Source organism: Convolutriloba macropyga, chromosome 1 (genome assembly GCF_964194025.1).
Source record: "Convolutriloba macropyga chromosome 1, txConMacr16.3, whole genome shotgun sequence".
Taxonomy (NCBI): domain Eukaryota; kingdom Metazoa; phylum Xenacoelomorpha; order Acoela; family Convolutidae; genus Convolutriloba; species Convolutriloba macropyga.
In genome coordinates this window covers 38,875,688-38,947,776 of record NC_134468.1, presented here as the reverse complement: position 1 = coordinate 38,947,776, position 72,089 = coordinate 38,875,688, and the positions used below count along the sequence as shown (strand labels likewise).

Below are 72,089 nucleotides of genomic sequence, written 5' to 3'. Positions count from 1 at the left end.
ACCATTTATGGAAAACTAGCTGTTGATTTTTTCTCGTGCGAAAAACAATTGGTAAGCGGAGTTACCCTGAGAATTTCTTTCCGAAGGTCACAAGATGATTTTGCCACTATAAGTGAAGCAGCTGGCAAAAACTACAAAGTGAAAATCGATGAAGCAAACTTATTTGTTAGAAAGATGACTGTATCAGACAACGTAGTCGGAGCCATTGAGAAAACATTTTTGAGAACACCTGCAATATATCGATACAATGAAGTGATAACAAAAACTTTTCTTGCAATAATGGGGCAGCAAAGTTGGAAGCACGAAGCTATTTTTACAAAAGAACCCATAAGACGACTTATAATTGCATTGAGTGCTGGTGATGCTTTCAAGGGAAGTAACACAGTAAATCCCTTCAACTATCGAAAATTTGGGCTGCGTGAGATTACAGTGTTCCGAAACGGTTTCGCTACAGCCGGTACACCAATGTCAACGATTGACAACAAGCGTTTGTATTACAATTCAATGAGCGCATTAGCCTATGTAGAAAACGGTCATGGAATACCATTGAGTGAATTTTCAAACCATTTTATAATGGTTTTTGACCTAGTACGCAAGAAGCCACACATGATTTTATTCATCCTGAACTAACAAATTCGTCTATATCGGTCGAGCTAAAATTTGATACAGCTTTAACAAATAACGTTGAAGTTTTTTTCCTCGGCGAAAAATCATCTACGGTGTATTTTGACTCTGCAAGAAACGTATCCAAAAATATTCTGCCTATGAACGCATACTAATGGATGAAGATCAAATCTATATACAAGTTCAAACAGGCAAGCATCTCAAATACAAATTTCGAGGTGTTTATACCGCTGACAATTATCCATTAAATTTACCTGTTAACAGTTTTATAATTGTAAACGCATCACGAGCTGATTCTTTTGGAACGCATTGGGTGATGCTTGCCAAACGCTACGCATACCCCGTACTATAAATTGCAGATCCGTTAGCACTACCACTGACTACCTACAAAGATATTTTCGCCCGTTTACAGCAATGTACTGATTTGCATATGATGATGGATGTTATGGAGCACAGAAGAGATATTCAATCCCCCCTGCAATCAGCAGACTCACAACTGTGTGGTTTATTTTGTAACTATAATGCGCACTATTTTTATAGCAGTAAATTTCCTTTTGTACCAGATGTAAATGAATTGCAATTGCTAGCATTTGTAAAACATATGGAGTAAAATTGAATTAAATTTTTCTGCTAAAACACTTTTTTAAACACTAGAATTTTTACAGAATTGGAAGTTTATTAAATAGTCTGAAGTCTCTCGTACAAAACTCCCTTGTCCACTCAAAAGAATATCCATAATCTGATAGAGAGTAGATGAATGTTCACCGAGCATAAGTTGACAAAACCATTTTATAGTTACGTCAGGAATTGGGGAAGGACGCTTGTTAGAAGTTGTAGTAATTGTTGAAAGCACTTTTTCACGAACAGGTGATGGGAGTTGTTTTTTAATTTTGTTTATTGAAAGTTGATTTGATTTTGACAAATACTCCACGGCAATATTTAAGCGAGAAACAATAGCACCAAATGTAACAAAGTTTTTCTCAGTAGGCAAAATAAGAAATTTGAAACAGGTCACGAGACAAGGTATCGGAACAGGAGCATACGGAGAAAAAACAATATTATCTTCCAAACTTGTATTCGAAAAAATTAGATGCCAATGGCTGGAACCAAAGGAACAACCATCAATTACACTCGAAGATGGATGATGACCGTACGCATAATTTTCTATTCCAGAATCTTGCAGTTTTGGTTCTGTGTCGCAAATAGTGTATTTGAATCGTTTTCGAAACTTTTTGAAGTATTCAGGACTGTTTTCGTACATAGCCTCAACCATAGTAAGAGATTAAACTGAGTGAACAACTGGTGGTTTACCTCTATGAATTAGTGGGTTTTAGTTGAGAACACTGTGTAAACAATTTTTCAAGGTCGTTCTAAGGTGAAAATTCATTAAATTTTTTGTTGTTTTAATTGCTTGTAAACAAACTCTGCCTAGACAATAAGTAAACAGATCAAGGCTGTCTGGATTTTCCAAAGCACCGCAATTAAATCAAAGTTGTTGAATTTTCCCGAAGTTCTACAACCTTTAACCTGAGGTAAACTTTTGGTTGTTTTCACTGCTTGTGAACACATTCTGTCTAGACATTAATTAAACAAATCAGGGCTGTCGGAATTTACCGAAGTTCTGTACACGAAAAATGGCTGTCGCAATTTCCCGAAGTTCTGCAATTTTTGCTGTGATTGGCTGACGACTCGAAATAAAATCTATTTTTAGTAACAAAGAAATTTCAACTTCATTGTTCGCATGTAGTCATGAATACACTTTTAATTTCCGCAGAGTTGAGAGACAGTTGTTTATCCATATTTTACGGTTCTGTTGCCATTTCCTTCCGACAAAAATTAAAAAATCTCTTTGCTTCTTCCATAGTTGAACTTACCCAGTTATAACAAAACGCCTGCAAATATCGAAACCTACCCATCAACTGTGAAAAATGTGGAAAATCTGTTGTAAAGGCCCATATTGCTCGTCACAGGAAGACATGTTTGATGGGCACGCTTTACTGAAAGAAAAAGAATTGTAAATTTGCGACAAAAAATGCTGCAGAATTGTCAAACCATATTGCGAAGGCTCACGGAGCAAAAATTTGAAATACTCTGAACAAGTGTGTTGTCTGTCAGAAAAAGTTCCCAAGTTTCTATTCACTTCAACTTCATCGCAAAAAAGTACATCAAGCTAGCACAAAAATTGGGTCCTCAAGTACAAACCATGTTCGTGAGATTATGCAGAAAGTTGATAACGATAGCGAGTCATTGAAGGAAGAACTGGCAGCGTGTCAGCATTTACTTGACGATATGCATGCTGAGCACGGCAGAGAGGAAGTTTTCAACTTCAGTTTATCTGATTTGGACACCAAGGAGATCAATAAAAAGACTTGATGAAGTTTTTGCAAACCTCAACTGTGCTGCAAAAATTAACCTAGCTTTAGGGTTTCTGTTGAAAAATATAGAGACAAACGATTAACGATATTACTATCCGCATGAAAATAACTTACTGCTGGACCGAGCTTTGATGCTAAGCAATAAAAACGATTTATTAAACATCCAGAACGAAATTGAGAAACTTGACTTGATTGAAACATGTACTCAGGAACGCCAAAACTCAAAATGGCGATTCACAGTAATTACAAATGTTACTGTCTTTGCAGCGCTTCTTACGAGTATACCTATAGGTAGAACTGATTTGCCTCTTCCGGAGCCATTATTAAGGAACCCTGAAAAAAATTGTCTGCTTTCAAATGGACACGATGAACCGTATAACGATAATTTGTGTTTGTTCCGTGCAATTGCTATTCATTTATTTGGATCAGTAGATGTTGAACTACAATCAATAAAAATTTTTCACAATTTTGTTACTGCAAGCGGTTGCGACCCTGAAAGTTTCACAGGTGTTTCCTTTGATCAAACTCCAATAATTGAAGAACAAATCAAACAAAACATTTTCATCTATGATTTTGACATTGAACATGGTGAAATTATCGGTGAACTTGTACGACGCAGCGTTGAACGATATGATGAAAACATTAAACTGCTTCGATACAACAATCATATCTGTTATGTTAATGATATCAACAATTTCTTGAAGAAGTTTCGTTGTCCCAGCTGTGATGTGTTTTTCAACCATTCAGGTCATTCCAACCGGCATTTGAAAACTTGAAAAGAACGAGTGAAGAATATCTATCCGCGGGGTGTTTATTCGTTGCGGGAAACACTATTTGAGAAGCTTGACAATTTCTCAATCACTTGTCCAGAGGATTATACACTCTTCAGAAATTTTGTCGTCTTCGACTTCGAAGCAATATGTGTTCAATCAGTGGAAGCCAATAACACACTGACAACATCATGGATTGGTACTCATGTACCTGTATTGGTATCAATCTCTTCAAATTTGTTGGACGAACCAGTTTTCTTATGCGAAAACGATCCTAATCATCTTATCATATCCTATGTAGCTCAACTGGAAACGTTAGCAGCAAAAAACAAAGCGGACTTGATACCCAAATTCCTAGCGGCGGAAGCAGAGATCAAAACTAGGTTGAGTGATGTTTCCTCCAGACTGCAAATTATTTCCGAAACTCAACGAAACATCAGTGGTGAAAAAGATGATAGTAATGCAACTAAAAACTTTTTACGAATCCAGCAAAAGCAACTCCTCGATCTCCAGCGTCTTTTCAACAATTATGTTGACACTCTAACAGTTTTTGGATTCAACAGTGGAAAATATGACCTAAATTTAACAAAGCGTATATTATTCCCCATCTCATTAACGATAGAGCTATTTAACCTACGGTAATCAAAAAAGCCAATCAATTTATTTCTTTCAAATTCGGTGATATTGAGTTTCTCGATATTTTGAACTTTCTTACTGGAGCAACATCTCTGGATTCTTTTCTGAAAGCATATCAATCTGAGGAGACAAAAGGTTATTTCTCATATGAATGGTTCGATTCGTTTACGAAACTTGACTGCAATCATCTTCCACCCTATGACTCCTTCTTTAGCAAACTGAAAAATCTAAATCCTTTGGAGAAGGACTTTAGTCAGTTCAAGAAAATGATGGAATCTGGAAAAGAGGAATTAGATGTTCTCCGAGAACTGGGTTTGAAAGAGAAACCTTATCTGGAAAAGAGAATTATGCTCTCCTTGAAAAGTTGTGGAAGATGGAGAAAATGACAACTTTTCGTGATTTCCTTCGCTGGTATAACAACAAAGATGTTGTACCAACTTTGCAAGCAATGAAGAAAATGATGAAATTTTATCACAATCAGAAAATTGATATGTTAAAGGTTGGGTGTACACTACCCAATTTGGCAAATATCTGTCTTCATAAATCAACTGATAGAAAGTATTACCCTTTCATCGAAGCTGACAAAGACTTGCATGAGAAAATACGAACTGAAATGACTGGTGGTCCATCAAAAGTGTTTACGAGGAAAGCTGTTGTATACAAAACGTTCATCCGGAGGTCAAACAATATCAGTAAAGCAATAGTTGGAATAGAAGCTAGTCAATTGTATCCTTTCTCCATGTGCCAAGCGATGCCAACTGGACTCTACACTAGATGGGAGTTTGATAGCGATCTTCAAAAGTTCAAAGCTCGTCAAAAAAAATCAGGAAGTTTGAGAACATGATAATATCTTTCTATCAGGCAACCAGACCCGAATGTACTATTGAGAATTTCTATACGAATGGAAAAAAGCAAAAAATTGATTTTTCACTGTGGATGGCTTCTGTGGTCATCGCCAAACATTTTTTGAAGCTCTTGGATGCTACTACCATTTCTGTCCCTGTAGGGAAACTCAACCAAATCTTAATGAGGATGAATTTGAGTTTGGTATCCGGAAACGTGAAACCGATTCCTGAGGAGCTTTGTGAACGATTTGCAAATTTTCCTCCAATTTTCAAAAACTGTGATGTTGGAAGAGAGAATATAGGTAATTTCATGCTGGAATATGCTGAAAAGAACGCGTTATTGTTAAAACCTCAACGAATGTTGATTTCGAGTTTTAAATTAAACAATGGAATACTTATAACACCATTATTAAAGTTTTATTTGAAGCTGGGTCTACGCTGTACCAAAATCCACAGATTCGTTGAGTATACCCCGCAAAAATGTTTTAACGGTTTCGTACAATCTGTTGTTGATGCAAGGCGAGAAGGTGATGAAATTCCGGACTCTAGCGTTGTTGCTGAAACTATAAAATTACTTGGAAACAGCTCGTATGGTTATCAGATTATGGATCGAAGTCGGCACACAGAAAATCCATATCTTAACGATGAAAAGACGCATAAAGCTATTAATAACCGTCTTTTTAGAAGATTGAAGAGCGTTTCGACAGATATATATGATGTTGAGCTTGTGAAAAGCACTGTTGAGCATTGTGAACCAATAATTGTTGGATTCTTTACCTTACAGTATGCTAAACTGAGAAAGCTGGAGCTCTACTACAAATTGTTTGACAAGTTCTGTGATGTTCAGAAATTTGAGGAGCTTGAAATGGACACTGATTCTTTGTATCTGGCACTGGCTCATGAAAATCTCTATGAGTGCATTAAATCAGAAATGAGAAGAATTTGGAATAAGATGAGAAGTAATGACTGTACAGATGTTTTCCATGCTAAAAGTGCTATTTTTTTTCCGAGAACTTGTTGCGATAAACATGTAAAACATGACAAGCGTGAGCCTGGATTATTCAAGGAGGAGTTCCGATGTACTGAAATGCTATGTTTATGTAGCAAAACGTATTGTTGCTATAATTCAGTAACGAACAAAACTAAGTTCAGCAGCAAAGGACTCAGCAAGAGTGTTCTGGAAGAAAACAGTGATGGACCTTTACAGAAGTACAGACCAGTCCTGGATGACGCAGTGAATATAGCCTCAACTAGCAGAGGATTCACAACTATGAATCACCATATTCTAACTTATGAGCAAACTAAAAAAGGACTCTCGTTTTTCTATCCAACACGAATTGTGGCTGGAGATGGAATTCATACGACACCTTTGATGATCTAAACTTTCTGATTTGTTTTTCATACATTTTAATAATTTAAATTAATTTTACGCTTATGAACATGTGATTGTGATAAAGATTTGTCAAGTAGATGAGTCCACTGTTTAAAGTAATCATTCTTGAAGAGAAACCTGAACTGGGTTTTTAAAGTTCAAACTCAGCATCTAAAACTTTTCTGACTCAATTCTCAAAGTATTGACCAGATCTGTAGACAACCCTGGATGAAAATATTGCTAATATGGACCCCTTGCGACCCTGGATGATAATATGGATCCCTTGCGTGCCGTAGAATAAAGATGGAAAATGATACAGAAGTGAGTTGATAAAAGTTATCGGCGTTGCCTAAAAAATTTAATTCAAAGGAGGATGCTTTTGGGTGCGAAAAATGTTCCACTGCCGAAGTTCGAACCACCGACCTCCTGATCAACAGCCCGTTGCCTTAACCACTAGCCTGTCCGGACGTTACAATCTTTCTTCTTACAATCAGTTTTGATTTAGCAACAGAGGACTTCTGAATACGCGCAGTTTAGGTCGCGCAGAAAGCTTGAAATCAAGCGTGAAAAAAAACCGCTTAAACAGTGACGAGACAGAATGTTCTAGAGGAAGTGTAAAACGAAAATAGACGACGAAAAAAACCAAGAGCACCGCATTATAGCTACGCTCAGCTTACAACTTGGTAGATATAATAACACAGCTTCATTTTCCAATTTGCTATCTGTTAGCTTATTCTTATTTTGTGATGCAAAATTTAATAAGAAATCTTATACATGAGACGTATTACCTATCCTAATTGGCTGGTGTCTTGTTTCAAATCTTGATACTTGCAAAATCTATTACCTATCTTTGTACATTATTGTCAAAATCAAATCTTAAAACATGTAAAATCTATTACATATCTTTATACGTTGTTCTCATCACTCTAATGTCAATACATGTAAAATCTATTACCTATCTTTATACATTATGGTCAAAAATAAAATCTTAATACATGTAAAATCTATTACGTATCTTTATACGTTGTTCTCATCACTCTAATGTTAATACATGTAAAATCTATTACCTATCTTTATACGTTGTTCCCATAACTCTAATGTTAATACATGTACAATATATTACCTATCTTTATACAAGGCTGCGATAATTCAATGGTGACCAAAATGATTTAAAATCGCTATAGCCTATCTTAAAATATGGGGGTCACCACCCCCCCCCCCCGGGCAGCTCGGTCCCTCTATATACTACTAATAGTGATGATGAAAATTTTTAAATCGAATTCTTGGCTCCAATTTTATCCACTTTCTTTGAAAACTCAGATTTTTTCGTCAAAAATTGCGAGAACTAAGCTTCTTTAGTCAACTTTGCTTCAATTTGGCGTAATAGAACAACTCCAAATTTCTGACACAATTCGCTTTAACTCATGAGAGGGCTAATTTAACTCTCCGCCCTCTTTGAAAGTTTTCTGAATTAGAAATTTTGCTGATTGTTAGGTAATATAACTCGATGAATATACGCTCAGGATCATTTTTCTTTTATATATGAACTTCCTTGTCAAATTATCTACATCTATTAAACTGGGAACCATTGCATGTTCCTAATGTGCGAAGAGCAATACCAAGGTTGGTTTAGGTCTGATAGTAGAATTCAAATATCCGAAAAAAGCCGGATGGTGATCAGAATCAGTTGCTATCTTTTTGCCTAAAAAAATTGTCGACTTCTTTATGTTCAGTACAAAACAGACCATTTCATATCAAGCCTCAATGTTGACAGGTCCAATTGGCTTCATGATTGCCAAAAAATGTTTACAAACATTTCTCTCGAAAGCTTTTGTCACTTTGACTTTTAAACTCATCTGTTTTCAAAACAACCTAGGAATTACAGAGCTTTGCCACTATTTTTCATTCACTTTTTGGAAACTTGCAGCCTAATTTCAGCAAAGACAGAAAGCATCTTCGGCCAAACTAAATTTTAATATCTGCAGCGTTTTTACGGATTAAGTAAGTTTTTTCTAGCTTCCAAACCACTATTTAGACAAAAAATCCATTTTTAGACTTTTATCAATTTTTCAGTTGCTTTTCTTTGGTATTGTCAAATTATTGAAAGGGCTCTTTTCTTTTTATTGGTGTTCAGAAACAAAGAGTTGAACCTAATATTTGTCGCGGAGGAGACAATGTTTTTAGCGGCTTCGACACAGTTTTTTAGAACAATTCAGTGGAATTTGTTCAACTTTTGAAATAATACGAAATAATACTTAAGTGAATAGATATAATACATGCGAATAGAGCAAGAATCTTACTAGAACTCAAAAGCATGTTATGATCTCCACTTTGCAGCCCGGCAATTTATTTCCATTTCAAAACTTTCCGAAATAGGCAGCAAAAGAAGCCCTTTGCAATTGTTTAGCAAGGAACATTAGTTATTACCAATCTTTTAGAAAATTTCAAAAAAATCGGAAAAATTAACCCGACTGCCAAAAGATGAAACTGAAGACCTTTCCATAAACAGAAAACGAGAAAAAACAGATAAAATTTTTTTCAATTTGGGCCGAATCTATATTTTATTCAAAAAATACGTCGAATTCAACCTCCAAAATTGAGTACTATAAGGACAAAAATAGAACCAATCTCAAAAATTAAGACCTAGTTTCCGGGATTTATCGATTTATCCATTTTCATTGATTTCGTTTTTTGACCTCGCGTGAATCAGTCGTCCTAATTTTCATTCTATTGAAACTGAGACTGAACTAACTTCTGAACTCATGTGAATTTTTTATTTGAACTTTGGTGAAAACTCTGTTTTATGTAACAGTAAAAAAATTAGCTAATCAAACCGGAATGGATTTGAAGTAAAACTTAATATACATTTTATACAATCAATGAAACATAGCCGTCAAATTGAAGCACATTGGGATTGAAACAGAAAAAGAAAAAAAAGAAGAGGTAGAAAATGAACAAAATTTAATTTTTTTTCAGTGGCAAAAAAAGTCCTACTTTGTGGTGCAGTTTCAATTAGATTCTTAAACTATAACTAATTCTGCTTCTAAACTGAATGCTATTGAGCCTAACAATTATTTCTGCTAGTAATTGCTCAATTGAACTTTTATAACCTATTGCACTTTGACGTAATGACGGCGCTTTATCGGTTTACCCTTTTTCTTTTGATTTCATTTTTTTTTAATTTGATTGTATTCAGCACATTGCGTAATGCAATGGGTGACAGTATTTATAATTCATTCAATTGAAACAGTGAGTGAGGTAAGTCAGAAGTCAAACGCGAGAATGGTGTCATATGTAAAATGAAAAATTCTTTCAAATGTAAACCAAATTAAAAAAAATAATAATCCTTGAGAGGCTGACGGCGGTTATTTGTAAACTAATAAAGGAATTTAAATACTATCATTCAAAAGGGGGAACGAATAAAAAGCACATTGCAGAACTTGATAACAACTCCACAAAAACACCAAAAAATTTTGCAAGTGGAGCCTGAAACACAATTTTTTGCAATACTGTATGATACAGTTATTTTTCACTCAAAAAACCACATGGTAGAAGAAATCAGGGTTCTGTTTTTAAGTTTTTTTGACATATAGAATTGTGACATATAAAAAAAGAAAAACTCTTTAAAAGGTAAAGTTAATTTAAAAAAAGAGGAGAAGGCCTAAATAAAAGCCCTTGACAGGCTGACGGTGGCAATTAAAATTAAAACTAATAAACGAATTTAACTATTATCATACAAACGGAGGAAACAAATAAGCACAGTGCAGAATTGATAACAATTCCTCAAAAACTTTAAAAAAAACTTTGCAAGTTGAGCATGAAACACAATTTTTTGCAAGTCTGTATGATACAGTTATTTTTCGCTCCCAATAACCACGTACTAGAGGAAATTAGGGTTCTTTTTTCAGGTTCTTTTTTACTGGTTTTTTCATATTATAAAATTATTGATAGGGCGGTTATCTTTTTATTGGCGTTCAATAACCGACACTATTGACCTAATAGTTAACAAGGAGTATTCTATAATTTTAACAGCTTCGACACCGTTTTCTAGAAAAGTTGAGTGGATTTGTTGAACTTTTTGTCTTTAATTGACTTTCTTGTTGCATTCGAATAAGCCTATTTTAAATAAAAACAGAAAGCATCTTCAGCTTAACTAAATATTAATATCTATGGCGGCTTTACGCTTTTAAGTAAAGTTTTTTGGATTAAAAACCACTAGTTTTGCAACAAAAAACCCTTTTTGAACATTTCCCCGTTTTCAGGTTCTTCTCCCTGATTTTTTTCAAATATTTGATAGGCACAGACGTTTTAGTGGCTTCTACACTGTTTTCTAGAACAATTTAGATGAATTTGTTTAACTTTTGAAATCGTTTAAATAACACTTAAGTACATGCGAATAGAGCAAGAATCTTACTCGAATTCAAAAACCTGTTTTCTTCTCCAATTTGCAGCCAAGCAATTTTGTTTCCATTTCCAATTTTTCCGATTTGAGCAGGAAAAAAGCCCTTTGCAATTGTTTAGCAAGGAATATAAGTTATTTGTTCAGTTGCCAGACTTATCGCAAATTTCATACTTAACCCACAAAATGACCCAACTGCCAGACGATGGGACTGAAAACGTTTTTAAAAATTAATGAGAAAAACGTAAAAAAATTTTTAAAAAATAAGGAGAAAATTAGAGAATAATTTTCCAATTGTTCCACTTTTGTATTAGGTTTACTGAATACAATGAATTCTGCTTCACAATATGAGCACCATAAGCGTTAAACTAGAACCAATTCGAGTATAATAAAAGAAATTTTGATAGAAATTAATGAACTGTCTCAACCATTAAGACGTAGCGTCCGGGCTTTATCAATTTATCCGTTGCTATTGACTTCGCTTTCTTACCTGGAACAAATTCATTTGAATCAATTCTAGATTTTATTCAGTTGAAATAGAGACTGATGTAAGTTCTTAACTTATGCGAGTTTCTTATCTGAACTTACGTGAAAACTCTGATTTTTGAAAAAACAAAAATTTAAGCGAATTAAACAGGAATAGGTTCGAAGTAAAACTTAACTTAAATTTTATACAACTAAAGAAACATAGCCGGCAAATTGATGCACATTAAGATTGAAACAGAAAAAGAAAAAAGAAGAGATGGAAATTGACCGAATTTTTTATTGTTTTTTCCAGTGTCGAAAAGTTTTGTGATTTGTGGTGTAGCTTCATTTAGATCCTTAAACTCTACATAATTCAGCCACTAAACTGACACGTAATAAGTTCAATACTAATCTCAGCTAATAACCCTTCAAATGAAATTTGATAACCTAATGCATTAAGATTTAATGACCGCAATTTTTCTGTTTATCACTTTTCCTGCGACTTTGCTTCTTTGACTTTGACTGTTTTAACTTAATTGAGTAACTTAGTGAGTTACAGGATTTAAAGATCAGCCAGTTGAGACAGTGAGTGAGGTAAGTCAGAAGCCAAACGCAAAAATACTGACATACGTAAAATGAACAAAAATTCTCCAAAAATTAAAGCGAATTTAAAAAAAGGCCTAAATATTAGTCATTGAGTAGCTGACGGCGGCTTTTAATAAACTAATAAATGAATTTAACTATTAGCAATCAAACAGAAGCAACAAATCAAATAAAAAGCGCAGAGCAGAACCTGATAACAATTCCCCAAAACACTTCACACGTTGAGTCTGAAAACCAATAAATTGCAACATGCATGGTACAGTTATTTTGCGCTCAAATATGATAGAAGAAATTAGGGTTTTTTTCAGGTTCTTTTTTTACTGGTTTTTTCATATTATCAAATTATTGATCGGGCACTTATCCTTTTGTTGGTGTTCAATAATAGGCACAATTGAACTTATTTTTCTTAAGGAGTACCCTATGGTTTAAAGAGCTTCGACACCGTTTTTTAGAAAAATATCGTTTATTTATTGAACTTTCGTCTTCGATTTTGCAAGCCTATAAGCCAATTATCAGAAAACACAGAATGCACCTACAGTTTAAATAAAAATTAATCTCTATGGCGGCTTTACGCTTTTAAGTAAACATTTTCTGGCTTCAAAATCACTAGGTTTGCAAAAAATCCGTTTTTGGACATTTGCCCGTTTTCTAGTTCTTTTCATCTGATTCTGTCAAAATTTCGATAGTGCAAAAGCGTTTTTAGTGGCTTCTACACTGTTTTCTAGAACAATTTAGTGGAATTTGTTTAACCTTTGAAATGGTTAAAATAACACTTAAGTACATGCGAATAGAGCACGAATCTTACTCGATTTCAAAAACCAGTTATGCTCACCAAATTGCAGCGCGGAATTTTGGTTTCTGTATCCAAATATTTCTATCTTTTTATGGAAAAGCGCATTTGTTATTTTTTGAGTTGCCAGATTTTTTGCAAGTTTCAAACACAGTCGACAAAATGACCCGACTACCAGACAATTGGACTGAAAATCTTTATAAAAAATTAAGGAGAAAAAACAGACAACAGTTTTTCAATTTGTTCTGCTGTTATAATATATTTAATCAATACGGTGAACTCAGCCTCTAAATTTGAGCAATATAAGCGTAATACTAGAACCAATTAGAGTATACTCAAGAAAAATTCGACAAAATAATGCACTATCACAAACATTCAGACTTGGTATCCCGGGTTTCTCAATTTATCCGCTTTTAAAGATTTCTCTTTGTGAACTGGAACATATTTGCGTAAATCAATACTATATTTCATTTGAAACTCAGAGTGAAGTGAGTTCTGAAATTATGTGATTTTTTATCTGAAGTTATGTGAAAGCTCTGATTAATGTAAAAGGAAATGAATTAGCGAATCAAACCAGAATCGATTAGAAGCAAAACTTAACTTGCCGAGTGTACATTCAATGAATCTTAGCCGGCAAATTGATGCACATTGGGATTGAAACACAAAAAAGAAAAAAAAAGAATAGAAATTGACCAAATTTTGCTTTTCTTTTTATTAGTGTCGAAAATTTTTTCTAGTTTGTAGTGTAGTTTCAATCAGATTCTTAAAATATTCTCAGTCCAGCGTCTTAAATGAAAGCTATTTAGCTTACTACTAACTTCAGCTATTTATCATTCAAAAGAACTTTTTTACCCTACTGCACTATGACTTAATGACCACGATTTACCACCCTTTTCTTTTCATTTTTTGTTTTCACTTTGACGGTATTCAGCAAATTGCGTAATTCAATGAGTGACAGGATTTATAATTGATTCAGTTGAAACAGTGAGTGAGGTAGGTCCGAACTCAAACGCGAGAATGGTGACATTTGTAAAATGAAAAACCTTTTCGAAGGTAAACCAAATTAAAAAAAAAAGGGGAGAGTGCCTAAATAATAGTCACTGAGATGCTGAAGGCGGTTATTTGGAAACTAAAAATTGAATGTAAAAACTATCATTCAATTATAGTTTTATTGGTGTTGAAAGAAGGCACAATTGAACTTATAATTTGTTAAGGAGTAGATTTTGGTTTTAGTGGCTTCGACACCACTTTTAAAAGATTTTAGTTGATTTTGTTTAACTTTTGAAATTGATCGAAAAAAATACTTAATACTTGCGAGTAGAGCAAGACTTGTACTTGAAATCAAAATCCTGGGATGTTCTGCGCCTTGCAGCGGGGAAATTCTGTTTCTATTTCCATACTTTCCGATCCGGGCGAAAAGAAGCTCTTTGCGGTTTTTAGCAAGGCGAGTTAGTAATTTTTTTTACTTGCCACACTTATTGCAATTTTCAAAAATAACAGACAAAATAACCCGATTGACAGACGATGGGACTGAGATTTTTTTTAAAAAATAAGGAGAAAATTATACAATTATTTTCCAATTGTTCCCTATTTATAATACATCTATTAAATACAGTGAATTCAGCTTCATAATATGAGCACCATAAGCGTTAAACTAGAACCAATTCGAGTATAATAAAAGAAATTGTAGCGTCCGGGCTTATCAATTTATCCGTTGCTATTGACTTCGCTTTATTACCTGGAACAATTTCAATTGAATCAGTTCTAGATTTTATTCAGTTGAAATAGAGACCGATATAAGTTCTTAACTTATGCGAGTTTCTTATCTGATACGTGAAAACTCACTACACACTACTTACGTGAAAACTCTGATTTTTGAAAAGACAAAAATTTAAGCAAATTAAACCGGAATCGGTTCGAAGTAAATTTAATTAAAATTTATACAACTAAAGAAACATAGCCGGCAAACTGATGCACATTGAGATTGAAACAGAAAAAGAAAAAAGAAGAGATGGAAATTGACCAAATTTCTTATTGCTTTTTTCAGTGTCAAAAAGTATTCTAATTTGTGGTGTAGTTTCAGTTAGGTTCTTACACTAGACTTAATTAGTTTTTTTGGTGTTGAAAAAAGACACAATTGAACTTATATTTTGTTACGGAGTAGATTTTGGTTTTTGCGGCTTCGACACAGTTTTCTAAAAGAATTTAGTCGATTTTGTTTAACTTTTGAAGTCATTCGAAATAAAAACATAAGTGATTGCGAGTAGAGCAAGACTTTTACTCGAAATCAAAATCCTGGGATGTTCTGCGCCTTGCAGCGGGGAAATTCTGTTTCTATTTCCATACTTTCCGATCCGGGCGAAAAGAAGCTCTTTGCGGTTTTTAGCAAGGCGAGTTAGTATTTTTTTTACTTGCCACACTTATTGCAATTTTCAAAAATAACAGACAAAATAACCCGATTGACAGACGATGGGACTGAGATTTTTTTTAAAAAATAAGGAGAAAATTATACAATTATTTTCCAATTGTTCCCTATTTATAATACATCTATTAAATACAGTGAATTCAGCTTCATAATATGAGCACCATAAGCGTTAAACTAGAACCAATTCGAGTATAATAAAAGAAATTGTAGCGTCCGGGCTTATCAATTTATCCGTTGCTATTGACTTCGCTTTATTACCTGGAACAATTTCAATTGAATCAGTTCTAGATTTTATTCAGTTGAAATAGAGACCGATATAAGTTCTTAACTTATGCGAGTTTCTTATCTGATACGTGAAAACTCACTACACACTACTTACGTGAAAACTCTGATTTTTGAAAAGACAAAAATTTAAGCAAATTAAACCGGAATCGGTTCGAAGTAAATTTAATTAAAATTTATACAACTAAAGAAACATAGCCGGCAAACTGATGCACATTGAGATTGAAACAGAAAAAGAAAAAAGAAGAGATGGAAATTGACCAAATTTCTTATTGCTTTTTTCAGTGTCAAAAAGTATTCTAATTTGTGGTGTAGTTTCAGTTAGGTTCTTACACTAGACTTAATTAGTTTTTTTGGTGTTGAAAAAAGACACAATTGAACTTATATTTTGTTACGGAGTAGATTTTGGTTTTTGCGGCTTCGACACAGTTTTCTAAAAGAATTTAGTCGATTTTGTTTAACTTTTGAAGTCATTCGAAATAAAAACATAAGTGATTGCGAGTAGAGCAAGACTTTTACTCGAAATCAAAATCCTGGGATGTTCTGCGCCTTGCAGCGGGGAAATTCTGTTTCTATTTCCATACTTTCCGATCCGGGCGAAAAGAAGCTCTTTGCGGTTTTTAGCAAGGCGAGTTAGTATTTTTTTTACTTGCCACACTTATTGCAATTTTCAAAAATAACAGACAAAATAACCCGATTGACAGACGATGGGACTGAGATTTTTTTTAAAAAATAAGGAGAAAATTATACAATTATTTTCCAATTGTTCCCTATTTATAATACATCTATTAAATACAGTGAATTCAGCTTCATAATATGAGCACCATAAGCGTTAAACTAGAACCAATTCGAGTATAATAAAAGAAATTGTAGCGTCCGGGCTTATCAATTTATCCGTTGCTATTGACTTCGCTTTATTACCTGGAACAATTTCAATTGAATCAGTTCTAGATTTTATTCAGTTGAAATAGAGACCGATATAAGTTCTTAACTTATGCGAGTTTCTTATCTGATACGTGAAAACTCACTACACACTACTTACGTGAAAACTCTGATTTTTGAAAAGACAAAAATTTAAGCAAATTAAACCGGAATCGGTTCGAAGTAAATTTAATTAAAATTTATACAACTAAAGAAACATAGCCGGCAAACTGATGCACATTGAGATTGAAACAGAAAAAGAAAAAAGAAGAGATGGAAATTGACCAAATTTCTTATTGCTTTTTTCAGTGTCAAAAAGTATTCTAATTTGTGGTGTAGTTTCAGTTAGGTTCTTACACTAGACTTAATTAGTTTTTTTGGTGTTGAAAAAAGACACAATTGAACTTATATTTTGTTACGGAGTAGATTTTGGTTTTTGCGGCTTCGACACAGTTTTCTAAAAGAATTTAGTCGATTTTGTTTAACTTTTGAAGTCATTCGAAATAAAAACATAAGTGATTGCGAGTAGAGCAAGACTTTTACTCGAAATCAAAATCCTGGGATGTTCTGCGCCTTGCAGCGGGGAAATTCTGTTTCTATTTCCATACTTTCCGATCCGGGCGAAAAGAAGCTCTTTGCGGTTTTTAGCAAGGCGAGTTAGTATTTTTTTTACTTGCCACACTTATTGCAATTTTCAAAAATAACAGACAAAATAACCCGATTGACAGACGATGGGACTGAGATTTTTTTTAAAAAATAAGGAGAAAATTATACAATTATTTTCCAATTGTTCCCTATTTATAATACATCTATTAAATACAGTGAATTCAGCTTCATAATATGAGCACCATAAGCGTTAAACTAGAACCAATTCGAGTATAATAAAAGAAATTGTAGCGTCCGGGCTTATCAATTTATCCGTTGCTATTGACTTCGCTTTATTACCTGGAACAATTTCAATTGAATCAGTTCTAGATTTTATTCAGTTGAAATAGAGACCGATATAAGTTCTTAACTTATGCGAGTTTCTTATCTGATACGTGAAAACTCACTACACACTACTTACGTGAAAACTCTGATTTTTGAAAAGACAAAAATTTAAGCAAATTAAACCGGAATCGGTTCGAAGTAAATTTAATTAAAATTTATACAACTAAAGAAACATAGCCGGCAAACTGATGCACATTGAGATTGAAACAGAAAAAGAAAAAAGAAGAGATGGAAATTGACCAAATTTCTTATTGCTTTTTTCAGTGTCAAAAAGTATTCTAATTTGTGGTGTAGTTTCAGTTAGGTTCTTACACTAGACTTAATTAGTTTTTTTGGTGTTGAAAAAAGACACAATTGAACTTATATTTTGTTACGGAGTAGATTTTGGTTTTTGCGGCTTCGACACAGTTTTCTAAAAGAATTTAGTCGATTTTGTTTAACTTTTGAAGTCATTCGAAATAAAAACATAAGTGATTGCGAGTAGAGCAAGACTTTTACTCGAAATCAAAATCCTGGGATGTTCTGCGCCTTGCAGCGGGGAAATTCTGTTTCTATTTCCATACTTTCCGATCCGGGCGAAAAGAAGCTCTTTGCGGTTTTTAGCAAGGCGAGTTAGTATTTTTTTTACTTGCCACACTTATTGCAATTTTCAAAAATAACAGACAAAATAACCCGATTGACAGACGATGGGACTGAGATTTTTTTTAAAAAATAAGGAGAAAATTATACAATTATTTTCCAATTGTTCCCTATTTATAATACATCTATTAAATACAGTGAATTCAGCTTCATAATATGAGCACCATAAGCGTTAAACTAGAACCAATTCGAGTATAATAAAAGAAATTGTAGCGTCCGGGCTTATCAATTTATCCGTTGCTATTGACTTCGCTTTATTACCTGGAACAATTTCAATTGAATCAGTTCTAGATTTTATTCAGTTGAAATAGAGACCGATATAAGTTCTTAACTTATGCGAGTTTCTTATCTGATACGTGAAAACTCACTACACACTACTTACGTGAAAACTCTGATTTTTGAAAAGACAAAAATTTAAGCAAATTAAACCGGAATCGGTTCGAAGTAAATTTAATTAAAATTTATACAACTAAAGAAACATAGCCGGCAAACTGATGCACATTGAGATTGAAACAGAAAAAGAAAAAAGAAGAGATGGAAATTGACCAAATTTCTTATTGCTTTTTTCAGTGTCAAAAAGTATTCTAATTTGTGGTGTAGTTTCAGTTAGGTTCTTACACTAGACTTAATTAGTTTTTTTGGTGTTGAAAAAAGACACAATTGAACTTATATTTTGTTACGGAGTAGATTTTGGTTTTTGCGGCTTCGACACAGTTTTCTAAAAGAATTTAGTCGATTTTGTTTAACTTTTGAAGTCATTCGAAATAAAAACATAAGTGATTGCGAGTAGAGCAAGACTTTTACTCGAAATCAAAATCCTGGGATGTTCTGCGCCTTGCAGCGGGGAAATTCTGTTTCTATTTCCATACTTTCCGATCCGGGCGAAAAGAAGCTCTTTGCGGTTTTTAGCAAGGCGAGTTAGTATTTTTTTTACTTGCCACACTTATTGCAATTTTCAAAAATAACAGACAAAATAACCCGATTGACAGACGATGGGACTGAGATTTTTTTTAAAAAATAAGGAGAAAATTATACAATTATTTTCCAATTGTTCCCTATTTATAATACATCTATTAAATACAGTGAATTCAGCTTCATAATATGAGCACCATAAGCGTTAAACTAGAACCAATTCGAGTATAATAAAAGAAATTGTAGCGTCCGGGCTTATCAATTTATCCGTTGCTATTGACTTCGCTTTATTACCTGGAACAATTTCAATTGAATCAGTTCTAGATTTTATTCAGTTGAAATAGAGACCGATATAAGTTCTTAACTTATGCGAGTTTCTTATCTGATACGTGAAAACTCACTACACACTACTTACGTGAAAACTCTGATTTTTGAAAAGACAAAAATTTAAGCAAATTAAACCGGAATCGGTTCGAAGTAAATTTAATTAAAATTTATACAACTAAAGAAACATAGCCGGCAAACTGATGCACATTGAGATTGAAACAGAAAAAGAAAAAAGAAGAGATGGAAATTGACCAAATTTCTTATTGCTTTTTTCAGTGTCAAAAAGTATTCTAATTTGTGGTGTAGTTTCAGTTAGGTTCTTACACTAGACTTAATTAGTTTTTTTGGTGTTGAAAAAAGACACAATTGAACTTATATTTTGTTACGGAGTAGATTTTGGTTTTTGCGGCTTCGACACAGTTTTCTAAAAGAATTTAGTCGATTTTGTTTAACTTTTGAAGTCATTCGAAATAAAAACATAAGTGATTGCGAGTAGAGCAAGACTTTTACTCGAAATCAAAATCCTGGGATGTTCTGCGCCTTGCAGCGGGGAAATTCTGTTTCTATTTCCATACTTTCCGATCCGGGCGAAAAGAAGCTCTTTGCGGTTTTTAGCAAGGCGAGTTAGTATTTTTTTTACTTGCCACACTTATTGCAATTTTCAAAAATAACAGACAAAATAACCCGATTGACAGACGATGGGACTGAGATTTTTTTTAAAAAATAAGGAGAAAATTATACAATTATTTTCCAATTGTTCCCTATTTATAATACATCTATTAAATACAGTGAATTCAGCTTCATAATATGAGCACCATAAGCGTTAAACTAGAACCAATTCGAGTATAATAAAAGAAATTGTAGCGTCCGGGCTTATCAATTTATCCGTTGCTATTGACTTCGCTTTATTACCTGGAACAATTTCAATTGAATCAGTTCTAGATTTTATTCAGTTGAAATAGAGACCGATATAAGTTCTTAACTTATGCGAGTTTCTTATCTGATACGTGAAAACTCACTACACACTACTTACGTGAAAACTCTGATTTTTGAAAAGACAAAAATTTAAGCAAATTAAACCGGAATCGGTTCGAAGTAAATTTAATTAAAATTTATACAACTAAAGAAACATAGCCGGCAAACTGATGCACATTGAGATTGAAACAGAAAAAGAAAAAAGAAGCGAGGCAATTTTTTTTCTATTTTCATATTTTCCGATCTGGGTGGAAAGTAGCTCTTTGCGTTTTTTAGCAAGGAGAGTTTGCTTATTTTGACTCGCAACACTTATTGCAAGTTTCAAACCTGGCAGACAAAATGACCCGAATGACAGACGATGGGACTGGAAATTTTTTTTAAAAATACGGAGTAAATTAGACAATAATTTTCCAATTTGTTCCGTTTTTAAAATGTTCCTTGAGTACGGTGAATTCAGTTACTTAATATGAGCACCATAAGCGTTATATTAGAACCAATTCGAGTATAATCAAAGAAACTTAGAAAAAAATTAATGAACTGTCTCAAACACTAAGATTTAGTGTCCGGGTTTTATCAATTTGTCCGTTGCTATTGACTTCGCTTTCTTAACTGGAACAAAATCGGATGAATCAATTCTAGATATCATTCAGTCGAAACAGATAATGAGCTAATTTCTTAATATTTGTGACTTTCTTATCTGAACTTACGTGAAAACTCTGATTTCAGTACAAGCAAAAACTTTAACAATTTAAACTGGAATCGATTGGAAAAGTACTGCTTTATACAGATAAAGAAACCTAGCTGGCAAATTGATGCACATTGGAACTGAAACAGAGAAAAAAAAGAGAAATAAATCGACTATTTTTTGTTGTTTTTTTTTCAGTGTCAAAAATTGTTCTGATAAGTTGTGTAGTTTCAGTTAGATTCCTAAACTAGACTTAATTTAGCGTTTAAACTGAAAGCTAGTAATCAGATAGGAATCGCTCAAGTGAACTTTCGTAATCTAATGCGCTGTGACTTAATGGCCGCTCTTTATTGGTTTATCCCTTTTCTTTTAATTTTGCTATTAATTTTTAATTTAACTATTACAATTCAAATGGTGGAAACAAATAAAAAGCGCACTGCATAACTTGATAACAATTCCCCAAAACGGTTCACAAAATGAGCCTGAAAAACAATTTTTTGCAACAACATATGCTACAGTTAATCTAGATATCATTCAGTCGAAACAGATAATGAGCTAATTTCTTAATATTTGTGACTTTCTTATCTAAATTTACGTGAAAACTCGGATTTCAGTACAAGCAAAAATTTTAGCAATTTAAACTGGAATCGATTGGAAAAGTACTGCTTTATACAGATAAAGAAACCTAGCTGGCAAATTGATGCACATTGGAACTGAAACAGAGAAAAAAATAAGAGAATTAAATCGACTATTTTTTGTTGTTTTTTTTTCATTGTCAAAAATTGTTCTAATAAGTTGTGCAGTTTCAGTTAGATTCCTAAACTAGACTTAATTTAGCGTTTAAACTGAAAACTAGTAATCAGCTAGTAAACGCACGAGTGAACTTTGATAATCTAATGCGCTATGATTTAATGACCGCTTTTTATTTCTATATCCTTTTTCTTTTAATTTGGCTGTTTTGACTTCAACTGTTTTTAGTACATTGCAAAATCTAATGCGTGACAGGATTTAAAATACTTTCAGTTGAAACAATGATTGAGATAAGTCAGAAGCCAAACGCGAAAATAGTTACCTAAAAAAAAGAAAACTCTTTAAAAGGTAAACCGAAATTTAAAAAAAAAGGAGAGGGCCTAAGTAAGTGCCGCTTAGAGGCTGACGGCGGCTATTAATAAATTTATAATAGAATTTAACTATTACCATTCAAAAGGTGGAAACAAATAAAAAAGGGAGTGCAGAACCTGATAACAGTTCCCAAAAAACACTTCACAATTTGAGCCTGGAAAACAATTTTTTGCAACAACGTATGCTACAGTTTTTTTTTGCGCTCAAATATGATTGTAGAAAATAGGGTTCTTTTTTTACTGGTTTTTGTCATATTATCAAATTATTGATCGGTTCTTTATCCTTTTATTGGTGTTCAATAATAGGCACAATTGAGTTGATATTTTTAAGGAGTACTCTGTGGTTTAAAAATCTTGGACACCGTTCTTTAGAAAAAATATAGTGGATTTATTGAACTTTTTTCTTTGATTTTGCAAGCTTATAAGCCAACTTTCAGCAAACAAAGAATGCATTTACAGTTTATGCAAATATTAATCTCTACATTGGCTCTACTCTTTTAAGTAAATAAATTTTGGCTTCAAAACAACTACCTTCGCAATAAGAAACTCCATTCCTTGACGTTTTCCCATCTTCGGGTTCTCTTCTTCTGGTTTTGTCGAAGTGTTGATAGGGCAATTATAGTTTTATTGGTGTTAAAAAAAGGCACAATTGAACTTATGATTTGTAAAGGACTGGATTTTTGGTTTAGCGGCTTCGACACCGTCTTCTAAAAGAATTGAGTTGATATTGTTTAACTTTTGAAGTCATTCGAAATATGTACTTAAGTGATTGCGAGTAGAGCAAGGATTTTACTTGAAATCAAAACCTGTGATGTTCTGCGCTTTGCAGCGGAGCAATTTTTTTCTTTTTTCATACTTTCCGATCTGGGTGAAAAGTAGCTCTTTGCGTTTTTTAGCAAGGAGAGTTAGCTTTTTTTGACTCGCAACACTTATTGCAAGTTTCAAACCTGGCAGACAAAATGACCCGAATGACAGACCATGGGACTGGAAATCTTTTTTTTAAAAAAGGAGTAAATTAGACATTAATTTTCTAATTTGTTCCGTTTTTATAATGTTCCTTGAATACGGTGAATTAAATTTCTTATTATGAGCACCAAAAGCGTTATACCAGAACCAATTCGAGCGTACTCAAAGAAACTTAGAAAGAAATTAATGAACTGTCTCAACCATTAAGACGTAGTGTCGCGGCTTTATCAATTTATCCGTTGCTATGGTCTTCACTTTCTTACCTGGAACAAATTCATTTCAATCAATTCTGGATTTCATTCAGTTGAAATAGAGACTGATGTAAGTTCTTAACTTATGTGAGTTTCTTATCTGAAATTAGGTTAAAACTCTGATTTCTGAAAAAGCAAAATACTAAGAGAATTAAAACGGAATCGGTTCGAAGTGAAACTTCATTTATACTTTATAGATCTAAAGAAACATAACCGGCAAATTGATGGACATTCGAACTGAAACAGGAAAAAAGAAGAGTTAGAAATCGACTAATATTTTACTGTTTTTTTCAGTGACAAAAATTGTTCTAATTAGTGGTGTAATTTCAGTTAGGTTCTTAAACTAGACTTAATTCAACTTCTAAATTGAAAGCTAGTAATCAGATAGTAATCGCATAAGTGAATTTTGATAATCTAATGCGCTATGACTTAATGGCCACTCTTTATCGGTTTATTCGTTTTCTTTTTTGATTTTGCTGTTTTGACTTCAACTGTTTTTAGCACAAAGCAAAATCTAATGAGTGACAGGATTTAAAATCCATTCCGTCGAATTAGTGATCGAGGTAAGTTAGAAACCAAACGCAACAATAGTGACTTATATAAAGCGAAAACCCTTCAAAATGTAATCCAAAATTTTTTTTAAAAAAAAGAGAGTGCCTAAATAAGAGCCAAGGAGAGGCTGACGGTGGCTATTAATAAGCTTATACTAGAATTTACTTATTACCATTCAAACAGTAGAAACAAATAAAAAGCGCAGAGCAGAACCTGATAACAATTCCCCAAAACACTTCACACGTTGAGTCTGAAAAACATTTTCTTGCAACACCGCATACTACAGTTATTTTGCCCTCAAATATGATAGATGAAAATAGGGTTCTTTTTTACTGGTTTTGTCATATTATCAAATTATTGATCGGGCACTCATCCTTTTATTGGTGTTCAATAATTGGCACAATTGAGTTGATATTTTTAAGGAATACTCTGTGGTTTAAAAATCTTGGACACCGTTCTTTAGAAAAAATATAGTGGATTTATTGAACTTTTTTCTTTGATTTTGCAAGCTTATAAGCCAACTTTCAGCAAACAAAGAATGCGTTTACAGTTTATGCAAATATTAATCTCTACATTGGCTCTACTCTTTTAAGTAAATAATTTTTGGCTTCAAATCAACTACCTTCGCAATAAGAAACTCCATTCCTTGACGTTTTCCCATTTTCGGGTTCTCTTCCTCTGGTTTTGTCGAAGTGTTGATAGGGCAATTATAGTTTTTTTGGTGTTGAAAAAAGGCACAATTGAACTTATATTTTGTTACGGAGTAGATTTTGGTTTTTGCGGCTTCGACACAGTTTTCTAAAAGAATTTAGTCGATTTTGTTTAACTTTTGAAGTCATTCGAAATAAATACATAAGTGATTGCGAGTAGAGCAAGACTTTTACTTGAAATCAAAATTGTGATGTTCTGCGCTTTGAAGCGAGGCAATTTTTTTCTATTTTCATATTTTCCGATCTGGGTGGAAAGTAGCTCTTTGCTTTTTTTAGCAAGGTGAGTTTGCTTATTTTGACTCGCAACACTTATTGCAAGTTTCAAACCTGGCAGACAAAATGACCCGAATGACAGACGATGGGACTGGAAATCTTTTTTTAAAAATAAGGAGTAAATTAGACAATAATTTTCCAATTTGTTCCGTTTTTAAAATGTTCCTTGAGTACGGTGAATTCAGTTTCTTAATATGAGCACCATAAGCGTTATATTAGAACCAATTCGAGTATACTCAAAGAAACTTAGAATAAAATTAATGAACTGTCTCAAACACTAAGATTTAGTGTCCGGGTTTTATCAATTTGTCCGTTGCTATTGACTTCGCTTTCTTAACTGGAACAAAATCGGATGAATCAATTCTAGATATCATTCAGTCGAAACAGATAATGAGCTAATTTCTTAATATTTGTGACTTTTTTATCTGAACTTACGTGAAAACTCTGATTTCAGTACAAGCAAAAACTTTAACAATTTAAACTGGAATCGATTGGAAAAGTACTGCTTTATACAGATAAAGAAACCTAGCTGGCAAATTGATGCACATTGGAACTGAAACAGAGAAAAAAAAAGAGAAATAAATCGACTATTTATTGTTGTCTTTTTTTCAGTGTCAAAAATTGTTCTGATAAGTTGTGTAGTTTCAGTTAGATTCCTAAACTAGACTTAATTTAGCGTTTAAACTGAAAACTAGTAATCAGCTAGTAAACGCACAAGTGAACTTTGATAATCTAATGCGCTATGATTTAATGACCGCTTTTTGTTTCTATATCCTTTTTCTTCTAATTTGGCTGTTTTTGCAAAATTTAATGAGTGACAAGATTTAAAATACTTTCAGTTGAAACAATGATTGAAGTAAGTCAGAAGCCAAACGCGAAAATAGTTACCTAAAAAAAGAAAACTCTTTTAAAGTTAAGCCGAAATTTAAAAAAAGGAGAGGGCCTAAGTAAGAGCCGCTTAGAGGCTGACGGCGGCTATTAATAAATTTATAATAGAATTTAGCTATTACCATTCAAAAGGTGGAAACAAATAAAAAGCGCAGTGCAGAACCTGATAACAGTTCCCAAAAAACACTTCACAATTTGAGCCTGGAAAACAATTTTTTGCAACAACGTATGGTACACTTTTTTTGCGCTCAAATTTGATAGACGAAAATAGGGTTATTTTTTACTGGTTTTGTCATATTAGCAAATTATTGATCGGTTCTATATCCTTTTATTGGTGTTCAATAATAGGCACAATTGAGCTGACATTTTTAAGGAGTACTTTATGGTTTAAACAGCTTGGACACCGTTTTCGAGAAAAATGCAGTGAATTTTTTGAAATTTTGTCTTTGATTTCTTTTCTGCTTGCAAGCGTATCATCCAATTTTTGTCAAACACAGAATGCATCTTCAGCTTAACTAAAAATTAACCTCTACGGCGGCATTACGTTTTTTGGTAAAAATTACTGGCTCCAAACCACTGGTTTTGCAAAAAAAAATCAATTTTTAGGCATTTTCCCGGCTGCTTTTAGACAACGGCTGCTTTCCTATCAAAGACAAGTGCGAAAAGTGGTGACCGCGCTTACTAATAAAGTGCCGTACCAGTAATGGCCGAACTACCCAAAGAGCAGTTAGATGCTTTACTAGCTCTTACAAACGTTGAAGCTGACTACTTTCGCCTTCTCATTGTGAACTGTGAAGATTGGGCGAAGAAAGGAAAAGCGACGTTGTCGACTGTTCACTTTTTTAACTATGAGAGCGATGCATATAGAAGTAGTACCCATGTTGGACATAGATAGTTGTCTCAATACAACAATGACGTTTAATGCGCGATGAGGCAAAATGAGTACGAACATCAGTGACAACGGGACAATTATTGATGGAACTGAAATAGAGTTTTGCAGAGTACGTTGCAGCTTGGAACCAAAAAGGAATAGAAGAGCGTCTAAATCAACGAGGAATCAGATGGAAGTTCAAACCACCCGCAGCACCTCATTTTAGAGGAGTATGAGAATGGTTGGTCAGAAGGTGCAAAAAAGCAATGTAAGCAGTATTGGGGAACAGATCAGTCACAGAGGACGTTCTTTCAACTACGATGTCGATGTTTATTGTAGAGCAGACATTAAACGCAGATCATAGAGCAGTCAGTTCAGATGTTAACGACTTTGAAGCATTGACCAACAACCATTTCTTGATTAGCAACAAGAACGTTTCCTCACCCTATCTACCAAGTGCAAAAGAATTTTTTGATCGCGTGGATGACACTTGGCGTGGATATTATAATCTGGTTTGAGTTACGATAATCATCGATGGGTCTGACGTTGTGATTCGATCAGTGATAGTGCGAACGATTGACGGCGTTTACAAAAAGAGCAGTAGTGAAGCTCGCCCCAGTACTACCTGGAAAAGATGTTTTCGTAATTCATAATACGGCCAGAAATGTGGTGGCCGAGCTTATTGACTGAACAGCCCAATTGAATAGTGCTTCAAGGCCATTTCAAGAAGTGAAGTTGGAATAGCATGAAAAGCGAATTTTATGCTACATTCTATCAAAGCACAATGGATTTGTTCATTTTGATCAACATTTATATTCAGTAACTATTATAATTCTGTAATATTCATACCTAAAATGAAACTCAAACTCGAACTACGCTATTATTGCCACATATTCACATTTTCACAATCACAAAATTTGAGCTCAAACGGAGTACGAGATACCCAACATTGTATGCCAAATTCGATGAAATTTGCAATTTTGTTACCAATTCAGAGAATCAGAGAATGCGGGCGGGGCACCGTACAAGGTATCCCGAACCCCAAACTCAATGTGTTCAGAATATTTTACGACAGAGCGATCTACAACCAATGAGAGATGCAATTTTGACATGTACGGCAGAATAAATATAGCTGTACTACCAAAATACTACCAAAAATCATTTGAAACCGTTAATTTTGTCTGATTAATCTGACATACAGTGCGTATTGCAGCCAGCTTTCTTGAGCGGTAAATTACTTGTTATCGTGTCTTTGTTTTTTTTTGGATTGTATTAGGGATTGTAAAGTTTTAACTTAACTTTGACTTGTGATAAGAGAAGTAACTTAAAAATTCTCAATCTTTCTTTTGAGGAACAAACTTCCTAAGTAAGAGAAACTGTGCAAAGCAGAAAGTCAGTTTCATCTTACTGGCTTTAGCGAAGCCTAGTCCAGTTCGAAATAGCTGTTATTGAACCCAATATGCTAACATAAAAAATAAAAAATTTGCTGTTGTTGTTCAGTTGCTATTGTTGTTGTTCAGCTGTTCAGATGGTACTGGTTTTTAAGAAGCTTAATCTAGATCAACATTGCTGATATTGACACAAATAGAGAGACTTGATAAATTTTAAGTTAGAAAATTATTGTTATTTTTATTATTATTATCAGATATGCAACTGGTAAGAATTTTGTTTTGCAACTGCTAACTGCAGTAAGTTGAAACTTTGCGTAGTTATAGCCAAGTTTTAGGACTACAATTTAGAGGAACACGAATTCCTTTATTCGGTTTATAAATTGAGATAATAACAAAAACTCAACAAAATTTCATTGTTTCAGTTTAAATAAATTGGTATTCGAAGAGAAAAAAGGTTGTTATAAAGCAAAGCAGAGCAATCAGTTATCGAGGCTAATTGAGTATCAAGTAATGCAACGGTAATCTACAGTATAGCGGATAATACAGTTCACAAAATTTAATTGCCAAAATACAATATCGGGACTGATTTGAAACCGCTGAAACGAACTGGGCGGTGTCAAGTTTTCCTTGACTTTGATAGGAGGGCAGCCGTTACATAGTCTCCAAAACTGGATTTGAAGTAGATGTCTAAACAGCCGGCTTGTTTAGAAAAGTCCAGTTCAAAATTATGTCATCGCCTAACTGACACAGATGTATTGGGCCTGTCTTCAATTTCGGATGCAATGTCAACGTGTAAACGAAAACATTGGTTTATAAATTTTTGCTTTTTGTTGGATTATAAATAATTTTTCTAAATAGCTTTTACTTAGATTATGGACCCCTATATGATTACAAAACTTGCTTTTTGACGTTTTTTAAAATATAATTTGTTATCGTTAAGCTTTTTAATCTAGATCGTTTCTAGTAAATCTGTTCGTTAATCAAATAACTCTCGATATATGTTTCACTGGATTTGTTCTTCATATTCTCTATTTATTGATTGTATACGCGAATAAGCGTAGATGCAGTGTGAAAAGCACGGAAGTGTGAAAAATTCGAAAAAATTATGCTTTTATATTTCCTTGATAATTGAAGAATTTTTAAATTGTTTCTTTTCCTCTTAAACTTTTGTTTCAGTTTTTGCTTCTCAGTGGTACCTTTTCTTTATATCTCCAGAAATAAAGTCAACAGGGTCGATGTTGAAAAAGAAAACTAGTTTAGCATAAAATTCCTAACTGCCAGATAATTTTGAATACTAGAACAAACACGAGGCAGCTCGCTGATGTGCGTTTGCACATAAAGTTCCGACCAGCTCATCCACATTTGTAGCATAAATGTCTACCAAATGAGGAAAAACATTTTTGAAGAAATGTGTATGAAAAAAAAGATTGCCTGCAACGCAAATAACTGTGGATTAAAAAATGCCGCATTAGATTAATAAGATCAGCCATTATTAAGAAAACAATTCAAGAAGTGCACAACAAAATCAAGCAACAATAAACACAATTAATTCAATCCAAAATTTTGTGTCCATTTAAAAAAAACTTACTAACAAGTCAAAGTAGCGTCAGATAATACTGCAACGAAACAAAATAACTTTTACTTCACTAGAAAAGACAAACTGCTTTCCAATCTGATGAAGAGAGTGTCGAAGGCACCCATCAAAGAAAATCAAAACAACAAAAAAAAGTTTAGCAGAGAGAAAAGTGCGAGTGCAATTCGCAAAATACGTTGAAGAATTAACCTTTCCTAAAAGAAATAAGCCAAGCAAAAGCAAACAGTAACTAAGCAATTCACGCACAATCAGGAAAGAACAGCTGCAATCAACAGCTCAAAGGTACGACAAGAAATTCCAAGATTAAAAGAAAAAAATTAACACTAAAAAAAAGGCTTGGCTACAAAATATTTGAAGACTCAGATCGACCCAACGAACTATAGGTCCCCTTCAAAAATACTGAAGCAATTGCAGTGTCAAAACAAGCGTGTGCACTACCAAGCAAATATTATTGAAGAACATCTGAAAAAATCAAGGAAGTGCACAGCAATTTCATTGGCTTGAATATACAAGCAAAGGCCCGCAACCAGCAATGAATGAAGAGCAAAGCAACACCGCCCAAACAATGAACGTTATCGAGGAAAATAACAACTATCCAACGGACAACCCAGTTGCTCAAACAGTGCAAAATGAAGCAACAGAAGGAGGCAAGATACGGAGAAGGTTTCGGAAACATCTCAAGCAAAGCAAAGGAGCGAGAAAAGGAAGAAGAATTTCCATATCGAATTCAAAACCATGAGGAGACTAGAACAGGCACGGTTTGCGTTGTGAAAATCGGGCTAAAAATTCAAATAAAGGAACTGGAAATCACGCATCATCTACTGGGGAAGAGCGTGAGCTCGAGCGAAAAATGAAGAGACCAGCATTAGAGAATGTTGATGTTCGTTCTCAATCAACTAGTGCTCGATGCAAGTCAGCCTTCAACTGGACCCCAAAACTGAGAGATGTCTCAGATTGGGCCGGTAGAATCGACCACCTCCTAACACCATATCCATCAACAACTCGCTTTGAAGCAACGCCTGAATTCAACGGCATAGTCACTTCTCACAGTATCGCAACTCATGAGACTGTTCTTAAGTGTTGAAGACGGAGACGTTTCCCCTCGAGCTGGTCTACGATACAAAAATGGTTATTCAGGAAGCAGTAACCTAACAAAGTTGAAGTTAAAATCTTGGACGGAAACCCTGCCGATTGACCGGAGTTGTCTAGTATGTTCAATGCTACAGTGGATCAACGCTGAATACCAGACTCAAAGAAGATGAGCCATCTGAAGACTCAATTTACAGGCAAGACGAGGACAGCAATCTCCGGAATGGACTCTTTTGGACAGTTCTATGGTGCTGCATGGAGCATTCTGGAGAGCTATTTTCGAAGGCCTCTTGTGATAGGAGAGTCTTCGCAAGGCTAGTCAGGTGAAACCTAACAAATCAATTTATCATTTATTGTTTCAAACTTTGTGAATGTGCTCAAAGGGACACAAGCAGATTGGTCATCTGCAATCAAGCTCGACACTTTATATGGCAGTAGATAAACTACCTCAAGTTCTCAAAGAGAAGTGGTGGTTCTATCTTGATGATAAAGATGAAGATTGGCTTGATCTGATTACGTTTGAAAAGTGGCTATCTACGGTGGCTTTTGTGCATTAAGTGTTTTCAGTTTTCAAGAGAAAGCGAAGAGAAGAACGAAGAAGCAGAAATAGAGAAGCGGCTCTCGGAAACTTCAAGTTTCAGTGCTAGCACGTGCGTGAGAGAAACGAAGCAAGTGCAAAGTGATCACTGTCCGCTAGCTGATGGCACTCACAAATTTTTGGAACTGTCCACTATTCAAAAATATGGGTGTGAACCATCGGTGAGCAGCAGTGAGGAAGCAACGCTTATGTTACGGATTTCCGGGAAAAAGACATGCAATCAAAGATTTTAAAGTCAATGCGTGCGGTATAAACGGATACTCATGTATGAAGTCAACATAAGCGCAGCAACAACCAACCAGAGAAACGAAGTTACTAGCTTCAATCAGATAGTTCCTGTTTCAATACCGAGCGGTTGCAACAGGCTGAACATATGCTTTCCTCGATGGTGGATCAACGGTTTCATTCATCGATCATAGCGTACAAGAGAAGTTACAAGCCCAAGGCAGCGATGTGACGCTCAACATAGCTGGTATACACGGAACAAAGGATCTGAAGACGCAAAGGTTTCCTCTCAAAATAAAGCGACTACATTCAAAAGTTAATTCATTTGAAGCTTTTGCACACCCGCCAACCTCCATGGGAAACAAAAACTACATTTACAGGAGGCTGAAGCAAATGGAAGCTGGCATCACCCTTGGAAGCTGGCATCACCCTTGGAAGCTGGCATCACCCTTGGAAGCTGGTATCTCCCTTGGTCAAGATGCTTACGCTCTACAACGGCAAATGGACTGCAAGATAGGAGCACGAAGTGAACCTTTCGCCGTTCTAACAGAGCTAGAATGGGTAGTCAGTGGACTTATGACGGGCAAAACACATGATTTTTTAATTTTCTATCCCGTCCTCATTTGGTAGGTAATTAAGTTGAAGCGTGGATGAGTTGGGTCGGAGCATTATGTGGAAACGCATTTAACCGAGCCTCCTTGTTCTTATCAGTAAAGACTTTAAACAAAATCAATAAATTGAAAAGGACGTCACCACAATAATTGCGTATTTGGAAGGCATCCAAAATTTTTCATTAGTTGATCTCCTAGCACATATCACAGAGTCAATATTACCTGACAGTTTTCTCAAAAATATCCTTGTTGGATAAAATTGAAATATGGATAAAATCGAAAGGGTAGCGATAAACGATTGAAATATCAAGGGCTATTTTCTCAATTTCACTTACTTTTCCACACCTCATGAACAGAACCGAATTAAGTAGGGTAGCATGTCAAACTACTAATGAGCGGTTGCCTTCGTCAGTAGCTAGCTGCGGCATAGAGCGGCTAGCTTCACCACAACAGAGGTAAAAGGGTTAGACGAAGAGGATTGGAGGGGGGGGGGGGTGTCATTTGAGGGGCAAGGGGTGAGTGGAGTGCGAGTCAAGCATTCAGGGTTGAAGTGGTTTAAGCGCTCGGGTCGAGCGGAGTGAGGGGTGTCTAAATCTCTATAAAATACCACTCACTTCATTTTTTTTTTTGGTCTAAGACAACTGCTGAGCAACACTGCTCTCCTAGTTTCAACCCTTCATCCCGTTTTTGAGAGCAACAACAAATGGGCAGTACGAAAACCCCCAAAAGAAGAAGGTTCCGCAGTACTAATATTATTTATACAAACTTTGATTGTAATCGATAGCAATTGATAACTTGTCGAGTGGAATGTCGCAGTCGCTCCTTTAGACACTCAATCTTGAACTTTAAATTCCAAGAACTGTACTTTTAACTCTCGATAGATATATAGAAAATTACCTGAAAAACATTTTATTATCCTTATGTTGGTTTACAATATTATCCATAGATAACCATTTTAATATTGCAGATAAGCTCAGGAACCCTGATTAATGGCACAACAATCTATTATTCCATACCAATACAGATCTTGAAGCTTTTAAGCATAGCCAACTTTGTAGTAGACTAGCTCATTTCAGCTGCGCAAAAATTCGCAAATATTTCACTTTCAGTTTGTAATATTTTCACTTTTACCTCTAAGACATTTAACGGTGATCATTTGAGTTTTTCACTATAGAGCAACGTATACAAGATTTTTGTGACGAGAAGCATTAGTCTGTTATTCTTCTATGGAACCTTTGGGCTCAATCTATTGCTTGTGTCCGCGTGTTCAGAGGTCATCAGTGAAACATCACTGCTAGTCAAACCAGCCTTTCCCTCCCTGTACAGCGTGCAATAGGGGTCAGCGTACAATCCATTAGTCGAGTTCACTCTTTGTCCCTCCATGGACTCACGACTACTCATCCTTCCATATAAGGCATTCGATTCCAAACTTTGTTCACTCGATGTGGCATGAGATTCGTGATCAAAACGCAATGTGCTTTGCACACTTGTAGAGCTCACCGATCTTTCTTCACTCGGCTCTGCGTAGTCGTGGTTGTATTCGCTGTTTGAAGCCGACTTCGATCGAGATTTGACGTCATCTTTCGGACGTCTCGTCGGTCTGCTATACGTTGTGTCGTACCAACTATCAGTTATGGTGGCAGCTGATGATGATACTCTTCGATTTTTGGTTCTCTCTTCGTTCACACATTGTTCACTGGCACTGATGAATGTATCGTCCGCATAATGATACGGAGAATCTTCAATGTCCTCGTAAATATGCTCCAAGCTTTGTTTCCTGTGTCTTCTGTCATATCGCACCTACATAGATGACTCAAATAACAAACTGTGTTAGATTTAACGCCTCCTCAGAGGCTCAGAATAACAGTTCCAGCCCCCGCACTTTTTGTTTTCTTCGAATGCATGATAGTTTTTCCTCTAGCCAAAACAGTTGCATAGACTGCCCTATCGGGTCAATGTGAACGCGGCTGTGAATGGATGATAATCATGAAAAAACACTGTTGAAAGTTCAAAGAACATGTGCTCAAGGCTCTGAGTGCAAAACATCAAGGCATTTTAAACAGAATAATTACGATGAATATAATTAATTGATGACAATAATTTCTAAATTATCCCAGATTTTCGTGATGAGAAGCATCAGTCTGTTGCTACTCTATGAAGCCTTTGGGCTCTGGGTTCAATCTATTGCTTATGGAACTGTCAACAAAAATTTCTGTTACGGTAACATCTGCTCATGGCATGAGGTGCCGACATGTTTGGAAGATATTTTAAACAGACTCGAGAGAACTAGTCCCCTCAACATCCAGCTGAAAATCCAATACAACGACAACAATCAAGTGTTTTTTGGGTCATTTCGTAAATAATTTTCAGAATAATTTCAATCGTGGCGGGTCTGTCTTATATTACAAATAAAACAAAGCAAAAAGATTACAATATTCCGAAGGCAGAAAAAAAACGGCAAACCGGTAGACGAAGGAAGAGCTAATGGAATATCGAATAATTAAGAATGGCAAATCTTCGAGTATGATTACTGCAAAAGAAAGGAACTTACCTTTGTTACTGGCAATGTCACTGATGAAGACTCCGCCTCGTAAACAACAGCCTCCTGAAATATCAAAAAACCTTTGTGTCAGCTTCGTGAGCTAATTCAGAATTGATCTCAAGCATATGATTTGTTCTATAATTCCATAACTGATACTTGCATTTTCAATCTCTTTCACCCCAGCAGCTTGTCCATTAGGACTCTGCAAGTTTCCCTCGAATCCTGGGTTCACAAACCCGTTTCTGGGCGGGTAGCCCTCTGGTGGTGGCTTGGCTACAGTTCCTCTGCGCTGTCGAATTCGTGTCAACAACAGAGCGATTAGGAAAGCTGCAACTAATATCAGTAGAACCATTGAAACTGTGAGAGAAGAGATCATAAGAACTGGAACAGAGCTTCTCAAACCAGAAGCAGCGACTGGAAACAAAAGAATAAATGAAACTAAACATGGCTTGATTTTGGTGAGATTTTATTATGATCGATTCACGCATCTAAATTTGACTTTCTAGACGGGAATGTGGACGGGTGACAACCCTCCCCCCCCCCCCCCCCTCCCCCTCCCAATACCCTGTACGAAATTGCTATTTATCAAGTGTAGGAATTTGTAGTTTTGTAATTCTATTCGAAAGCTGCTCAAAACTGATATTGAGGCTATCGATGCATTTTAAAAATTTCCAAAGTGTCTGTGGGGGTATGATTGACCAATTGGGCCATTTTGGATGGCTGATAATAATTTTGAGTAAATCACAGGGGGGGGGGGCTTATGATTGCAGTACGTACATTTGAGTTGACATCCGTGTTCGTTGTGGCAGAAATACAGATCACTATCCGTACAGTTGCATCTTTCGGAGCAGTTCACTCCAAACAGACCATAAGCACATTCTAAGCATGTAAACTCGGCCATAATTATTCATAGGTTGATCTTAGGGGTTTTAAAAACAATTAACCATATCTATCGAGTAAAGCTGACATAAATACAAAGTTAATCGTTGATGCGTCCGCAGATCAATTTGCAACTCAAGACATCTGTCAACACTTTTTACCAAAGTTTGAAGAAGTGAAAACCTTATATTCAAATACTGAACACAATACCGCGAAACAGGAAAATGTTTAACCTTATTCTTGTTCATTAATTTCCCAGAACAGCAGAGCTGCTAGACCCGTGAAAGATATAACTATAAACAAATGGTTGCCAATTTTTGTTTTCTGCTTCGATGAACCGCTCATTGTAAACACCAGTTGCAGACATTGGTGTCCCACTTTTTCCCCTATTTATTCAACCCCCTATTGTTTAACCCCGATTTGTTCACCCCTCTATCATTTAACCCCTCTATCATTTCAACCCGATTCATCTTTATTATAATAATGACCATCAAATTTAACAATCTAAACATTTGGTCGTGCCTCGCGGGCCATGGCCATGCCGCAGCGGCCCCTGGGACTTAATGCGAAACTGTCACAACCTTACATGGTATTAGGTTATCCATTTAATTACAAAACAGGCCTTTAATGTCGACTGCTCATTGGCGGAATGAAATGGCAGAGGCGGGAAATGAAAAAGGGGTTGCACAAATCGGGGCTAAACAATAGGAGGTTAAATAAATAAGGGTGAAGTGAAAAGTGGGACACCAATTTCTACAACTGGCGTTTACAATGTGCGCCTCAAAAACCTTATCAATTTCGATTACGGCGCTCCCTGCACCTTCAGTAAAATACGAAAGCCAACTAAGTGACTAATGCAACTAACTGCTCACTGGACTTAACCTCTTTGTCCCACTTTGGAAGGAAAGTCGTCAATAAAATGTGTGATCACATCTTAAAAAAACTTAGCAGGACAAATCAGGGCATATAATCCCGAGAATTAAAAATCCTGTGCACGACCACCAGACAAGTTTTACATTACAAGTCGAAGACGAAAAATCGTCCCGCAACTAGAGATTGACAACTATTTGATGAAATTTAATAATCTTCTTGGCATCAGCGTGTTGTATACCAAAATTTTCATTTTGAAATGCAAGCAACGATAAGAGAAATTTTGCCATTTAGAAAAACTCTTGTGTCTAAGAGACAAGCCGAGGCAGGCCTAACAATTAGATAATGTCAAAAAACATTGATCAAAATTATTCTAAACATTTGATGAAGTTTCTTGGTATCTTTACCATCAGATTCAACATTGTAATGAAAAAATCTACCATGAACCCAGCTTCCAATTTGATAGTGGTTTATTTGACCACCTGAACATCAAAAAGACAAAATCGGAAAAGCAAAAATTTTTTAACAATTTGTCCTAAATTTTCGATATTTAGACGTTCAAACCAACATAGCAAAACCATGAATAACAAGCATGAATAACAAGCAACAAAAAATTTATTATGTCGCATAATAAGCAAAACCAGAAAACAATTTAAAAACGTTAAATCTAAAAAAAGCCGACAGTTTTTGTAACAATTTTCCAAATCCTTTTTGTGCACCTAAAATCTACCCAATACCCTACAAGCTGCCCAAACAATGATAGCCCCTGACAACGAAAATGACGATGCTAGCCTTTAATAACCAAAATGAGACAAGTTTTGAGAATAGACAAGAAAAATTGTAAAATTTACTAATTTTAATGTTAAAGAGGGCATCGCCAAAACAATTAAATAGAACCGACAGAAGATTTAGCTGAAACCAGACTCTCATTAACTGGAACCAATGTCAATAAAAAAGGAATTGAACAAAAGTGTAAAACAGATAAGCGTTGCACAAACTGGGGCTACGAAATTTTGAAAAATGACGTTTTAGCTTTAATTTAGTCCGACCCAGCAACTCTAGGACACTCAGTAATCAGTACCATGATCAAACTTAAATAACTTTTTTAGTCCTTTTTGATAGAAAAGTATTCTTAAAAATATGCCATCACATGCAACAAATATGTGGTAGAGTACGGGAAAGAAACTCCACTGGAGTAGCGGGGGGCTCATGCGGGCACTGGGTAGTTTTGAGGGGTAAGGGCAGGGATTGTGTCGGGGGTGGGTAGGCGTGGTGGTACAGTTGGATGGGTGTTGGGGATGAGTGGGCAGTTTGGGTTAGAAGAACATGGGTAGGAACTTCTCAAAGTGATCTTTACTTCTTGAGTATAATAAGTGTTCCTTATCACTAATTGTCCAAAATTTGAAAACTTTTCAAGTTGTCATGTTCAGTAGGCGAAAAAAGAAGTCTATGTTCTAAAACAGAATGTCCAAAACAGTTGTAAAACAGTCAATGTTCGAAAAGGACGACAAAATTCAAGTCATAAACAAACTTGCTTTAGCTACAAACAACCTGTAGAATGCCAATATTCCTCCTCGAGTCGTAAAAAGAGCACCAGCAATATCTAAATTCTTTAGATTGTAAACAAAGAGCATAAATAATAGCCTTTAAGATGACAGCGACTAATAAATGTTAATAGTTACAGAAAATACTGATTTTCTAAAACTTACCCGACCCGAACAGCTTCTCGTAAGTAGTTATAAAAACAAAAACTTCACTTCCAATTTAGGTAAAACTTTGCATTGAATGTTTGACCAATCAATAATTTGGCAGCATTAGTCTGAAATTTTTTTCCTGTTTGAGAGGGTTGACTGGTAGTTTTCATCGTTCTTACCAACATAGCAAAGCAATTCTAAGTCTAATTTATATCATAACAATTTGACTTGTCCTTTTTAATGTCTAAATTATGAATGATCTATTGAAGTTTTTTTCTTGTTCTATGATGCAAGGATGGGCTACAATGGTCACAGGTGCATTTTTCTCTAAATAAAAATTTAGTGATTTAATGCTGCCGAGCAATTTTGCTGTGAGTTGTTAGAATACTTGAACTTAGACCGCCTTACTTCTTCATAATTTAAATAAGATTCTGCTACTCTTGGATATTGAGCAATTAACCTGCTCACCTTCGTTACAATAGTCTCCACTATAGCCCACTACTGTGCAATTACACAATCCAGTGATCATATCACATGTGGAATTGTTACTACACAAACACTCCTCGTCACAGTCGGATCCAAAATAACCTTCCGGACATGACACCACCTCGCATCTCTCACCAGATTGAAATCGGTTGCATGAACAATTTCCAGTTACAGGGTCGCAGGGTGTATTAAACGCACAGTCACAGTTGTTCGCGCAATGTGGACCCCAAAATTGTGAACCACAATTTTGTTCACAGGTTTCGCCTTGGAATCCACTGTGGCAATCGCAGGTGCCTGTAAACCGATTGCAGGTCCCGTTGACGCACAGCGAGTGGTTGCATTGAGAGGAGCAATTTGGACCCCAGAATCCCTCGGGACATGGGTCCGTACATTCTTGGCCCTTGATACAAAAAAAAATCTTCAGTCGAAAACAAATAACATATCAGAGCCAAAAACAATATTTGCTAGTATTCTGGAATCGCAAAACAGTTATGATAATTATGGTTGTGATGATTGGAATTCAGTTTTTTGGTCGGATAGCAATATATTCCCGTTAACAGGAGGCTCAACAGCCCCCCCCCCATCATTGTTACAACTCCCCTAAACAAATGTGGGTCTTAAAAAAGCAATAAGTTACATATTTCCAGTTATTTATGGAGGGGGATAGATAGGGGCTCAAACATCACTTGGAAGGCCCAAAGAGAATAGATCCCAGATTGTATAATTTGATTGTCTACTGCTCTCCGGCTAAGTTTTCAACATTCAAAGCGTGCATACCATCCACCCAGAAGAACAACTGCATTCGCCTCCCGCAAGACACTCTCCCGAGTTCTGACAAGGACACACTTCAGAACAGTTCACACCTGTCCACCCCTCTTCACAGTTGGACATGCACAGCTCGCCCTAACAATGAAGCTAAGTTTTTGCCTTCCACTCATTTCAAGCACTCATTTCGAACGTATTCTAACCGAATCATAAAATATACGTATAACTAACAATATAGCTATCTATTGCAAAAGCGGGCACACCTGCAAAACGCCAATATATCAACTGCATTTCAAAAAGTCTGCCTCCATATTTTAAGCATATTACCCGATTTCAAAGTAGACAACTGAAAAAAATGAGGACGATTAACCTCAGAAGGTGCTTACGGAGTTTATCTATACGCAGTTTATCTATACCAAAAAAAACCCAGTCCATACCAATTTGAAAAACGTAAACAGAAGCCGTGAAAACCCATGTAGCAAAGGAAAAAATATTTAAGAACTAAATGCTTTAACGTGAACTTTTCTGTTAAGATAACTTCCAAATCAAAGACCACAAGCGAGATATTCTTACATCATCCAACCAGCAGTACCGCAATTTTTGACGGGTAAACTTTTGGGAAAGGGGTCAAACCTCTTACATTTTGGTAGCATAGAAGACTCTTGGTAGAAATGTTCCGGTATTAATCAAAACGTATTTTTCCTATGATGCTCTAAATATTTGTGTACCATTTAATCTCCTATTCAGATGCATTCAAAAACATTGTCATTTCTCAGAATCAATTTGAGATCTACAGTCAAACTTGAATATATTGTACAAGAAAAAGTTCAGGGAAAAGGAAGAAAAAAACAAGCATCTTCCTAGTTTTTTGTTGTTTTTTTCTTTTCAAAAACTAGTCAGCGCAAAATATCCCTTTTCGCAAACTATCCCTTGAAAACAATCAACAATAAAAACTCTTTTTTAACGATAAATTGACCGTTTGACCGGTCTGCTTAATTAGGTTACTATTTAGTTTTATCAGTGGAATGTAAAACTATTCTCTTGTTAAGTTTTGCAGTTTCCGAGTTGATCACAGAAGCAAGATGCATCTATAGGCGTTTTTGAAACTGACATAAGAACCACATAGCGCAAAAATGAACATAAATTGACTAACGTCTGAAGATCTGCTGAAGGTCTGAAGAAACAGCTCAAAAAATTAAGCGAGGGGTGCTGATGAGTCACTGGAGACATGAAAATAAATGATACTCTGCTAATGATTCAGCGGATTAAAAAAATTTAATACGCCTTCACGCTATTCATGAGCAACAAAGCTTTGCACCGTCATTAAACTTTTTGAGGGCCACTTGAATTGTCGGGTAACACAGGCTGAAATGGTAATCCCACTGTTTTGTCGCGCAACAAAGCAAGTATGGTTAAAAGGCCTATTCTCATATCCAGTGCAACGAGCCGTTTAAAACAACGTTGAAAAAATGTGACCTGCTATGTGAATGCTGAATTTTTTCTCTTAACACTAATAAGATAAGATGATTTCCCTCGTGGGGCAAAACATGCAATATTCAAATTTATAGGCTCGACATATTTTGCATAAATACGCAAAATAACTGGAGAGTAACAGGGGAATAATTGGGGAATTTTTGACAAAAATTTGACCCTTCCACTGAACTTCTCATTAAGGAACGTATTTGGCCAGTCGAAATGTTTATCTCGAAAGTTAGCTTTACGAAACTTCAGGTATAAAACACTCAAAAACATCAAAATTTTCCAAGATGTTCAATAGTCGCCTTAAAACTGGACTCGAGAGAAAAAGTAGATTTATTATAAATAGAGCAAAAACAAATTAGAGTAATATGTTTTTGATGTTTTTGAGTTCAAAAATAGAACAAATTGCCCCCCTTAGTGAAACAATTTACAAAAAACTGTCCTGTCTTAGAAAAATTTTAACCAAGTTTTTGCTCGATTAGCACAAGAAAATAGCAGTTAACAGACAAATAAAAGCGTTCAAATCCCATTTTTACCTTTGAGAACGAACAGCCACAATTTCAAGATTATAAAAATAACAAAATTTGAGTCTGATACTGATACTGATTAAATTAGTTAATATTTGAAAGCATGTGAGTATTTAACCTAAAGGCTATAATCAGATTAATTTACATGTGGACAGAAAATTTGTTGTTGCAAAATTCAGTCTCCTTCAAGTTAGCATCAATTGTTTACCTTTATTAGTTTTTGAGTTATCAAAAAACTTGATGCTCAAATTCGTTTTTTTAAATTGTGGAACTTAGCAGTTCAGATCAAATTAATTTTGCTGTTTACTGACTGTGTTATGTTGTCATCTAGTTAATTCCCTCTAGCTGGACTATTTTAATCCATTTTTAATAATTGCGTCACTCAGTTTTTCATGTTACAAGTTATAACTTTCCAAGGTCTTCATGTTATAAGAGAAGACTATATTTGAAGGAATAACTGAACTGATGATGTCTTACAAAACAAACTGTTGATGTAGACGAAAAATTGGACACTTACGGTATCATATCAAGCCAATGGGGTAATGTCTTGAACAAATCTGCCGTCCCGATATTGACCCAAGCCATATGCAACAATACTAACTGTAACCAGCAGCAAGCACAACAAAATAACATCTTCCGCACAATAACTGTCTGTGTATAAATATCCAATATCAATGACCTACACGAAGCAAGCAAGACGGAAATTAATATCACGGCAGGTGTGACCTTATAACCTTGTTGACTTTCAACAGTTAGCCGAAACACTGCGACCGCTGGGTATGTATTTTAGCATTGGAAAAGTGGTAATTTACCTAAAATATAAATAGGATCCAGCCCCACCTGGTATCCATGTTTGCAAGTGCACGTGCCACCTGCCTTATTGCACACCAGAGTGTTGTTCCTGTGACACTGGCACTCGTACCCACACCCCGGACCATACGTCCACTCTTTGCAACTCTCTTCACACGAGGCACCAGAAAACCCAGGTACACATTTGCAAATTCCATCAACGCTCCCACACTCAACAGTGTTTTCTTCACTACAGTTGCACACTTGTGAACAGTTGTGTCCGAAAGCATTTGGTGGACACTCTGAAATATATGAGTTATAATAATTATTTCCATTTCAGCATTTCATCGCAACTCACTCCACGAGTTCTTCAGGATTGATTTTGTCAAAACAGTCTGGCGGTATCCCGCGAAAGAAATCGTCAGTGAGTTCGGTATGTTCCATTTCAAACGTAAGAAATCGTCAGTTTGTTTGATCTGAGACGTAAGAAAGCTTCGGTTAATTCGGTTTCTTAGATTCATTATGTTCGGTTTTGAGTCGTCGGTATGTCTGGTTTTTGAGATTCGGAATACTCAGTTGAAACGTAAAAAAAAACTTTGTTTTAGTTCTAAAATTTGTTAACAATGTCAAATTTTATAATAGTTTTCTAGTCGCAGGAGTTTCAATTTTACCTCTCAAAAATTGCAGGTTGATTGGCACTGAGTCTTGATATGATTGAGAAATCAAGTGCACAAGTCATTTCCTCACAAGTTCTTGTGATTTGAAATCAAAAATAACGACGGTTAGTTAAATTCTTACGTTTAAAACCAATTATACCAACAATTTCTTTCGTCCAAATCCAAAGACAATAACACTAAGAATCCAACCTAATAGTGGTTGCTTAGTTTTAAAAGGGAACATGCCGACGCTTTCGTACTTTTGAAAGTGAACATACCGAATCTACGAAACCAACAAATCATTGTGGCGTGATAGCCGAGAGGTAAGGTGTGTGGTTCACACGCCAATGATTGAGAGTTCAATCCCCTGCCTCCGTGAAGCTGTCTGTGTGAGGATGAGCTCTTACTTAACCATAGCTTCAGGTTGACCATAGCCTGACCAATGTTGGCTGCAATGATGGTACCACGTGAAAGTTTCAGACGCAAAAAAAAGTGGCTATAGTCACCAAAAAAAGAGCAATGCTGCTCATGAAAAGATCAGTCTGAAATGTGGGGAATAATAAGAAAAAGGGCAGCTGAAAACAGGCTACTGTAGGCCTAATGCTGTTCCACTGCGATTACGCAGAAACCACAATTATTATAATTAATTAATTAAAAGAGAACAGGTTACTGTTGAACGCCAAGAAAACAAAAATCATTCTTTTTAAAGTTTTTAAAGGTCAGCGTATTTTCATGTAATCTACAATCAAAAAGTCTTCAAATTTTTAGCTTCTTTACAGGCTAAAAATAATTTGAACACCATGCCGGCTAATCCATGTTATTAAAGAAAATTATTCAGCCCTTTTACAATGTTGACATCCTCTCTGTGTGACAACTTCTAAAAATGTATCAAAAATCTTGAAACTAAAATGCTTAATTAAAATTATGTCCCACAAACAAAGTTGATTCTCTCGGCTCCTTAAAAAGGACAAATTTTACAAAGTTAAAGAACCACATCACTGTTGTCAAGTCTTCTCACCTCTAGAGAAGCAGAAGTTTCAAAACTATTCAACTAACAATCGATCGAGTATGCTGTTTGGAAAACTTTTAAACGTAGTGTCAGATATCAAAACAGAGTTTGTAGAAAAATTTTTAAAAAATCAACGAGCACGAGACAGGTAAACTGGCAAAAAATAGTTCAGAAAATGATCAGGAAAATTTCGGAAAAGAGAATATCAGGATGCTGAAACGCATTTTCATTTTAATCATTTTTGATAACATAAAACTGGAACTTTTTCTAACAGAAGCACTATAAAACAGATCATTTAGACCTATTATTGTACTCTTGGTTGGTGTGGTTGTCATTTATGTTTATGTAAAAACAATTTTTTGTATTCATGGCAAAAAAGTTGGTTTTTGTTTCTGTGTCAACAATTTATTATTATCATTAAGCATACCGGCTTTTTCTTAACGTTTACAAATGAACACCTACAACTTTTCACGATTGAAACCCAATATACCGAACCCAAGAAACCGAACATATCTCAATTTCTGATGTTGCAAAACATACCGATTATACCAAATAAAAAACGTTCGGGTTATCTCGGTTTCTAACTAAAACCCAATATTGCGACAAATTTCTCAAGTTTAAAAACGCCGATTTCAGGACTAGGGTCATGGTTCTTTGTTAGATATGTACACAGGAAGGCCGAACATCAAATAACTTTATCTTTAATTCGAGTGAGTTCTTAAGGTAAAATTACTTTTTGCAGCTAAAAGGGCTTTCACCTAAAGCCATTTTTTGAATTTTTGAGTTATTGGATTTTACCAGATCAATGAGAAAGAGAACTGCTTGTGTTTGCCAGCAATACTTTATTTTTTCAGCTGCTTAAGTGGCTCTTAGGAGCATAATTTTATTGGAAACAAGTCTATGGAAAAGAGGTTTATAGAAAACTTGCCTTTTAATCATTTGTACTTAAAATATCACTGCAATTCTAGCATTAAAAATATTTTAATTGAGCAGTGGAAAACTAATTTTAATTGAGAAAACTAACGTAAACATTGATTGCCTCCATCTTGGAAGTATCCGTCACAGCAATCCCATTCCTGTACCATTTTGACTCGCTGCTCATCTCGACACTCCTGGTTGGTTCTGCTCCTAAGCATCAAACTTTTAGTTTTTTCAGACCCTTCTGTGGAACTTCACCAATTTTTTATTGTTCAATGTTATCAACTCCGAATCCGAGATGTTGAATAACTTCGAGAAGGCGACGTGATAATGTTTTTATTCAACGCTCCATACGATTGCAACAGTAATTTTAAGGCAGACCCGATGTCGGCTCCTTTTACAGCCTTAAAGTATAAAGAGCTAGGGCTACTTATTTTTGCGCGCGAAGTAGACTTACCTATATCTCTAAGACTAACCGACTCTGTAAAACACTGAGTAAACTTCTATTATTACGGTGGTTAAGAAGTATAGCACCGGAGTCAATGGTATACACATGGTGTATTTAACTAAAGGACTGACTATAGTTAGTTCAGTTCTCTCTATATAAAAGAGAATAGTGTCTTCTCAGTCTCTGATTGGTTGAAGGTGCACATTCAGTATTTACACTGCTATCTCCATCCGGGGTTGAGAGTTTCAAATCCGAATTTGTGAAGTGTAGCAGAAGTACGTTGAATATGTCATCCTTGTTGAAGGGTAGGGTGAAGTGAGTGATGAGTTGTGTCCTCTCTGAAGTGGGTTGTGACTTGTGTCGTCGTCTGGAGTCCCTGTCAGTAAAGTAGTGACTAGTGTCGTCAGTGAAAAGGTTCGTTTTGTGGAACCAGTAAGGGTGCCAGTTAAAGGGTGTGGTGGCCAGTAACGTCATTCCTGTTGAGAGTATGCACAACTGCTCTCACTGTCCTGTAGTGAGGATTTATTCCCAGTTGGAGGATCGCTTGTAGTCCGTAGTCTCTGTCTGGTTTGAACGACGAGATTTCTGTTCGTCTCCACCTGGTACAAGGTTGGAACCAGTCGGATTTATCAGCTTACCTTCTGGTGGAAATCCATCATTTAGCTACTGTGAGCTACTTTTTCTATTAAAAGCTATTAGTGAAATTTAATACCTTTGTAAGTCACGACCGGGAAAAAGAAAAGAACTGATCCTAGTCATCAGTCTTGTGGGAAAAGAGAAGAATTTGGAGAGAGATATATTCTGTAGAAAGAAGATTAAGATAATAAAGAAACAAAAAAAGGAAGAGAAAAATAGTTTTAGGCGAGTTTCCTGAGATCAGTGAGTGTCGTTTTGTGGGTGTGTGAGCCCAAGGTGGTGCTGTAGGTCTGTCGCCTACGTCCGGTATTCGAACTCAAAATCCGGAGCTCGATTGTCTGCATCACGGAAGAAGGCGAGGAATTCCGGATCACGTGCCAGACAGGCAGCAAGGGCACCGGGATACGGATCATCGTTACAGCGTGGTTGTAACTCAAGAAGGTGATTGAAGATCTGTGTTTCTTCCGGTGAAGGTTATCGATTGTCGAGCTTATCGGCCATCCAATCCCTGTAGAGGAGGTTGAAAGTGTAGCCATACGCACACTTCGTGGCGCTTCCTTCTTACACATTGTAGATACTCGATTGGGACGAGGATGGGGCGATTAGTCTTGGCATTGAGTGTAGAAAAGATGAATTTTTGATAGGATCAAAATTACGAAGGGTGCCTTCACAATAGTTGGGTTGGATTATGTAGCTGTAATTGATATATGGTGAAGTCAGCTTTGTGTTAGCATATTGAAGACGAGAATTCATGTGGATGATCGGGTTAGTGTTTTGAAAAGGATGGTGCACAAATAAGTAGTTGTGCATTGTGTGGAGCATTTTCACCCAATTTACTTTGAGTGGTGATATATACATCCCTCTGTGTGGGATATAAAAAACCAAATTGTAAATAGAAGGGGTCGTATTTAGCATATATTTTGTAGGGTGCAGTGTCGCGAGTAAGGAAAGTATTAAGGTAATCGTTTGGGCGATCTGCAAGTGCAAAGAACTACTTCGAAAGATGCCAAAATCGTTCCGTGAAGTGAAGATTGAGAGGGAAGTACAGGCATTCAAGAGGCAGATCCTTGTCCCGTCCTTCTTGGACATATTCTTTCTCCAATTGTCCAAGAGAACAAGAAGTGGCTATTGGTTTCAGCGTGTTCTCAGGTGGGGTGGAATTATAACTGATTCTCTCTGGCACATGTATACCCTGGATGGTAATAGTTTGTTCCTTGTGACCTGTGTGGAATGCCGTGTGTTGGTACGAAAGGGTTAGGCCTTCCGCGAGAAGATGAGGGCTGTGGGCCTCGTGAAGGGCTCAATGTGTGAGGAGCAGGCGATTGTGAAGCCTGAATCGGCGAGGATCGAACGGGATATATGCCGTGTGTGTTGCCCGTGGGCGCCTCCTTAAATGGGGATCAGTGCACGGGTAGTTGTCGGTTGATGTGGGTCGGTCGTAGGGGGGTGGCTGAGGGAAGATTTTTATGGTCTCAGAGGTGGTAAAGCCGGGCCGTACCGCGGTGAGGGTACCGGCGGGCGTTGTGTATGCGGTGTTGGCATCACTGGCGGCGGGTAGACCAGTTGCTGTGATCGTGGTCGTGCTCCACGGAGCCTACCAGAGTACGCTCAATTGGGGATAACAGTCTCTGGTGTGAAGTGACCTGACTGTTCCGCTGTGGCCACTTCATCATCCCAAGATGGAATGCACGTAGGCTGGATTGGTGGTTGTGATGTAGATACTGCTGTGTGCGCAGTAGAAAAGAGTGGAGGTGCCTGTTGCACCTGGCTGGTCCCCTGGAGGAGTAGCTCCTGTGACGTGCTTTGTAGTCCTATAGGAACTGAGGGTGAGCTCACGTCACTGGTTGAAGGTGCACATTCAGTATTTGCACTGCTACAATTTAGCTGCTCACCACTGCTTATTGAGCCACTTTTTCTCGCCGCTCTTCGTGTAGCAAAAGTGGTGCGACAAGAGTAGCTAATCCTAAATATCATCAAAAATTTAAGCAACTTTTTTCGTTCAAATCGATACATCGCGCAGAAAATTTAATTAATTACCAATACCACTCCGCCAGTTGCCGACAACTCAAACTCATACGACTATCTTTTTCAAACTTGATGTTTCGAGTAATTGATGGTTAATTTTTCCAAAAATAGCACTACTTTGGAAAACCCTTTTTGAAAGACCTTCTTTTTGAAGCACGGACCGGTACTGAGAAATAAATTCACACACACACAGTTTTCGAGATGAAAATGATAGGCTAATAGCATATTCCATCTTGAATCAATAGCAAATTCTGTTCTGTTTCCACATTGGTCCTGCGACGATTTGAATTTAGGTCACTGATCCAGTGGAATACGGATGATTACACAGGATAATTTTTTCGGTAAATTTTGGAGCATATTTTTGTAGTTCGGGCCCAATTAGGATGAAGACTAAAATGTTTCACAGCGGTAACGTAGTCAATTTTTCTTTAAAACAACCTTTGCACTATATTATAAATCAGAGAGATTGGGTTCATAAACAACTAAGATGACTAGACTGAACAGGCGGCAGAAAGGGGTATAAACAAATATGGTTCCGCATTTATAAGACAATGAACGGATAAAAAATGATGAGTTCAATTGTACCTTATTATTTTAATTCGTGAGCGCTTGCTTTCCCGGAAATACCCCTTGCTCCCAAAAATTTTGATTGCGCAGTTTCAAAAAGCCGCAAGACTGGGTGAAACCATTTTTAACGCCAATGAATTTCTCTATAGGCTGTATTTTTTATTGAAAATTGACATCAGAATCCAGTGGATCAGCTCAAACGCTGAAAAAGTGAAAAAACTTTCTGCATTCCTTTGCAACAAAACAAGCTATATACATCTCCTGACAGTTCATGGCACCAATTTTTAGAAATAAAATCGAATTCAGTTTGTTGGCCCTATTTATTGACACAATAAATAAAGTCAGTAAGTTGTCCATAACTCTTGATAATTTAATTCAAAGTTGTCAAATCCTTTCCATTTTCTGAAATAAGAATGCTGGGACATATACTCCAAATCTATCAGGTTGTTTTGTTTGTATGCTTGATTTAGTTGAGTCCCCTGAAGTTTGCCCCCCACCTTCTTGAGTTGCCAAAAACTTCCTCAGTGGTATCGGACGACGCCACATCTGTCCCTAATGCTCTCGGCCCGTTGTCAGTAGATTTCTAATCAGTAGATTCTATCCTTACGTATTCGGGTTCCTGTCGATTGAACTGGTTATCACTAATAAGCACTGTATCATTGGAAGTGTCCGGTTGAATGAAACCCTGATGCCTGAATCAGTTAGAAAAACGAATTATGCAGAAAAATATTGTAAAACAGATAATGTAAACGGATTGTAAATACGAAGCGCACTAAATTACTGCCATTGCCGTCGTCATAGTCTAGTCTCGTCAGACCGTCAGCTTAGCGAATTTTTTCTCACTCATTTCGAAATCGAATCCAATTAGTGCTATTGCCCATCTCGTGATTGTGGTTCCTTTGTGAGGTCTTCTTTGGCTGGTGCAAAGAGATATTGGATAGGTCTGTGGACAATTCAATCTGCAGAGTGAATCTCTTTTTGCGCAGGAATTGTCTCGTTGACTAGGAAGAAAATTCACGTGCCTCTAAATATATACTGCTGTTATTTCAAATTGCAGAAACTTCGCGGTGATGTAGTAACAGTTGGCCGTTGTGAGCGAATTCCACGTAATGCCTTTTCTAATGGGTCTGTTATTAGAGTTGCATCATTTGTCAAGCTATATGGCTGATCGAGTGGTTCTATGCTGAATGTTTTATTGAATTTTTGAAACGTTTTTTTTCCAATCAGATTTTTTCTTTAGGACTTTGTTTGGTGTCATTAGTCTCTAAAAAATTGCGATGTCAAGAAAAGATTTCGGTTGTTTTTAATTTTATGATGGTTTGCTATTTGATATTCTCAACGTTTTTGTCCGAGTGCAAATCCTTGCCCAGAGAAAGTTACCTGTAAAACCAACGTTTCAAAATGGTTGATAATAGATGTTGTTCTTGGTTGATATTTTGGCCCACATAGTCTACATCTGCGAATAAGCGTTTTCTGGTACTGCTCTATTGTGACTCCTTAAATGAAAAGATCGTAATCCATCTCTGCATGACAATTGGCGTCCAATAACATAATTCATGTAGTCCGGATTGTCGATCAATTTTTCACGCAGACACCGTTGTCGTGATCTCATCACCGTTTAAAATAATTCAATTAGTAAACCTAAAAATTGGTTCTAGAAATTCAAAACTCAGCTTGTATTTTTAGTACTTATCTATACGAAAACAGGATTTCAATCCTTGATCAGGAAGAAAATTTACGTGTTTCTAAATGTATACTGCAGTTATTTCGGATTGCAGAAATATTGTTGAGAAGTAGTAAAAGTGTGCCGTTGTGAGCGAGCTCCTCGTACTGTCTTTTCCAGAGTGTCTGTAATTGAAATTGCTTCATCTGTCAAGCTATTAAACAACTGGTTTTGCGCTGAATTTTTAAAGTTTTTATGAAACGCCTGTACTCTTCTTCTTCCCATCACATTTTGACTTTTGGAATTTGTTTGGTGTCATTGGTCTGTTGAAAATTTGCTTTGGTAGCAAAAAATTTACGTTGTTTATAATTTTATGAGGGTTTGCTATTTGATATTTTCAACATGTTTAGGTTCGAGTGCTAATTTTTCCCTAGAGATAAAGGTATCTGTAAAACCGACACTTCCGATTGGTTGGAAGGTGGATATTTTCCTTGGCTGATAATTTGGTCCACATAGTCTACATCATCAAATAATCGGGTTTTTTTCTGGTACTGATCTACTGTGGTTCCCTAATTGAAGACATCGTCTTGGAAAATCACCAGACCACTAAATAGAGATTTGAATTGGTTTATTCCCGGAAGATCGACGAAAAGATTTGAACGCCCTCACGAACTCTGCACATTGACAAATTTGCGGGATGCGTTGATTTTTCCTGTTGTTTTTGCATCCTCGTCTTGGTCACATCAATATCATTCACCCGATAAATCAGTTTGATCAAAAAATCCTCAAGGAGATTGTGGAAAACGTTCTCCATGTCTTATAATCCTCGTCTATCAATTTTGACATTGAGTTGAATACTCGAATCCTGAAAACCTAAGTGCTCCCTTTTTTCGCTGTAATGCTATTTTTGATGCGTTATTGAGTCAGGCTTCAGTGGCCCCCAGATAAACATTGGCACCATTGACTGGTTTTTTAAATCGTCATGTAGAGGTGGCCCAGCAGAACTGCCGTCCCGGGTTTCAAATGTGCTTTGTATGTACACATAGGTTGTATACCTTTCCCAAGTAGCCTGTTTTTTGTTGGAGTGCACAACTCTAAGTGGAGCGACCCTTCATACTTTTTTCCACTCAAACATCTCCCAAGCCTTCGAAAACGGCTAGAAAGTGATCGGTTATAATTATTTAGTCGGTTATAATTATTTTACTTTTCCGGTAATCTAATAGCTTCCTAAATTGTTACTTATTAAAAAATTGTTACTTGTAGGTCCGTACTGTTATCGTCAGTGTTGATATTGTACTCCTTCTCCGCATGACAATTGGCGTCCAATAACATAATTCACGCTGTCAAGATTGTCGATCGATTTGTCATCCGGACACCGTTGTCGTGGTCTCCTTTAGCGGTCAAATTAATTCACTTGGTAAACTTGAAAATTGTTCTAGAATCAAAATTTATCTCGTATTTTTAGTTCTTATCTAAGCAAAAAAATAATTGAAATTTAAGAAATACAGAAATCAGTGGTTATTAGAATCAGGATTCTATTGGTGGCAGATTTCGCAATTGAAATCCGATTTACATGTCAAAACGATATTAAGAGTGACTCAATAAAACAAAAAAAACTTCAAGCGAGCGTTTTTTACCATTCATTTTGATCAATCGCGTATTCAAAAGATCAACATTTAATCAGCTAAGAAAGCAGCCGAAATAAACTATCACCAGCTTTTCAACATTTCCAAAAAATTCGGACACTTTCTTAAGTCACACTAGTCTCATCCACCGCCTTCTCAGACTTCCCCATACTTTGTTCGACATAAAAAATTGTTATTTCTACCTTCTTTTCGCTCGTTTCAAAACTTTTGTTGCAATGGCTTTGTAGCGACGATATTGCCAAAGTTGCGTTCATCATACGTACTAAAGCTTTTGGAGAAATGCTTAATCAAATAGGAACCGTCTTTTAAGCATTAGGTAGGCAATATAAACTATCACCAGCTTTTCAACGTTTCCGAAAATTTTGGACACTTTATTCCTTAAGTCAGTTGTGTCATCCACCGCCTTCTCAGACTTCCCAATACTTTGTTCGACTTGAAAAATCGCTATTTCTACCACCTATTCGCCCGTTTCAAATCTTTTTGTGAAATGGCTTTGTAGTGACAATATTGCGAAAGTTGCATTCATCATACTAAAAGCTTTTCGAGAAATGCTTAAACAAAAAGAAACCGTCCTTTAAGCATTAGGTCTGAGACAAAGTCTTGAATCCTCTCCAACGTAACGTGAAAACCGAGGTACCAGTCACTTTTAAAAAGATAAAAAAAACTAGTATTTCGCAACCAGCTTTGGTTACAGCGCGATAGGTTATCAAGACGGAAAAAGCAAAGGTCATAAATGCATGCATACATGCATATAAATACGTACATACTTATGCACACACAAACATGTTCGTTAACGCAACCATGCTCATTTATTGGAAAGAATGAGGACGCCTTCTGTTAATCATTAGTCATTATCATGTCAATCAATCAATAAATAGGTTTTCAACAGCTCTTCTGAGCAATTCTGTGTGAGTGCGAAGGAAAATGAACTCGAAGGAAAGTGATAAGTCATCGATCTTTTTACCCCAGCACCATGCAAGGGCAAATAAAAAGATTTAATGAAGGCCAAATAGTTTTTACCCAGTAACCAAATGGCTAAGATAAATGCTTCCCACGCACAGGTTAACGGTTCTCTCCCCATCTAATCCTTTTTTTTTCAATCTATGGCTCCCCCAACACCCGGCTAACACATACTGTTAAATGCTCTTAAACATGCGCTTCGAGAGGCCCCGTAAACATGCAAAAGTTTTGTCACAAAATAGAGCTCAAGCGTTTAATATATAGGAGGATGTATACTTTTGATTGTTTCAATATACAAAATTATTGATTTCCCGGAAAGTATGGAATTTTTAACCTTTCGGTTATATTCTTAGATGTTCGGAAGAAAAAACAATTTTTTTAAATCAAAATACAGACAAAGATAAAAATAATAAAATGATGAACTCTTGATCAGATCGTCAAACGTAGCCTGTTGTTCCCACATTCTATTGGGGAAAAGTTTGGTTTTTAAAATGGATCTTCAGAATTCGATGAAACTGAGGACTCAAAGCTCGGTATCGAATAAAGTGACAAAAAGACTAATTTATATTAATGAAGTTACATCAATTACAGCATCTGTTAAGAGATTTCACGTTTTGAGAATGTTCACAAGCCAATCCATTAATATATAAGGCGAGTAAATTGTGGTAAGCTTTTGGTGAACATTAATTGGAAACTTTGTTAAAACTTTAAAAGAAACCATTTCCTGTATCCTGTGGGGAGTCGGTGTGAAAGATGAGAACATCCTTCTTCCGATGTAGTTTTCAGTACCTGCACTGTCTAACACTAAATGGGAGGTAAAAGGTCTGGAAAACACAGTCCATCTTTCTTTTGAATAAAGTTGACAAATCGTTTTTGTGCTGCGAAATTGTTTTGGACCCATCGCGATATTCCTTCCATGACAATAACATGATTTGGTGCCCGGATTGAAGGCATCGATATTATTGAAATGTTGGGTTTTGTTTAAAAAAGGACTATAGAGTTTGTTTAACGAAATTGAAAGTGCCGAATCTTGTGTAGAAGCTTGTTCGCATTTTGTTTGCCAGATAACAAAACTCACCAATTAGGTTGCTCATTTTGAAGTGTATACTTACTAAACAAGGTCGATTTGGTGAAAAGTAATGCGTTTTGAAACAAGAACAGAGTCAGGTTTTGAGATCAACGAATGTTAGAGTGCAGAACACGTCCATTCATAGTTCATGAACTCAATTCATCGAACTCAGGCAAAATGAACAACGAACTTATGGCACTCGAATGAAAGTGAACAGCAATCAATCTTTTTACCCCAGAGCCATACATGCGCAATTAAAAAGGATTGATAAAGGAGAAATAAATACTACTTCGTAGCTAAATGGCTAAGATAGTGCTTTACACGCATAGGGTCAACGGTTCGCTCGCCACTTAATCCGTTTTTTCAATTTAAAGCTCCATCATCACCCGGCTATTACATGCTGTTCAATGATGCTCTGAAACATGTGCTTCGAGAGGCCCCTTAAACATGAAAATTTTGTCCCAGTTTAGAGCTCACGCGTTTAGTAGATAGGGTTACCCGCCAAAGCTTGATCTGGATGTGAATAGTCAAACTCAAGGTTGCTCCGGGAAAATTCATTCAATTTTAGCTCCGCAAAACTGTTAGTCAAGGAAGGTTTGCCTCTCAGAAGAAAGAAAACTTTGACAAATTTGAGACATTCTGTGGTACGCACAGTCTCATACTTTAGCCGTCTTGTTCAACTTAAAGCTTGGACATATCCAAATGTAAAGACTAATTTTTCATTTGGAAAGCCACATGGCTTCGATTGCAAACTACAAAACTTGCGAAACTGACTAGCGATGGTAAGTTGGTTTCTTGTCCTTCAGTTTTTAAAGAGTCAATTAAATCTTGAGTGATTATTTTTTGTAAGATAAAGAAACGCACTTGTTCTTTTCGCTGTAAGCCGGATAATCAGAATAAAAAACACGTCCGTATGAAAACGTATTATAAATGAAATTATAGGGAAATTCTAGCGGCTTACAATGAAACGGATTACAATGGAATCGATTTTATTTTCATGATGACGCTACAGTTAGCCCATACCACAGTAGGCAACGAACTAGCAAGGCCACTCAAACTTCCCGTTGTGTTTGAATTCAGATTCAGTTAAACTCAGTATTGCTGGAAACGTCCTTACCGTCTTTGAGTGCAGCTGAAGACTTTTAAAGGATTCCAGCATAATTCCTTGTTTGTCACAATACGAGTTACATTCTCACAGACTGTTTCCGGCGACAACGCACTGAAACCAAGATTTTCTATCGCAAATGGGTAGATAAATTTTGTAATAAATTCTGACTTCTCTTACTTGTCATATCAAATGATGAATCTAAGCTATATATGTGTATGTCCGTCTATCGCTGATCTCATTATTCAAGAAATTTAAAAACCATTTAATGATCTAACTATTAGAGATAAGACATTTTTAGGCTAGTCCAATATGTGCGAAAGCAATAAAAGCACGAGGTTCAAGAAATTGCTTTAGTTCAAAATTTTCCAAATTTTTTGAAGTTTGATTTAGCCATCCATAGTTTCAGAAACTGAATCTCTACTGGCTGCATTGAGAGCTCTATCCGTTCCTGAGAGCAAGTTGCAAGTTTTCTCGTCATATGGGCGCTCAGATTACATTGTAGATTTTTCAATTACGAAACAATGATTTTCCTCAAACTGTTTCGAAGAATTTATTGGAATATTCCAGAATTTGTTGACTGGTATGAGTAAAAGTTCGTTTCGTCACAACTACTGATAGTGTTTGCCTTCACTCAGCTCAAGTTTGACTGCTGTTTATATAGATGGGCAATTTAGGTACAGCCAACCCGACAAATTGTTTTTAGAGCCTTGTCCCTTTTTGCTCTCTATACCATTTGAAAATGTAATAAACTGAATATTCAACATGGTAATTTGGTGACCTTTGTTTTGAGGTTCTTGTGTCCAAGGCTTTCGTGTAATTTAGCTGGACTAAAATTGGCTACCTAATTTTCTTTGGATTGTCCAGCGCAATAGCAGTGTTTTTTGGCAAAACCTATTTTTTTCTTTGGATATGATTCAGGGGATTTGCTCTAATTTTGTCCAAAAAAAATTGAACCACATAAATTTTTTATTCTTTATTGACTTTTTTCCATCAAGATCTTTTACAGAACAAGATCATTTAAATACGTCTTGGGATGAGAGCAATTTGGCTCACGTATTGTTGAATTCTGTCTTCAGGATTATGTTTTTTATTTAATAATAATAATAATAAATTGTTTCCAGAGTATTCATTAAAAAAAGAAACTTGCTCTTTTACATTTAGAAGTTAATATCGAAATTCATTTATGCATTTTATTTGTGAACTGGATCTGTGAATGTTTACTGCTATATCTGCCAAGCAGCGCCAATTAATCCTTTGTCCTCCTTTTTGTCCTATAATTCAGCAATTTGCCCTATCTCAATTTTTACTAATTGTAACATATAAAAATGGAAAATAGCAATTTCTTGAGAACGTAATATTGTTTTTTGAATACGGTATAAGGGTTTCTGAGAACAAGTGCCCCAGATCTGTACCAGTTTTGAGCCTAAATCCTATGCAGAGATCAACGATATGGTTTAGATTTATTTTACACTCTATAACATAACAAATGACTGCCAAAACACGGCCCAAAATGTCCATACGTCTTTGAAATCATGAAACCAAGCATTAGAGATTTCAAGTGACAAACAATGAAATACATTTTCAGTCAAAATGCATTTACATTGTCGTCAAAGCCTAAACAATTACGCTTATAACCATAACCCAAATACAATTTGATGGAAAATAGCAACAAAATCGAGTAAATTTACTCGAGCAATCCGACATCTGCACGTAATGCGTTAACATTGCTCAGCAGCGCACGTTTTGAGATTTTTGAGATGATCTAGAATTTGCTTTCACATACAAAATTTTTTGTTCTTTAACCGAATTTTTGAAGTATTGTTTGACCAGTGGTGGTTAAAAAGGTACAATTTTCATGCCTTTCGGGACTTTAACTTGCCTTGACAGTCTCAAAAGGTCATGTCCATCACAAACTCCAATTTTTTCAAACCTTGGGTACAAATATTGTCTTCAACTTTTTGTCAATGGATTGCACAATTTTCGAAGTGGTTTGCGAATATTTTTGTTCTTAACGTTTACTAGGTATCCTGGCGTGTTTTTAAAGGAGGTTCACTATAAATTCAATAAAATCACCTTGATTCTTTCAGGCACGCATTTGGAGTAAACTGGTCAATTTCTCCCAAGATTAGCGCAAAACAGGCTATAAATACGCCATACAAATGTAAAAATAAATTCATGATAACAAAGTTTCTATATTTATACGCACAAAAATATTTCGTAATATTGAGTGATTTGAAATCAAAAAGTATAACTTTAATCGGCTTTCGAGAATTTCGCTGCTTTTACAACAGCTTCGCCAATTTACTACTTTTATTGAATCAAAAGCGTGTCTGTAGTGTCATTGACTAACCTTGACAAATGGTCAGCGAAGGCTATATAGTCTGTCCCATAAAGTTGAAATAAGCGAACGTCCGAAAACGTCAAAAACAGGCAAGTGAGCATCAAATTGGTCGACGTTTGAATGTCGACGTTTTTTCTATTAAGCTTCTATTCATCAATTTTTTCTACATGTTTTAAATTTGAACTTTAACCTTTGAACTCCAATCTGTGGCTTTTGAAACGTTCGCTTATTTCAAATTTATGGGACACGCTATATATAGTCAGTCCCATAAAGTTGCAACGCTATCGAACGTTTCAAAGGTCAAAGTTCAAATTTAAAACATGCAGATATCTAGCAAAACACTGCCCATTTGCATGCCCCGAGCTTTTCGAACGTTCGCTTGCGTTGCAACTTTATGGGACTTACTATATGTTATATATTCTCGCCGTAAAATTGAAATAATCAAACGTTCGCAAACTTTAAAAAGTTCAATTGAGCATCAACGAAGCCATTTCAATGTCAACGTTTTTTCATTGCGGCACAATTTTTCAGCCTGTTTTAAATTTGAACTCTGACCTTTAAACTCTGGACTGAGTTTTTTTTTTTTGAAACGTTTGATTATTTCAAATCTATGGGACACGCTACCACAAGTTTTTGCGTTGAACTTTGATCTCTTCCTGGCAGTATTGGAACGTTCGCTAGAGTTCATCTTTGTGACTGTGTCTTTGATTAACATCTCTGCTAGTGTTCAATTTTTTGAGACAGATGTATATTTTCTGAATGTGCAGACCAAAAAAAAAACAAGACACAGAGTCTTCTTACTTCCACTGTAATTGACAAACGCCAATCCAAGATAATTGTCAAACTGGTTCAATGGTCGCCAAAACTGAGCTGAAACAACTACAATTCTTGATGATGGATAGGTTTTATAAGTGTTTACGTGGGATCTAAGCCAATGTTTTACCTGTTTCAATTGATGGTGGTACCTTGCTTTGAAGAACTAATTTTGGTTTTGTACTCGACTCATACAATATGATTTTGGTCGGGAATTATAGTAACATATTTTTAGAAAAGGGGGAAACTTTATGCCAGGCCTCTGAGATTCGTTTGTTTGATTTCACAGGTATAAAAAGCAGTCTTAGAAAACATTAATTTTGCGTGAAAAAGTTGGATTGACTTGGAGGGCCTAGAATTGAATTCAGCGATATAAATTTCCGCAACTCTAGAGCTTTAATTTTTTCAAAAACGTAAAAATGCTGTTTAATTTTGAAGCTGTAAGTCTGTGGGAGGTTGTATTCAATATTTGAATAATTGGATAGACTTAACCAGAAAGATTGTCTTTTGAATTTTTGTCCTTCTAGTCTTTCTTCCTAAAGTGGCCATTAAAGCTGATACATGACAGTATGCCCAAATCCATTCTACCGAATTCCAAAATACCCAATGCAATTATGCACAATATGCCAATATGCCACATGCCAAAATGCCGACTGTAATAATAATAACAACGATAACTTTGATGATAACTTCGATATAGGTAGCTCATTTCATATTGAAAGGCAAATCAGTAACAATTTCAAGATCGTGCTGGTTTTACTTTGTTAATAACTGTATTCGGTGGTAATGGCTGTGACTTTACTTTTATTGGTGCTCCATTTTGAGCATTTCCATTGCCTAGTAGCCTTTGTTTCAAACTTTTGAATTTCACGCCCATCAATAATTAAAGTTAATCGACTCCTACTAGGAATACCAAATAATTTCTTTCATGTTAAGCTTCTATATTTGGTCAAAGGAAATGAGAGGAATGACGCCTCAACATATTTGGTACCACTAAATTTGTGTGATAATTTGGCTTTGGGTTAAATTTAATTGCGTTTAGTTAGTTATTGCCTATTTAATTGTGGACTTGTACCGTAATTCTGGGCATAGGGTATTTTGGAATTAGGTATTATTGCATTGGCTATTCTGGCTTTGTGCATACTATCCTGATTCTCATTAGAGCGTGTTGTGCATGTGTAATTGAGCCAAAAACGGATTTCATTTCGATAGCCTGCAATCTCAGAATTTCTGAAGCTATAGAAAATTGGACAAATGCGTTCATTATTTCCATAGGTTCAATAATTTTTTAACAGCATTAACAACTTTGAATAAAACACTGATTCATCCCTTTTTTCACTGTTTACAGCAACTAGTGTTAAACCTAACAATTGGCGGTGGTTGTCTTTTCATTTTTTTACTGCTGACGACATGTTCTCTATTTTTGCTCAAAGTTCTTAAAGCAAAATTGTCAATTTTTTACATTAAATTCCCCCAAACAAAGTACTTTGAACTTTTCGAAATTCAGTTCCTTTAAATTGTTCAATTGGTCCACAAGCTGAATTAGAAATTTTGTTTAAGACCAGAAAGGAGAAAATTTCGAACAAAACCTGAGTGAAAAATTTTTGCCATAATCAAACAAAAATTAACAAACGGTATCAATTTTTAAGTAATTGTTGTTCAGGAAATAAATACTTTCAGCAATTAATTTCAAGTTTTGAAAATGGGAAGACAACCTAGTTCAAATAGGCAAAGATTGCATAACCTTAAGCAAAATTGCATTCATTTAAAAGTTAATGTAGTCAAGTGGTAAAGTGTTCTATACAGATAACGAGAAACGCATTGGTTCACACAATTTTTTCAACATATCAATTACAGTCTAGTTGGTTATATTAATTACTACACATCCAATCTATTGCAAAGTTATTACTAAAGCAATTTTGTATTCCAAATTGTGTCAGTTTTGACATTCAATCAATTATTTTGACAATTAACTTTTTTTCTCCACATGTTAAGTAAGATTTTTTTGAATGTTATCTTGGTCTCATGACTTCCACTTTTTGAAATAAAGTAGCCCCCTTTGGTAGGGAGGCAAGATTGGAAGCATCTCTGCGAGCATCAAATCATATTATTTCATTTTTTATCAAGAAAAGCATTGTCTTCAAAGTGAAATGATTGTCATTTGCATCTAGTTCCTCTGATGCGAATATTGCTTGCTCAAAGTATTGAAAAGTGCAATCTGACTTGGATCCAATTCATGATTATTGCGTATGCATCTCCCATTTGGCAGGCAAAATTTCAGCTAGTCGTTTGAGAATTGTTTTATTTCTCTAGAGCCAACGAGCAATTTACAATGAAAAACAACGTTGAAGAAGATATTTTCATGTACGTTGATTCATGCCTCTATGTATTTTCTACTTTTCTTGTCCGCGAAGAAGTCTTCTGAATTGCTGTTGCCAATATAACCGGCTTAAATGTCGGTGACACAAATAACCAACGTGGCAGTGTCTTGATGATACCAAATTACACATATCCAAAGATCGACAATAAGTGTTGGTTTGTACTCTGGATTCTCCCTAAAAATAATTCTTTTTTTGAATATAGGGCTATTGGACTATCAAAATGGCATTATTGTCATATTGCAAGCATCAAAGTTAATTAAACTCTGAAGTAAATAGTTGAAGAAAAAATGCATTTTTTCTTTCCATTCTTCAGAAGTTGCCGTCTTTTTGTTATGTTTTCGAATTTCGACATATGAACCAGTCTGCTTATTTTGAGTAAATTTAACAGCTAAAATGATGAGGTCACAATGAGGAATGGCTATAACTTATATCATCATTTCGGTCAATTAGTTATAAGAAACATTCGATTTTCTACTTCTTGATTGTTTTCCCGATTTGAAGTTTTTAGATACTGTTAATCTCGCTAATTTTTTTCACATGGAGCTTTTTCAAGTTAATTCCTATTTAATTGTTGAATGGTACCTAAAATATTGGCTTTGGTTTTTAAGGAATTGGGTATTTTGCTTTCAGGTGTTTTGGCGAGTTGGATATTTTGTTGTTGGCTATACTATCCTCGTATATTGGCTATTCTACTATTAGAGCGTATAGTGCAATTGCAAAGCAGCAAAAAAACGGATGACCTTTCGATAGCCTGCCATTTTTTGAAACTATAGAAAATTGGTCAAAAGCGTTCATAATCTCCATAGGTTCAACAGTTCTATAATCAAATTTACAATTTTTGAACAAAACACTTATCAACTTGATTACATTCAACTTCCTCAAACAGAGTGCAGACAATAAACGACAAAAAACAAACACTGATTGCAAACTGTTTTGCTTTAATTTAACAAATATTGACAAAGTGTACCAATTTTAATTCATTGTTGTTCAGGAAACAATTACTTTGAGCTATTAATTTAAAATTTTGGAAGTGGGAAGACATCATAATTCAAATAGGCAAAGACTGCGTAACTTTAAACAGATTTGCATTCATTTAAAAGTAATACTACACAAACGGTACTACACAATCATTTAAAATTAATTACTACACAAACGGTATAGGACAAATTTGAAATTAAAACAACACCGGTATACAAAATGTGTTGGATTTGATATCCAATCGACCACATTGACAATTAACTTGGCTATCACAAATTATTTGAATAAACATAACAGTCCAAGTAATCAAATATCAGCATTCCGATTCTTTTCTCCACATGTGAACTAAGATTTTTGAGTGTTGTCTTGGTGTCACGACTTTCGACTTTCTTGATAAAGTAGCCCTCTCTGGTAGCGAGGCAACCATAGAAGCACCTCTGCAAGCATCAAATCAATGTGCTTCATTTTCAGCAAGAAAAGAATTGTCTTCAAGCTGAAAACATTGTCATTTTTATCTAGTACCTCTTATGCATATGTTGGTTGCTCAAAGCATTGAAAAATGCAATCTGATTAGGATATACTTCATAACTAGTGCGTGTACATCTCAAACTTTAGAGAGTTGTTCAATAGCTTTGATTATTTCCTTAAGTTCAATATTTTTATAATGAAATTTAAAATTTTTGAACAAAACACTCAGCCATTCCTGTTTTAAGCGTTTAAACTAAACATTGCTAAACTTAACAAGCAACTGCGGTTGATTTTTATTATCATTGCTGACGACGTCTTCTCTATTTTTACTCAAAGTTCCTAAAGCCAAAACAATTTCGTTCCTTTCTCAATAAAAGCACTGTCTTCAAACTGAAATGATTGTCATTTGCATCTAGTTCCCCTGATGTAATTGTTGGTTGCTCAAAGCACTGAAAATTTCAATCTGATTTGGATCCAATTCATTATCGTTGAGTTTGTAAACCCAATTTGGAAGACAATCTTTCAGCTAGTCTTTCCAGAAATTGTTCTTTCTGGAGCCATCAAGCCACTACAATGAAAAATAACGTTGAAAGAGATATGCTTTTTAAGACATGCCCCTAATCATTTTCTATGTTTCTCGTCAGCGCAGCACTCGAGAAGTTTTTCCGGATTTCTGTTGGAAAAAGAACCAACTTTAGCTTCGGTGACAGAGATATATGAAAACATATAAACCATAAAAAAAAGATCGACTCTAAGTGTTTGTTTGGTTTCTGAGTGGTCCCTACTTAGGGTTTTTAGTTTGGTGTAGTGCCATGCGAGGGTAGCTAAGTCTCCTAACACTTCTCTTATTTCATCAAGCTGTTGAGTAACAAAGCCACCCTAATTTCAAACAAGGATATGCTGGACGCTAAGCCACAGCAGATGCATTTTGAAGGAAGATTTGTCATCGGAAGCCCGACTCTTATTGTACTCACGTCATCAATTTCTTTTTCTCACAAGTCTGCTAAGGCTGCTGAAGTTTTGCTCCATTCCTTTTTCTTTGCTCTTTTGGTATTTCTTTGACAAAACATGTTGTAAACAATTTTTTTTTCCGTTGAGAATATTTAAATTGTGTTTCTCAACCTTGAAATCAGTTTCTTTCGCATTAGAATCTGCTACTAAATTAGAAGATGTAACTTTGTAAAACAATTCTCCTAGTGCTAAGGAAATTACATTTGGTCATTATTTTTTTTGGTCCTTACTATTTTGAAGGTTATTCCAAATATCAAAATATGAAGGTCAACGGAATGCAATGTTTTTTGTTTATTTTTTAAACAAAGAAATTGTCTAAAATGTGCTTAAGTTTAAACTGTTTACAATAGAAAACAATATTAATCAGAAACTGATAACTAAATTTTGAGCAGTTAGATTGTTTTTAATGGCGAGATGACACAACTATGTTTGTTGACAATTTGATACAGGCAAAAATTTATTTCTTGGTGTCTTTTAACTCCCAATAATCATTAATTGCTCAAGCTAATTATATTATTCCTTTTCCTACCACAAGATTTACAATTTTTTGTTGACATGAGATTAAATTAGTGCAACCAATGATTGCTTCAAAAAAGTACTGAAAAATTTTCTTTAAAAATTCATTTTTTCGCGTCAACAAAACAAATTACATAACACTCAAAAATTGAATGTGCTGCGAATTTTTGATCTTTTAAATTGTACAAAGAACATTCAGAAAAACTTTAATGTAAAATTGAAGAGGTGTTCTAAGAAGATCAAATAGCCGGCCTATAATCTCAATTTTTGAGATTGCTATTACATGTTTAGTTGAAGTTAAAAATTGCAAAGTAATCAGAAATGTAATCTTATTTCTATCTCAAAGAGTGTTTCGCTCAATTCAACAAACAGTTACGTCACTTGCGATAGAAACAAAGAATCACATAATTAAGCTTGAGTAATTAATCGTTAGAGTACGAAAGGAAACTGGGAATCAAATTTTAAGAGGCAAAAATTTTCCCCTAATTTTTCGAAGTTCTTAACTTTCACTCTGATCCTATTAAATTTCTCATCCTATTAAGTGTCTCATAACAGTTAGAATTTAAAGTTAAATCATTTTTACTTCTGTCATTCTTCCTACTTAGTGCAATGTGTAACAAGGACCGCATGTTTATAATTTTAACTTATTTGTTGTAAAAAGGACCGATAGAGACAGGTTTTGGTCTCTTCTCACCTTTTGGTTGTACGAATTCCCTGATAATATTAATTATCAGAAGGATTGGAATACTTGCTTTGAAAAGCACAGCCGATGGTATTCCTCCTTGTGCATCATGTGTAAGTCATCGAATCAATTTCAAACTGTCAAACGTTTTATATCAGGACCGTTATAAACATAAACCAACTAATATCGGAAGATTTGCTCTCGAACGACAGGCGATGCAATTTAAATCAGGGGCTGTAGCCTAGATAAATTTTTCTTTATTGGTGCAAAAATAGTTTACCACGCCGGGATTCGAACCATTAACCTCCCTCTCCCTCGCCAGAATCACTGCCTACTCGGCTATCAGACACTTCTTGTTGCTATGCTGCAATCGATTTCATTTTAGCAACAAACTTTACTTCGGAGTGAGAGCAATAGACATCACTCAAAAATGAAGAGCGAAAGCTTAAAAAAATCACTTGAGAAGTCAATGTTCTAGAATGTTCTAGAAGAAAAGCGCAAAATTGTCAAGCAAAAATTTTGCAAAAAAAGACCAAAACGTCTACAATTGCTTCGTTCGAGAAAAACTAAACATAACCGACTAACGTCGGGCGAACTGCTCTCAAACGACCGGCTAGCAATTGGCTTTGTCAGTAGCTAGCCACGGTTTATTGAAACTAGCGCTAGCTTGATTCGACTCTTCAACTTTTAGTTTTCTAGCTTTGTTAGTAAACAAATCAAACAGAAAACATTTAAAAAATTTGCAAAATATTGCAAAATTTAAAAGAAAAGCTTCCAGATTTCTCAGCGAAAATGTTCAAAACTTTTTTTCTCTCCTGAGTTATGTCAAGTAACCAACCTGCAAGACTTGAAAAATTTCGTTGGCCAGTAATGATATTTAAACTCAGAAAAGGACAAAAACACTCAAAATTTTAAAAAACAATCGCAATTTTAAACAAAATCTTGATAAAATTCAAGTCATTAAAATCTTCAAAACCATTTCATTGTCTCTTGAGATTATCCAGTATCACTATTTCAAGCTTTAATTAAATTTACTGGCTCAAAAACATCCATAAACTATGACAATAATTTTTCAAAAATTTAAAAAATTAAATTTTATCAAAAAAGTGCAAAAGCTGGAGTCATTAAAATATTGATACTAATTCCATGAATCTAGAATCAACAGCTTTTCATGAAGCCTTGGAGGAGGTCCCTAGGACCCTGGTTCCGGAAAAAAAATGATGAAAAAGTCAAAAAAGATTAAAAAAACTTGAAAAAATTGCAATGCAAACAGCTGATATTAAAATCTTGAAAAACCTTCCATTACATCTAGGAGCTAAGCAGTAACCGAAGCTCAAACCATAGAGGAGGTTATGTGGCGGTTGTGTGGAGGTTATGTTGAGGTTGGAGAAACCAAGAAAATGACAAAAAATTTCAAAAAAACTGCAAAAAAATTAGAACTTGCAAAAAACACCGCTAAAATTTGTGATAAAAGTTGTAACTAATCCATGACCAACAAGCATTTTTCATTAACTCATTATCAAACCTTAATGGAGATTTTCTGTTAGGCTTAAAAACCTGAATAAATGACAATTATGACAAATAAACTGATAACAGCGATAATAAACTGACAATAAATGTTAAAATTTTAAAAATTGCAATATTGTCAAAAACAATTCTGAAATTTGTGGTGTTGAAATCTGGAAACACAATTCATTACTTTTAGAAATTATACAGTACCTTCTTTTGAACCCTAGAGGAGGCTTCTCGAGTCTTGAGACTGGAGAAACCTAAAAAACAACAAAAACTTGAAAAAAAAATGCAAATTTTATCCAAAAAATATGATAAATTTTGTCATATTTAAAAAATTGAAAGCTATTCCATGGCAATTGAAATTGTTTCCGTAACATATTATCAAAGCCTTAAGGACGTTTTCTGGCCCCTGCATCTGCAAAGAAGTGGATAATAAAAAAAATGTCAAACAAATTGGAAAAATCTGCACGTTTTGTCAAAAAAAGGCTAAGGCTAAAATTCGTGATGTTAAAATGTTGAAACCATTCCACTACCACTAGAAACTATGCAGTAACCTACTATAAAATCCTAGAGGAGGTTTTCTTGACTTCTTGACACCTAGGGCTGAAAAAACACAAAAAATGACAAAAATTTTCAAAAAACTTGAAAAATATTTGTGAAAATTAGTAAAATTGCGTGTTTTCAGCGATCGGTTGTTTCGTCAGTAGCCACCGGAGGTGCGGGTGCACACTGGGGGTCTGATGCGGAGGGGTGGGCAACAGTGGGATGGGGGGCAACAGCGCGGTGGGGGGGTGGGGGCAATAGGGAGGGGGGTCAACAGTGGGGGTGTCGTCAACCTCTAAGAACCGCCCTTCGCAACATAAGTATAAGTCTCCAAAACAGTTTGACCTGAAACAGAGCTGAAAGGCTATAAGAGCACTTAATTCCTGCTGTGCGCTACCTGTTTATCCCGTTTTTGAGGACGAAAAGTCAAAAGCCTCAGACGAAAAATCGGTCAAGCGAAAAATCGCATAAAAAACGCCGACAGGACTAATATAATTGCTACAAACTTCGTTTGAGAGCAATTAATCACGCCTATTCAACCTTTTATCTGTCGAACTCTCTGCCAAGTTCATCAGAAGTTAACTTTTTCAGTCTACTGAATGTCAAAAAAACAAAAAATCTTGCAGTTTCAGAATTTGTCGCAATTCCATCTCCTCTTGCTCGAAAAATCTATGCATGTGAAAATTCGCTATTTTCTTGGTTACAATTACTTTTCATTTAACCTGTTTGATATTATGTACCGTTTCCATTCACATAGGTATCCGTTATTAAATAAAGCGCATCTTATATTTTCAGATTTGTTTGAAAAAATTTTTGCACAAGAAGTTGCAGCTTAATTTTTTCCATAATTGTTAAATTTTCCAACAATCATTTTTAAGGTTAGTCAATAAGTTTTCTCAACGCCCGTTTTATTTAATAGTAGGATCCGATGACGAGCAGCATTTTGTGCTTTTTCCTAACGGCATTTCGTTAGGACCCAATTCATGTGCTTCATTGATGTCACAGCTTCAACTCTCAAAAAGATATTCTGCTTCTATCTATTCAATTTCCATAAAGTGATGTCCACTGGAAGGGTGCGCTGACATTTCTAATATAAATAAAAACTCAAACAATTCGATATTGAAAAGTAATACAATATACAATTAAATGAGCAAAATTATACAATGTGATCAACATATTCAGAATGATTTTTAATAACTAACTAATATTCAATCTAGAAAACTAAAAGAAACCATCAAAGAAGAGCGCGAGATACTGTCACCTGGTAATGTCTATATGCCACACGATTTCCCAAAAACCTCTTCTTAGGCCGCCACTGAGTCTCCATCAGTGCTCCACTTATTTCTTCAAGTCCAACTTTATATCGGTACGAATATCATTGTTAATATGCAGCAATTTCTTATTCAGGCCACGGGTTTTCATTTGTCAAGAGCAAGAGTATCTCAGTTATGAATGAATGCCTAAAAGTGACTGATGATAGGCGAGAACAATGGATCTTTAACAATGACAGTAAACCGAGTAAATAAATCGTTGCTATCATGATCCTCATGTTTGAATTTCGAAGCAGAAAATACATTTGCTTTACTTAAGATACTCGATTCATTGCCTCTTGTGTAGATTTGAGACTGCGCCTCACAATTGGCATTCAAATATCAAATTTTGCATAACATGATATCTCAAATCTCAAATTTTGTATCACATGATATAGAATTAAATCTAGTTGCGACTCAAGTGTCGATGAAAGTGCCAGATGATATGAATCGGCTTTTGATAGAATGGACAGTTGGTACACTGCGTTGGAAGTGGTTGATCTGTTCCATTGTGATGCCAGGACATAAGCTTACATCTAATTCGTTCAGTTGGAATGCGTATGCCTCCAGATATCCTATAGCACTGTCCGTTATGGCCACGCAGTTAGTCAGAAAGAGGGCCCTCAAGATTTTGAGACGTTTGGAAACCAGCTTGATGCCTGTCAACAGCAAGATTTTAATCAAAAAGTTGGGGGAATCGATCTAAATTAATCTCTGGTTTCATTCCATTGTCTTGAGTTCAAAATGCATGTCTTGGGTTTAAAATGCATCTCGTTTTAAAAACAATACAATTGCACTAACAAAGATCAGTCGATGACAAAATAATAACCATGATATCATAAAACTCACCGAAAAGCTAACTTGGTTACTTTTTTCGCATCATTTGGAAACAATTAGTTGATATTTAAGGTCGTTCTCTTAGGACCACAAACCTGGCGCATTTGCTACTCAAAACACTGCATAACTATACCTGCATCGGTGACAGGAGTGTAGCTAAGGTTGAGTCGTTCGATGGCTCCGCAGTTGAGACAGAGTGCCTCCACAGAGGCGTCAGTGACATGAGTGCACATGGAGAGTGAGAGATGCCTCAGATGTGGGAATCGGAATGTGTGAATGATACTGAGGTCAGAGATTTTGTTGCACGATGACAAATCTAATGACTCCAGTTTGCTCAAATTGGAGATGTTAACTGTCGAGAAGAGAGGGCACTTTGACTCCATGCCTGAAATGTTTCACAGATACATAATTTTTACTATATCGTCCACAATATTATCAACTTTGAGTCTTGCGGCCGGAAAACATAGCCAGCAATGGATAAGCAGTATCAAAATGAAACCAACCCAGAGATAACTAGATCCGAAACGCAAACATTAGTCATTATTACAGTTGTTTATTGTTCCGACCTCTTTTGAGAACTATATACTCAAATGTTTTTTTTGTTCAGACAATTTTTGGCCGATCGAGATATTAATCGTAGAGAGTCGAGACTGGTATCATTAGAACGCTTGTCCACCGTAGAATATGGAATTTTTTTAAAAAAAAATTGTTTCGTTTCTTACAGGAAGTTATAGAGGTTTACACACGATAGAGTGAATTCCGTTGATTTCATTAACATTTTCGGGAATTTTCGCCAATTTTCGACTAAAATTTCGCCAATATTTGTTTGAAGTTTTTAAGAAAGTGTTGTTCGGTTGCGAGTGCTCCGTAATTAAAACTTTTTGCTAACTTTACTCGTTGATTATCGAAAATGCGGCATTTATTTTTGCTTTTTTAAACTAACAAAACATCTATATCTATAACATTCGAAAAAATTAAGTCTTCTTAATGGACGAACAGCATTAGCAGGGCTGGTTTTGGACCAATCGTGTACTGCTCCAACCCAAAAAAAATTCGGATTGTAATCAGTCGGTCTTTTTTATTTTAAAAAATCGATCTTTATAATATTAATTAAATAATAGAACATTTCAACTCAAAGCTCGCTATTTATAGGTCCAATTGACTTCCTAAATAGCGACAAATTAGTGTGTCTAGTTTGGACTTTTAAAAATGTTTGATTTTTTTTTAAAAAAATGGCTTATTGAACTTTGGCTCCATTTTTCTCTTAATTTGGTCAACTTCTAGCTTAGTATCAGCATTGAAAGAATGCTTGTTCTTTCTACTGAAATCAAATTTAATCTCTATTGCGGTTTTACACCTTAAGTTATGGTTTTCTGGTTTTTGATACCACTAGATTTCACATTTTCTTTTATTTTAAGATATTTGCCCAATTTCCATATTTTCTAGACTTGTAACATTATCACGTTTTTGAGAGTTCATATATAACAATATTGGTGTTCAAAATATAGCACAAATGATAAAGTTATAATTCTTAAAAACATAGATTATGGTTTCAACGGCTTCGACACGGCTACTTTCTCTAGAATTTTATTGAATTTTTCAATTTTGTCTTTAACTGTCGTTTTTACTTTGTTTTCCTTAGTCGCATGAAATTTCCTGTACAATGACCCGGCTTCATTGGCTTTTCATGGAAGATTAGATAATGACCCGGCTTCATTGGATTTTCATGGAAGATTAGATGAGCCGATATTCTGATTTTAGTAGATAGCTGATGGCTTTCATGACTTTGAAATTGTTTTTGCCAAAATAAGAAAAACACGTTTTAACTTCGCAATTTTGTTCTTTTTATTGTCTGTTTGTTACCTAGTCTCATTAATTACAGGCCAAAAAAGACATTATTGTTGTCTTGAGAAGGTGTCAAAAATCTATAGTTTTCAAAGAATTCGTTTTGACTTTACTAGTTTCGACACGGGTTTTTCACAAAAAAAATTAATTTTTGATTTTAGTCAAATTTGACGTTCTTTTTGACGTAAGACATACTCTGGATAATTGCAGGTCCCAAGGGCTTCCTTTGGAAGAGCAAACGAACCTATTCATTTACATCATTGTGTAAATAAGGGCTTTCATCTCTTTGAAAATAACTTTTTTTTCGAAAAAAATAAGTAAAATTTAATTTTGCCTTTTTCTTTTTGTCTACTTGTTATCTAGTTTCAATAATGAGAGGTCACATAATACATTATCGTTTTTCAAAGAAGGTGCAATCGAACACATTTTGGGGGCCAAAGTTTTAACTGATTTTTTGTTTGTTGTCTATTTGTTGTTCTTTTTGTAACCGCATAAAACTGAATACAGAGTTCTTAATTCGCTTCTAAAGGCGCACTGGAAATCGTAAAGCTATGGGATTTTTTATTTAGTTTTCATTAGTTTTAAAGTAATGAAATAATTCTTTTAAAAAAAGCGAATTTTTCAACTTTACTGTTTTTGTTCTTTATTGTTTAATTGTTACCAAGGCTTATTATTGACTGGTCCCATATCTTTTACAACCCATTTTGTTTAGTTTCAGTTTTATCTGACGCTATTTAGACTTTGTTATTAAGTTTTGTTTTTAAAACGCACAAAGTTTTTGATGTATTTAATGTTTGTTGTTGTTGCTTGATATTGCTGTTCGTCTTGACTCGCTTTCTTAATATTGGCATATCTCATCAACCTAATGCATCATTTTATACTCCACTGAGTTATTTGCTTTGGAGGCTATCTTTTCGTTCATACACCAATTTTTTTGAACATTACTTGAATTTTTGGGTTTTTCTATCTGTTCCCCTTTGGTAGACAATTATGCCAAAATTGTGGATGAGCGGAGTCGGAACCTTATGTGCGATCGCACATTACCGAGCCTCCTTGTTATTAGATTAAGTATTACATTCAATTTGTTAGGAGGATATGGTCACTGGTCCTAAAAGATAAGGAGAATGGGAGAGCGACTCAGTCAGGTGAACTCGTTAAGAAAGTTTAATTCGATATCAATGTTGCACAGTAAAAAAACCCTATTTTGAAAACTAAATATTGTCAAAATCGTGCACCGCGATTCTTCGGATTCGATATGATGCAAAATCACAAATTCATTAGTGTTCAAGTTTCGTAAAACTGGTCACTAGACTTTAGAACTTTTGTAAAATTTTTTATCCATCGCGAACATACCAATACCCTTCCTTGTCAAATATTGACTTGCATTGAAATAATGGACGTTTATCGCCAAAAATGCAGTGGCCATACTACATAAACAGAATTCATAAACCGAAACAAATTTCTACCAACCAATTTTTCCCGGAAAGTTTGTGACACTTGTATGGTCCTCTGGTTCAGTATCAAAATACATTCTGGAGTCAACTTTTGCCTAGCTTGGAGTAGAAATGAGTTAGTATTGCCCAAGTTCTTCGCTAAAAGTTGTTCTGTTGCGGTATTATACTTCTAGAAAACTTTCACGTGCATAAATTTTTGGCATCATGGCTTCCTGAAAATAATCGGATCTAATGGGTTCTGCGGTCCACTATCAAAACACAACCCACTGCACCCAAATATGCAAATTTTGAAACATTTCTCAAGTTCATTCTATGCTTTTCTCGTATTCTGTCATAGTTGATGAGGTGCAATGTTGAGGTAAAAAGGAGACACCTTTTCACTCTGCTTAAATTGGTTTTCAGAAAAAAATGTTTTTTGGCAAAGCCGCAGATTGTTCCAGCTGATTTGTCAACCTTTTGACAGACCACAGGAAAGATTGATTGGAAG

The 72,089-nt window shown here is 35.4% G+C and overlaps 2 protein-coding genes across 3 annotated transcripts in view; both read right to left on the bottom strand.

Moving 5' to 3' along the window:
- Positions 1–33,068: 33,068 nt before the first annotated feature.
- On the bottom strand, positions 33,069–57,243 carry LOC142338663 (uncharacterized). 2 transcript variants are annotated; one of them, XM_075388520.1, is made up of 10 exons: positions 56,985–57,242; positions 54,921–55,022; positions 44,896–44,999; positions 42,258–42,508; positions 39,424–39,549; positions 38,629–39,046; positions 35,495–35,596; positions 34,878–35,131; positions 34,727–34,780; positions 33,069–33,975 (listed from the first exon to the last, which is right to left on the bottom strand). In XM_075388520.1, the coding sequence occupies exons 1-10, from the start codon at positions 57,086–57,088 to the stop codon at positions 33,400–33,402; spliced, it is 2,091 nt and encodes a 696-aa protein (XP_075244635.1). In that variant the 5' UTR covers positions 57,089–57,242; the 3' UTR covers positions 33,069–33,399. The 2 variants fall into 2 exon arrangements, with proteins under 2 accessions (XP_075244635.1, XP_075244644.1); XM_075388529.1 differs by lacking the exon at positions 54,921–55,022 and having other exon boundaries at positions 56,985–57,243.
- A 9,938-nt stretch (positions 57,244–67,181) lies between these two features.
- LOC142338654 (uncharacterized) overlaps positions 67,182–72,089 on the bottom strand; it is a 12,652-nt gene continuing 7,744 nt past the window's right edge. The window contains exons 5-6 of the mRNA XM_075388507.1: positions 68,437–68,688; positions 67,182–68,125 (exon numbers count right to left, since the gene is read on the bottom strand). Coding sequence (XP_075244622.1) covers positions 67,884–68,125; positions 68,437–68,688 — 494 coding nt within the window. The 3' untranslated portion in view covers positions 67,182–67,883. The remainder of the gene's footprint in view (positions 68,126–68,436; positions 68,689–72,089) is intronic.

Bases quoted from the DNA above. Each gene is read 5' to 3' on its own strand.
- LOC142338663 (XM_075388520.1), bottom strand. From the start codon at position 57,088: ATGAATTTATTTTTACATTTGTATGGCGTATTTATAGCCTGTTTTGCG. The intron at 39,047-39,423 runs GTATGCACGCTT...TTTTGTATCAAG, and splicing joins GTTGTTCTTCTGGGTGGATG to GGCCAAGAATGTACGGACCC. The intron at 35,132-35,494 runs GTACGTACTGCA...TTTTGTTTCCAG, and splicing joins ACACGGATGTCAACTCAAAT to TCGCTGCTTCTGGTTTGAGA.